General features: G+C 48.9%; 1 protein-coding gene across 2 annotated transcripts; it reads right to left on the reverse strand.

The window, feature by feature from the left end:
• Window positions 1–465: 465 nt before the first annotated feature.
• ITGA3 (integrin subunit alpha 3) lies at window positions 466–28379 on the reverse strand. Of its 2 annotated transcripts, XM_061143766.1 has the most exons (26): window positions 27815–28379; window positions 20416–20543; window positions 20015–20091; window positions 18004–18253; window positions 16390–16476; window positions 15833–16040; window positions 15177–15373; window positions 13405–13493; window positions 13143–13279; window positions 12896–12982; window positions 11937–12004; window positions 11727–11863; window positions 11002–11151; window positions 10812–10909; window positions 10387–10534; window positions 10060–10128; window positions 9404–9483; window positions 9221–9298; window positions 8613–8715; window positions 8323–8505; window positions 8054–8176; window positions 7268–7381; window positions 6249–6347; window positions 3101–3226; window positions 2625–2766; window positions 466–1846 (listed from the first exon to the last, which is right to left on the reverse strand). In XM_061143766.1, exons 1-25 carry the CDS (start codon window positions 28018–28020, stop codon window positions 2656–2658), a joined length of 3153 nt encoding a protein of 1050 aa, XP_060999749.1. In that variant the 5' UTR covers window positions 28021–28379; the 3' UTR covers window positions 466–1846; window positions 2625–2655. The 2 variants fall into 2 exon arrangements, with proteins under 2 accessions (XP_060999749.1, XP_060999750.1); XM_061143767.1 differs by lacking the exons at window positions 15177–15373; window positions 15833–16040.
• Between the last annotated feature and the right edge of the window lie 42933 nt (window positions 28380–71312).

Consider the following 71312-nt stretch of genomic DNA (forward strand, 5'->3'; position numbering starts at 1 on the left):
CTGAGGCAGTAACACAGATTCTTATCTGAATGTAGCCACCAGATGAGGGCTCTCAGCTCTCTACCTGTGCACACAGCATCACTCTATCATTACCCAGGACTACCTGCTTCTACAGCAGAGTAGCTTCCTGCCTCTTCCAGACCCTGCATGCCACCACCCCTACTCCTGCTCCTTCCCCAGGCTGGCACAGTGTCTACCAAGAAGCTGTCTTGGATTCCATACAGTCTACTCAGGGCTTTTCCTCATCTGATGTTCTGAATCTCAGTTATGTGACGGTGACCATCCCTTAAGTCTGGGGCACCCCTGAGAACAGGAGCAGTTATCTCGGCCATAGAACTTCACCCTCCCAACCTCTCAGAGCCCTGCACCCGGCTCTGTCCACTGGGGGATAAGCTAGGTATCATGATCCATCAGCCTGAATGGTGTTGCTAAGACGTGGGGGTAGATGGAGGCAGATGCAGTGTGTACAAACAGGGGGCTGTTTACTGGTTGCCGTGAGAAGCCTGTACACAAAGAAGGCACAAGGAGGGGGAGGGGGCTCCCCTGCTACAGTACCATGGAAGGAGGGGAGGGGCTGAGGAGGGGACCCGCCAACAGGCTGGGGTCAGGACAGGTTTTCTGGAAACAGCTCAACTTCTAGAATGGGCCACAGGTGAGAAGGCAAAGCTGAACTGGCTCCAAAAGCCAAGGATAGCCAAGAGCTCCACTTCTAGGTCTCCAACCCATGGTCAGTGAGGGCAGAGTGGAGTCTGGCTGATGGGGCATGATGGGGCTTCCTCCCTGTTCTACATTCAAGTGTTGCTCCCTCTGTGATCGCGTGGAGATCCCTCCAGGCCTTCAAGGCCAGGATGGTAATGTGGGTGAGAAGTGGTATCTGCTCTGTACCCGTCCATCATCTCCTTGGCCCAAGACCGGTCCCCACTCTACTGAGGATTCCATCATGCTCCAGAGTGGTCCCAGCACAGCATGTCCCGGCTGCCTAGCAGCCTGTCCACCTCTGTTTCCTCCGGCTGCGTTTCCTACTAGCGCGCGGGATGGCCATGGCTGAGTTCAGAGGTTTTCTCAGCAATTCATGAAAGAAAGCCACCCTGGGGACCTTCTTTCTAGTTCATTCTGCTCTTGGTCTGAGCATGCCAGATCCTGTGAACACCTCCTTGGACGACTTCAGGCAGGGTCCCCACTCTTTGCCATGGGTGCTAGGAGCTGCACTGGGGCTCTGGTGGTCTGCTCCTTGTCAGTAGTTTTCATCTCGAGGTCAGGGTCAATCCAGTGCCTGTGGCTCATGATGGGTCCAGTGTGAACAGAGGAAGGGTCACCCATTGGGGGCCTCTTCCTCCTGGCTCTGGCAGAAGGCCTTTGGCTTGGTTTTGGCACTCGTAGAGGCTGGGACACGCATGGCCATGCACCATTCGGGGTGCACAAGCACAGTCTACAAGCAGTGGGACCCACATGTGCTCATATGTGTCCAGGGCACAGGGCCGCAGTGCTCAGCAATGTACGGGCCACAGCCCTAGCCTTCCTTCAGGGAGAAGGCCACGGCCACATAGCACGTGCATGCACTTGAAAGGTGTGTGTGCCCGAGCCTGCTGGTGCCAGCCAAAGGCAGCGGCCCCTGTGGTCTGTCGGGGCATAACTTATGATAAATAGAAGAAGGGGACACTGGGGGAGCAGGGTGCAATCAGGGAGGATATCAGTAGTATTGGCCCCAAGTCTGCCAACTGGTCACCCAGTGCTTCTTGGTGGGCAGGGTGCTCCCTGGAGGTGGGTAGCGCTCCTCCTCCCGGATCCTCACTGCGTGATACTTGGGCATGATCCGGTAATAGCGGGTCCGCTTAAAGAAGTCACACTGGAGGAAGGGGAGAAGAGGGAGGCCTTCAGAAGAAAGCATTTACAACCAGCGGGAAGATGTGCCCAGTCCCTTCCTTCTTCACCAGGAGGTCCTCAAAGCCAGGACCCCTACCCAAACACAATGCCATCTCCCTGCCTTGAGACGAAGAGGACAAGGTTCCCCACCCCAGACCCCAGAGGAAGGAGGAGCTGAGGAAGGCAGAGAGGAGAGGGAGAGGCAGATGGAGTCAGAGGGGCAGTCACCTAGACTGCAGATGGAATGGCTAGGAGAGGTGGTGATCTACAGTGACCACAAAGTCGGGAGGGGTCAGTTTGTCAGCCCAAGAGACTCCCAAGAGGAAAAGTGGTGGATCTCAGGAATAAGGGCTCTACTAGTTCCCTCCTTCTCTGGAGGTGGGGATGGAGGTGATTCCATACCCCCATCTGAATTCTGAATTCTGAATCACTCTGAATTCTGTCTTGTGGCCTACAAACATGGGGCCTAGCCTTGACCCTTTCCAATCCCCAGAAAGCATAAGGGGCACAGGGAGGGTTTATGGCTGCCTCTTGAGGTCCCAAGTCCTTGAGGGACTCAGTGGGGAGGCTGGTGAGAGCAGACACCACGAGCTCTCCCAGGATATGGAGGGGAGACCGACAGAGTAACCTGCTCTTTGGGGGTGGTGCTGGGGACAGAGTGAAGTGCAGACAGGGCCCATAAGGGAAGAGGAGCAGATAGAGAGAGTCAGAGGCCCCAGCCAGCTGGGGGCTTGGGGAAGGGGGCCCGGAGGCCGCGTTACCCAGGTGGGCCGGGGGTGGGGGCTGCCCCCCTCAGTAGTCTTCCGTCAGCCTCTCCGTCTCTGACGGCTGGCTCTTCATCTCCGCCTTCTGCCTCTTAGCTTCATACAGGGCGCGAGTGCGGGCTCGCTTGAAGAAGCCGCACTGCGGAGGGGAGGAGGTGGGGAGGGGCCATCAGGGGGAGCTGGGGGGTCCTTGCCAGCAGCACTCGTGAACTGGGGCTTAGGGCTGGGGAGCCTGAATGCCTGGTTCCCAGTCCCAGCTTGGTGATGTGGCAGGAGCCAGAGCTCCTGGTTCCCCTTTCCAGCTTGCAAGTCCCCCCATTAACCCAGGACTGGGAGCTGGAGAGAAAGTGGGGAGGACTTGGGTGATGGTTGGGTGAGATGGACGTGAGGAATGAGATGAAGGGAGAGTTGGTGAGGGTCTGCTGGCAGGGGTCCCAGAGTGGGAGTCCCAGTGGCAGGCTGGGTGTTCTAACCTTCCACAGCAAGAGGATGATCAGCCCCAGCAGCAGCAGCCCGGCACTCACAGCCACAAGCACCAGCCACAGCTCGATCTCAGCCGGTAGCTCCTCCACCAGGTCAGAGTCAATGTCCACGGAAAACTGGAAGGTGTGAGAAGGGGCTCAGCCATGTGTCCACCCCCTCAGGCCCTGAGCTCATCCTTCTTGTTTCAGCTGGAGCCAGGACCCTGCTGTTAGATTTACCACCTGTAGGGGGCACACAGGGACTGGAAAAGCCCCTGCCAGCCCATTGACAGGAGCAGATTTCTCTATCCTCCCCTTTCTCCTAGAGGCAGACACCAAGATCTCAGATCTGGGAGGCACCCTGGAGTCTGGTTTGTGACCCACACATCCAGGCTTGGGTACCAGCTCCATCCTTCACAAGCTGTGGGACCTTGGACAAGTAAATTCACCTCTCTGAATCTCCATTGATCGTAATGCCTACCTCATAGTATAGTAGAGTGGCCAAAAGTATGGGTTCAGGAGCCAGACTACCTTGGTTCAAGTCCTAACTATGTTATTCACTAGCTGTGAGACCTTGGGCAAGTCACTTAACCTTTCTGTTGTTCATCTGTGAAATAGGGAATATGCTATCTGTATCATAGGTTGCTGGGAGGATTAAATGTGTTTGATAAGAGTAAACTGCTTTGAGAAATAACCTGGTACAGAGCAACACTCCCACAAATATTTACAAAAAAATAGAATACATAGCATATAGTACCATTTTTTCTTCCCCTAAAATGAAGATATATATATATATATAATATTATTATATTACAAATTTTACAATATAGTTATTATACATATTTTGCATATATATATACACATATGTATTTTTTAAAGTTCCTTTGTGTGTCTTTAATATTTACTTATTTGGCTGTGCTTGGTCTTAATTGCTTCATGTGGGATCTCGTTCCCTGATCAAGGATCAAATCTGGGCCCCCTGCATTGGAGTGCAGAGTGCTAGCCACTGGACCACCAGGGAAGCCCCTGCATATATATTTATGTATAGAAAAATATTTTTCTGACTGTACAAGATTATTTCTTAAAAAGTTACTTTTATTATTTCATATTTTTAAATGTCTATATTAAACATATATATATATTTCAAAGTAATTAGCCTCCAACTAATAAAAACAAATGAAAAAATAATGTACAAAAAATTTTTTTAAAAATAAGCATATTTTTTTTTCTTTCACATAAATGGGATCTGTGTGTACTATACACACTCTTCTGTGACCTTTTTCATCATCTTTCGATGTCAGTTAATCAAGATCAACCTAATCTCTTCCGACGGCTGCACATCATTGTAGGAAATGTGCCAGAATTTATTGAACCAATCTCATACTGAAAGACATTTAGATTGTTTCCAATTTTCTGCCATTATAAACAATGCTTTAAAACATCCCCATATATTTATGTTTGCAAATTTGTCCTATTAGCTCCTTGATATATTATCATATGCAAGATCAAAGGAAATGCACAATTAAAAATTTAATAGATATTGACAAATTCATCTTTAAAAAGAATTCGTCAATTTATATGCCAATCAACAGCATTTCCTTCTACCTTATCAGAACAAGATAGCATTCTTCTTTTTAATGTTTTCTCATATGATATGAAAAAAGTCTTACTGCTGTTATATTTCACCATACGTACAATGCCTATGCATGCCACCCTTTCTCTTTACATATTAAAAATATGTCTATCAATATTTTGTCATATATGCTATAAACTTTTTTTTTCATTTATGTATACTTTATTATTATTATTTAATATATTGTAGTGGTTTTTGCCATACATTGACATGAATCAGCCATGGATTTACATGTGTTCCCCTTCCCGATCCCCCCTCCCACCTCCCTCTCCATCCCATCCCTCTGGGTCTTCCCAGTGCACCAGCCCTGAGCACTTGTCTCATGCATCCAACCTGGGCTGGTGATCTGTTTCACCCTTGATAGTATACTTGTTTCAATGCTATTCTCTCGGAACATTCCACCCTCGCCTTCTCCCACAGAGTTTAAAAGTCTGTTCTGTATATCTATATCTCTTTTTCTGTCTTGCATATAGGGTTATCGTTACCATCTTTCTAAATTCCATATATATGCATTAGTATACTGTATTGGTCTTTATCTTTCTGGCTTACTTCACTCTGTATAATGGGCTCCAGTTTCATCCATCTCATTAGAACTGATTCAAGTGAATTCTTTTTAATGGCTGAGTAATATTCCATGGTGTATATGTACCACAGCTTCCTTATCTATTCGTCTGCTGTCTTTTGCCCTCTTAGTATCTTTACCATCTCTTTTGCTATATATAGATTTAAAATTTCATAGAGTTGAATTTTTCAAAATTTTTTTGTGATTTCTGGGTTTAATAAAATAACTCCCTCTCCCCATAATTAAAGATTATTATCAAATTATTTCCTGAATTTTCTTCTGGTATATTAGGTTTTATTTCCTACATTTAAATATTTAATCTAACTCAAATGTGTTTTTGTTTATGGTGTGAGGCAGGGGTTTGTCTTTACTTTCCAAGTATGTTCTCCCAATACTACTTAATCATCTATATTTTTCTCCTGATTAAAATGCTATCTGTATAATAAAAGTAAATTCCTATTCTGTTCCATTGATCTTCCTGGCCCTTCCTCTGCTACTTTAGTTTATTTTAGGAAATGTACGATAATGTATTTAACCAATCCTTCATTCACCTCCTATACATTTCCCTTCTAACCTTTTCATAACAAATTATTAGCAATTTTGTGGTATTTATTTTTCCATATATAACTTAGAATCAAGTTTGGGAACTTTTTTTTCAGGTTAGCACAGAAATGCAACATCTTTACATGCAGATCAAATGAGCTCAAGTAGAGGTTCTCAACCCTGGCTGCACAGTAGAATCACTGGGGGTACTTTTAAACATACCAGTACTGGGGTCCCACCTCCACAGACTCAGATTTCATCACTTAGGGATGTAGTCCAGACACTAGAAGTTCTCCAGGGGATTCCAATGTGCTGCCAAGACTGAGACCAAATAACTAAAGTATGTGGAAGTGCTCTGAAAAGATGCCCTGCGCTCCCATGCCCTGGCCAGGTCTTACTGTCTCCTTAACACGCTTACTCACCCGCACTGTCTTATTCTCCATGTTGATGGTGGGGACGCTGGTTCGGAGGAACAGGGTGGCCCAGCTGGCTACCCTGACTCGGTCAAAGTCTCTATAATCCTGGAGGGGGAAATGGTGAGTCAAAAGAAGCAGCTGAAGTCCCTCTGAGCCTCCTTCCTGACCAGCCCCTGGGATACTCTCCCTCCACAGAGCATCTTTAAGCAGCACTCCAAAGGACCTGACACCGGGCCTCTCCTCTACACACAAATGCACATCATTCATTCATCTCTGTGTCAGGTCCTACGCTGGATTCTGGGGACAGCAGGGACAGTGAAGGTCACAGTCTAGGTCTGGCCTGCGGGCTAAATCTGGCCCAAGAGCTGCTTTTGTAAATAAAGTATTTCTGGCACACAGACACGCCCATTCACCAGTGTATTGTCTGTAGTAGCTTCATGCTACAATGCAGAATTGAGTACCTACAACAGAAAGCACGTGGCCCACAAAGCTGAAAAGAGATGTTTAATCTAGTCATTCACAGAAAAAGTTTGGTCTAGGTTGGCTGGCACTGCAACCCAGAGCAGAGTGTGCTAAGTGGCATGTGTGGCTTCTGAGAAAGTTCTGTGAGTGTCTAGATGGGAAAGGTCATTGTCAGCTACAAAAATCAGAAAAGATCTTGCTGGTGGTCTCTGAGGGAGACTGTGAAGGCTGAACAGGAGTTTACATGCAGAGGTAACAGATGGGAGCTGGCATCCAGGGAAAAGGAGCAGGACCGGCTAACGCAGAGAGGTGAGAAAGTAATGGATACACAACAGAATAAAGGACACGGGAGATGTTATTTTATGGAGACAAAACGATGTCATGTCCACACAAGGATGCAGGACTAACTCTGACAGGGCACACAGTAACAGGTGCAGAACCCAGCATGCATCCATCTCCATGCAGTCACCGACAACACTCAGGTACACACGTGTGGTCTGGCCTCACCCGCTCCCTGTTGCTCTCCCAGCCCGGGGTGGGTGGCAGTTGAGACCGGCACTGACCTCGATGAAGGTGCTGTTCCACACTCGTGCCTGGATGGTCACGTTGGTGATGACAGGGGCATCAGGAATGGGGCACTCCAGCCACACACAGTGGGTGTGGTCACTGCCACAGCTCTGAGATAGGCAGGGAACACAGACCCAGACAGTCTGGGTCTCTAGATTCTCCAGACTTCGCTCCAGGCTTTGTCCCAACTATGGTTGAAACTGAAGGGGCCTGTCCTCATCCCTTCACTCAAGCACATTCCCCGCCAACCCTGCATTTACATGTTTAAGGCACATTTTTTGGACCACGCATATATAGATGCCAGCGATATGGAGAACAGGAAATCTGGTCCCTGTTCATGTACATGGGGCCCAAACCTGAACACCACCTTCCCACACTGGGACTTTGTTCCTGCTGGCTTCCTCCCCTGGGAGGCTACTCCTCCCTCTCCACCCAGCTAGGCTTCAACTTGCTGCACAGGTCTGCTCCCCCCTCCCTTCCGACAGAGGGCGCCCTGCACCCTGTCTTCATCTTGTGTCTCCCCATCGCTAGTTCTAATGTCCAAAGCTTTGAACAGCTATATAACCCCCAGCAGGCTGGGGTTCCCGGAAATAGAATCAGGGCCTGTGATTTTGGTTCACCGTACCAGCTGCTCCCCAGCACAAGGCAAGGGCCACATCTCCACATCAGACTGGGGTCTCCTGGAGAGTAGCACCTATCTCTCTTGCTTCGTATGTCTTAAGGTGTCCACTCATCCTCTGATAGGTGGGCATACTCCCCTCAACCCTGCCCTGGCCACTCACCAATTGGATCTCAGACTTGGCCTTTTTGGCAGCAGCCAGAGTGACAGGCGGGGGGCCTTGGCCTCCTCCTGGGTCCAGTTGTCGCCGCCTGCGCTGTGGAGATGGCGGCCTGTCCCCAGGAACCTGAAGGGGGTAGAGGCAATTTACTGGCGGAAGGAGCAGAGGTGAGGAGAGGAGGAAAGGGCAGGGAGAGGAAGATGCTGGCCTTTCTGCCTTGCAGCTAGCAAAGGAAATGGGCCACAAGTGAACGCTCCCCCTGGTGTCCTTACAGAGAGAGTGAGGTTGAGAGGGTTGATAAGGTCTCCAGGTGGCCAGCAGTGCCAGGATCCATTGCCACGGACAGTGATCTCCGTGGGGTACAGCAGCCACTTTCCATTGCTGACTTCATAGGGCCACTCCAGCCCCAGGACCAGGGTCCCCAGGGCTGACAGCCCTTCACCCATTGGGCCCACCTGTGAGGACAAGGAATGTCACGGCTACTTTCTCCTGGGAAACCACCTCTGTCTCACCGACCCCCAATCCTCACACCCTCTGACCCTGGACCCAGAGGTCCCTTTACCTGGAACTCGTACTTGAGAGGGCTTCCCACATCCTCCACAGTTTTCATGCCAGACTCACCCATCACTGTCCCCCCAAAGAAGCTTTGTAGCCGGTGATTCACCCTGGGGGTGAGAAAGAGGCTGGAGTGATAGGGGACAGTAGGGGCCCTTGCAGGGGGTGGGTACCAAGGCTAACTCCTCTGTACAGCTCCTCTGACAGCAAGCAGACCTGAGACAAACCCCAGCTCTAGCATTTACTAGCTGTACAGCCTCGAGCAAATAATTTAACCTTTCTAGCCTCAGTTTCTTCAACTGTAAAGTAAGGTTAATCTCTTAAGTGGGGTCACTGTATCATGGGGCCATTTTGAGAAGACAATGAGATGATGTATATAAAATCATTAGCACAATGGGCTCTCATGAAATGGTAGGGCCACACCAACACCTTCACCCCAAAGTTGCTGATTCCTCCACTGCTAGCTGCTCTGCAAGGAGAACAATAATAGTAACAATAATGACAGTGATGTTGAGGATACCAGGCCAAGAGAGGTGTGTCAGAGGAGCTTGGGAGACACCTTAGGGAAGGGAGGCCCAGGCTCCTCAGCAGGCTGAGGTTCAGGGCGGTACCCACATGCTGAGTGAGGCCTGGAGTGTGTAGTCCACCAGCAGAGGCAGGGTCACGGGCCGTAGGTCATCCTGGTGACTCGACCTGAGGAAGGTATGCAGGGGGTAGGGGAGGAATATGTCAGCTGAGGCTGGGGGGCACCCAGAATACCTCAATTCCCATATAGACTGGTTTCCTGAGGTCACTCACGTGGAGAGCTGCAGCTGCGCCTGGAGTTCCCTTGTGTGTAGGGTCACTCCGATGACCTCGAAGGCAATGAGTAGCTCCATCTGCCATAAGGGCAAGAGAGGCAGAGATGGGTGTTTGAGGCCAGGCAGGGGTGATGCCATGGGGAAGAGACGGGCTGAGTGCTGTGCTAGGAATTTGGCTCTCTGGTCTCCACCTCCCACCTGTCTCCACTCTTCCACCTTCCTAGCCTCATCTGCCTCCCTCTTCCCATTCTTTTCTGTTAGTAATAGCTCATGTAGCTCAATACTTCTGAGCTACATGACCTTGAGCAATCACTCAAGCTTTAGAAGCCTATGTTTCCTTTCTGTAAATCAGCACCAACCTCCTCAGAAGGCTATGAGAAATAGAAAGGCTGGGCTCAGGGCCTGGCACATGGCAGGTGCTCAGCAAAATCAGTTTCCTCACCTCCACCTGCTCTAGCTTTGTGCATAGCTCCCTAGTGGCTCCATTTTTCTGTCTCTGGGTCTCTCCCCACCCTCTACTGCATCCCTCCTCCCCAACTCTAGCTCTTTGATTCAAGGAAGCCTGGGAAGCAGGCAGGCAGAGGAAGGATAAGGAATTCATCACAGGAGGAGCCTTGTACCCACAGCCCTGGGAGGGTACAGTTGGGCACTCACCCTCTGGTTCCGTTTGAAGGGGTTCCCCAGCTCACAAACGATGGTTTCATTGGCTTGGCAGGCTCCAGGCTGAAGAAAGAAGACAAATCAGATCTAGGTGGTCAGACTAAGGCTTGTCCCACCCCTCTCCTGTGGCAGAGGGCCTGAAGCCCTCGAGGCTTGAGAACTGGGTTCCCCTAGGAACAGAGACGCTGGAGGCACCTGAGGAAGCCCAGCCCAGAGGACTAGGGTGGGGGGGACACGTGGCAAATGACAACACATGTATATGACATGTACGAAGGCTGCATTGGGTAGTGGTTGGGCTCTGAGGAGGCAGAGGGCACTCACGGGGCGCACTGAGGACAGCAGCAGGGACGGAGGCACTTCCAGGGTGAGGAGCGCCTCGTGGGCATCTTCCCCAGCCCGCTTTCGGCTTGGGGTGTTGGTCACGTTGATGCTCAGGAGCAGTTTTCGGAAGTCTCTCCTATACTGGAGCCTGAGAGGGGAGGAGAGCCTCAGACTGAGCCCAAAGCCCTGCCCCAAACTGTTAGGTTCCGCCCCTCAGAAGAAAGCCCCTTCTGGCCAGGGAAGGCCAATCTTATAGTTCTTGGCTAATTAAAATCCCTCCTCTCCGACTTGCCTCTCTGAGACCCCTCCCCTCAGGTCTCAACAGCTCTCTCCACTCTTTCCGACCAATAGGGCCCCGCCCCTCAATTTCTGATAGCCAATGAAGTCCGGCCCACCTTGGCCAACCAGCCCCGCCCAGAGCGCACCTGCTTAGCCGCTGCCCCAGCTCAGACACGAAGGCCGCCCTCATCTGTAAATTGCTGTCGCACCTATTGTCCTGCCCGCATTCCTTCTGGAACTGTACCTGTGGGTGGGGGGAGCTGTGAAGGGCCCACCACCTATAGCTCTCCAGGCCCTTGTCCTTCCGGCCCCGGCCCTGGCCCCAGCCCCACCCACCTCCGTGTGGTTCTCCAGAGCCTGCGCTTGGTTGAGGACCGGGTAGGCGTCCAGGGACCCAAGCCCCAGTTGGGGGCGATCCGGCAACCGCAAAGGTAAAGAGTAGTTCATGGAGATGGTGATGGGTCGGAGTTTGTCGCGGACGTTGTCCTGGGAAAGGAAGGTGAGCTGAACCCAGCTCTGCACTGCCCTCCAAACCAAGTTGTATCCTCATACAAACTTAAGCCCCTAGGGAGAAGCTGTGCCCCTCTCCCTCAACCCTAAAAAACCCCTGTAAGGCTGAATCCCCTCTGGTCTGCTCACCAAACTGTACCCGCTTCGGTAAGATGTGGCTCCTCCTCTCCAGAGACTCCTCTGGAGGAAGATTGAGCCTTTCTTCATTCCTGGGGTCCCCAAGTTGAGTTTTCCCTTTTCACTCTGATGTCCCAGAGAGAGCCTGAGCTTGTCCTGGCTTGTGGATGCCTTTTCCCCGGAGACAAGCTAACAATCTCACATACTTCTCTTTGGCCCACATCCTGGCTCCAAAGGTCTCTGCTCTCTACCATGGGCTGGGTGTTGAGCCCTGTAGCCTCCACTTACCTATGACTTTCCAGGTCAATCCACAACCTCTGTCTCTGGAGAGAACTCATTCCCTCACCCTTGACCTTGGGGATTCTCCTGGGTGCATGGAGTTACCTCCTCCTGGGACCATGGAGTCAATGTACTGCCCCTCACCCCTCCCTCACCATCAGGAGCAGCTCCAGCGTCTGGCAGCGCATCTCGGGCATGGAGAAAAAGCCATGGAAGACAGCTGACTGGCTGCGAGCAAAGTGGAGTCGGGGTGGACGGCGGTCCCGGTCAGCCTCCAGCGTGTAGGCCAGGGCTGTGGGTGCACAGGGTGGTCAGCAAGTGACCAGGTGAGCATGCCCCCCCTCGCCCTACAGCCCAGCACTCACTGATGTTCCGCCTGTAGTTGGGGTTCCCTGCACTCTGGTTGTAAGCAAAGCACAGCTCCACCTGTACACTGTTGAGGGTGGGGGACATATAGAGGGTCAGGTCACAGTGGACCCAGATACCCAGGTCCCAGCTCTCACCCCGTTTACTGGGCAAGAGGAAGCAGGGTCTTTGGGGGAAAGGCAGGGACAGAACTGAGGAGTCTGCAGAGCTGGGCTGGGGTGTCCCTGGTCTCTTCAAGCCATAGAAAACAGGGTTAGAAGGCACCAATGGGGAAGCTGAGGTCCTGAGACTAAAGGAGTTGCCCGAAGCCAGGTGTTGGCCCAGCCAAGTCTTGGGCAGGATCCCCAGTCCAGATCTCTTTCCCCACCACCCGCTGCTTCCCTACTTCATCTCCCTCAGCTTTCTAATCCATTATCCTCATTCACTAACAGACCTTGGGGTCATCACTGTCATTATTGTAACCATCTTAGCAACTATGTTTTTTGAGCACTTAGGATTTACAGAGCACCATGCTAAGGGCTTTTTGTACATTATCTCATTTGATTATCACAACGACCCTGTAAATTGGTTTTTTTTTTTTAATTAAAAATTTTTTTTACTGGAGTATAGTTGCTTTACAGTGTTGTGTTAGTTCCTGTGAATTGGTTATTATTATTAGCACTCCCTAGAGCCCATCCCTACCATTGCAGTGGGCAAAGCTGGAATCTGAACCAAGCAGACCAGAGCTCCAACCACCATGCCCTACCTGCACCCCCCCACCCCCACAGTTCACCCATTAGCAAGGAATCTTGCTCTTTAATGAGGTTGAGTGGGGAGGGCAATGCTTTCCCAAGAATCAACGCTTTAATGGTGGGGTATCAGGAGTTGCCAGGGGAGGGTTTTGAAAGCCAGGGTCCCTCCTGGGCTTCCCAAACATCAGGAGGAATGAAAAGGGCAGACTGGGGCCAGAGGGTCTCACCAGGAGGTGGCCGTGCAGAATGCAGGGTCCAGTATGGACGGCCTGGCTACCAAGGTCTTGTAGAGGATGTTGATGACAGGCCGGGCCCTACATAGAAAAACCAGACATCAGTGCCTCAGGCCTGCCCCAGGCCAGGCCAGGGTCTGGGCTCAGGCTTGCATGGACCTGATTCTGGAGGACAGAGCTGTGGCTCCATGCAGACAGGGGCGGAAGAGAGAGGCCCCCATCCACCATTGCCCTGGCTCACCTCAGCAGCACAATGCGGTCTGACAGGCTCCCCACCAGCAGGTCTGGGTAGAAGTTCTCATCCACGTCCATCTGCCCACTCAGGGAGTAGCCAAAGGTGGTCAGGCCAGGCAGTCCCAGCTGCTCTCCATGGATTACCTGGGGGCGGGGGGAGGTGGTGGGGACAGGCTCTGGGGAAGATTCCAGAGAACGGGGCCCATGGGGAATAGGCAGGAGTGCGTGAGGAAAAGGAAGAAGGTGCCTCTGTCCCTGGCCATCTGTACCTGCTGGGGCAGTCTGAGGAGCCCCCTGGAGCTGCCATGGTAGATGTACACTTTGCCCAAGCCCTCGAATGGGGCTCCCACAGCAATGTCTGGGAAAGAGAGATAGTTCAGGGTCACCCCGGTTACTATGGGTCCCATGGTTTTCCAGCCCTGTGCTGCAGGCCACAGAGCCCAGCATGGCGTGACCTCCCTGTCAAGCAGTGCTCAGAGCATCAGGGAACAGAGTTCTGTGACTTAGGATTAAAACTGGGCCCATTAGGCACCCAATTGCCTCCTTTATATATGGGAAGTTAGGCCCAGGAGAGGAAAGTGACTTACTAAAGTCACACAGCAAGCTAATGTCTCAGGCAGGTCTAGACCCCAGATTCCTGACCACTGGCTATTTGTTTTCCCTTATTATTGTGCCTTCCTTCTCCCCTATCAACCGCCCCTCCAGACACCTGGTTCTTCTCATGACATTTACCAGCAGGGTCACAAAAGCAGGTGTTCCCCATTTGTGACTTTGCCAGATAGTTCTCAAACATTCATGTCATCCAGTCCTCACGAAAGTACTGGCAGTAGGTAATACTGTCCCCACTTCACAGATGAGGAAATAGGCTCAGAAAACTCAAAGTTGGACAGCTAATGAGTAAAGAGGCTATTTGAGCCTATGTCTGTCTAACAGTGGGGGCTGGGATTTTCATCACAACACTATAACTTTTCTTGTTAACTTCTAACCATTATTTCCACAAAAGAACCCCCAAATGTTTTGTCTTCTTAAACTTTCTAGTTTGCTGCTTTTGATCTGATAAGGCCTAGGTAATTAGAAAGTCAAGCTTGTAGGAAAAGTAGGCAACGGAAGAATAAGTAGGTCTTGAGTGACAGCTGGGCAACTCTTGGATCAGTAAGTGCTTGGGCTTCATTAACTGAACTTTCTAGCACCTATTTTGGCTCTTTAGAGGTTCCTCTGCCTTCCTTTTGGTTTTTAGATATATTCTGGGAAATTGAGGTTGTCAGAGAAATGACTTCCAGATAAGCCAGGTGCTCCCATGGCAACCAGGCTAAACCCCTTGATTTATCCCTCTCCTTGACATGCAAGGTCTGATTGGTCTCCAAGTCCTGCAGAATAGTAACTGGCATCCCCTATATCCAGAACTTCTACTGTGTCCCTGTGCTTAACATCCACACCTGGTATAGTATATATATATATATATATATATATATATATATACTATATATATTTATTTATTTATTTATTTGGCTGCATCAGGTCTTAGTTGCAGAATGCAGGTTCTCTAGTTGTGACATGCGGGCTTAGTTGCCCCTCAGCATGATCTTAGTTCTCCGACCAGGGACTGAACCCATGTTCCCTTCACTGCAAGATGGATTCTTAACCACTGGACCACCAGGGAAGTTCCACACCTGATATAGTAATATTATATTATTTTTTAAATTTTTAATTGGAGGATAATTGCTTTATAATATTGTATTGGTTTCTGCCATACATCAACATGAGTCAGCCATAGGTAATACTATATCAGCCAAATGTACCATGCTCACGTTTTGCCCCTTCTGTTCCCACCATTGTGTACACTCAGCCTGGCCTTTGATGCCCAGTGGTAAGTGCACTGTTCCCAGAGGTCTACTGAGCTCACCCCTGGGGGCTCCCTCTGCCCTGCTGTGAGCTCCCCAGACCTGGGCCCAAGTCTGTCTCCTTTTTGGGCCGCATCAAGCCTGGTATGCAGCTGGCTCTCTCTCTCAGTGGGTGCTGGGGCGGGAGTGCTGGCTCATACCCTGGAATCCGTCTTGGTTGATGTCACCAATGCTTGCCACAGAGAAGCCAAAGGCGGAGTGACTGGGGCCGTGAAGAAGGAGGGAGGGGTGGTTGGGGAAGGAGGTGCCTGCCTGGTTCATGAAGATATAAATTGCACCCCCTACTTCCTCTTTCCGCTCAAAGTAATAGGGGGCACCCACCAGGAGGTCCTGCCACCTGCATAGGAAAGAAGGAGGGGGAGATGGAACACGCAGCATAACTGTTATTTAGTAGACACAACTGTGCCAGGCAGGGCACACAACTCTACAAGTGATGCCTCTGGCCATAGGTTGTGGGAAGGACATGGAAGTGTCAATGTGACTGATCTAATAGAAAACACAGCTTGTGGAGAAGCCATGTACACACAGATCACACCCAAACAGCTCATATCCACTAGGGCCATACGAATGACAGGCACAGACAGTGAGATGCAGGCATCATGAAATTGTCATGCAAACACCCCAAATCCCATAAAGTCTGATTGCAAATCAACATGCAAAATGGATCTGTAAATCCCTGCAAACAACAGGCAAAAAAAATGTACAGTTGCAAACCTCTATTTCTCTGCCCTCACTCGTGCAAGCCCACCCACTCATCATTCTCCCTGGCCACAGAGAAATGTCCCTGGATTCTCACCCATCATTGTTCAGGTCTGCCAGGGCAATGGCACTGCCAAAATAGGCTCCCACCTGCGTGCCCTCCAGCACCTGCCTCCTCCGCAAGTCTCCACCTGCTTCCTGGCTCAGCAAAAAGACAGCGCCCACATGTTGGTGCCGCGGGGCACCTGTCACAATGGTGATGTCTGTGGGGTGCAGGATGGCACTGCCCACCTGCATCGTGTAGCCTGGGATGGGGGGAAGGTGGTCAATTGAGACTCCAGTAAGTTTGGTCCCCTTGTACTCTGGTCATCTCCCAGTATCCCCCGTTATCTTCTATTCCTCTATTCTAAGTTGGGCAAGAAAGTGGACCTTGGATGCCCAGCCCCAAGCCCTGACTGTACCCTGACCATGAACTCCATGAGGGTCGTGACTCTGCCTCTGGGGGGAGTATACAGCTGGTGCTCAGGGTGTGCTAGCTGAACTGAATGCTACTGGTCTCGGTGCAGCCTGGCCTCTCTGCTCCACAGGCACCAGTGTGCCAGGGACTCAGCCCCCTTCTCCTCCCCACCGAAGGGCCACTACCACTGGACTTACCAATATAGAAGTTTCCTATGTCCTCTGGGTCCTTGTAACTATATTCAGACAAATCCCAGTCCTTCCGCTGAATCATGTAGCTGTTTCCTTCACAAAGATTTGAGGAAGGGGGTATATAAGTCACCACTCCTTTTCTCCACTATGTCCAGCCCCCCCTCCAGATGAGGATAATAATAACCCCTTTGATCTGTGAGTACTTTGCCATTTGAAAATCACTCTTTATTTTAACAATTCTGAGCTAGCACGATGACCCACATTTTGCAGATGAGAAAAGTGAGGCTCAGGGATGGAGAGCTAGGGATGGAGGCTCAGGGATGTCCAGTCATGGCTGGAATCCAGTCATCTGGGTACTGACATACTATCAATAGATGACGTTTCCCCCACCCTAGACAAAGAAGCCAGACTCACACCCTTATCTCCTCCTAATCCTGTCCCCAGACTCGGGCTACCTACTTTCCCCTGTCCCCCAGGCTGCTGCTGGAGAATACCTTGGCCCTGCCAAGGAGTGGGAGGTAAGACTAGCAGAGTGAGCAGAGGCCTCAGCCTCAGGTGAGCCCAGAGCTGACTATGCCCTGGGCAACCTGTTGGTCAAGAGGACAAAATAAATAAATCACTGGAATGTAACATACCACATAAGAAATACAGTCAATAATAATGTAATCACTTTGAAGAGTGACAGATGGTTTCTTGGCTTATAGGGGTGATCATTTTACAATGTACTTAAATGCTGATCACTGTTATACACCTGAAACTAACATAATATTGTACATCAACTATACTGCAATTAAAAAAAAAAAAACAAGATTCTGAGCTCCCTCTGCTTGTTGATTCTGCAGTAGTAGGTGCAGTAAGGGAAAAGAGGTCGCTGTTGCTATAGCCTGTGGTGGAGAGAGGCAGGTGGAGGGTGTGTGAGCTGTCAGACACCTAAAAGGCAGTGTGTGGTGTGCAGAATCAAGCAAGAGTTTTGATACAAGAAAATACTCTGCAGCCCTCTCAAAAGATTGCCTTGTATGTACTGACATGAAAGCATGTCCACAATTTTTATTGATACCTGAAGAAGAAGTAGAAGAACAATACATTTAAAATGATTTTCTGTGTGGGTATGTGTGTTTCTTAAGATACCTATATATTCTAAAACAGGTCTGGAAGGACCCACAAGACACTTAGCAGTATACATTGGGAAATGGGACAAGGGAGATGTGGGAGAAGAAGGGCGCTCTTCCTGTTTATTTTACTGTACCATTTAGTAGTTGTACCAGGAATATGTTTTATTTTTTAACAAGTTTTTAAATGGTTAACCTGACATCAGATGGACCTACATTCCAATACACATTTCAGGACTTATTATGGCCTTGGGCAATTTATTTTACTTCTCCAAGGCTCAGTTTTCTGTAAAATGGGTACAATAATACTTGCATTTTAAGATTAATGAAGATAACAGGTGTACCTCTGGTACCTAGAAAACGCTTTAAAATAGCAGAGGTCGAGGTGGTTGCTGATGGTGGCAAGGGCATGCTCTCCTCTGCCCTCTTGCGTGGAAGCTCTGGCAGGCTGCCTCAGGGCCTAACAGGGGTGGTGGTCTCTGCTCCTCTTCCCTTCCCCCACGGTCCCCACCTTTCCAGTTGTAGGCACCAGGAGCGCCAAAGTACACGGTGTTTTGGGTGAAGCCGCCGCTGGTGCCCAGCTGGCACATGCCCGTCTGCAGGTAATCGGTGTTGCTGTTGCACATCTCGTTGTGGTAGGTCTGCCAGTCATCCGTGGCATTCAGCTCCAGGTCGTTGCCTCTCACATAGCACTTGCCCACCATGCGCCGCTGGTCCTCTAACCCCGACCACAGCACCTGGGTGTAGCGGTGGGCACAGACCTGGGGACCCCCCCCGCCCAACACACACAGCTAAGCCCGCAGCAGGGACTCAGGAACGGAGTCTCCATGGCCCCGTGCACCTCTGCTTTTGCAGGAGAGGAGTGGAAAGCGGTCTTCCGGCTTTTCTCTCTTCCCACGGAGATGCCTGGACCTGCATTGCCTTTCCAGAATTCCGAAACCTGCCCTGAAGGTTAGGAACACTTTTTGGAAAACCAGAAGGTACTGGATTTGAGAGTGGCTTGGAGATCTCGGCAAAATAAAAAGGGAAAAGGATGAGGGGATGTGGGGTTCAGGTTGTTGGGTCGAAAAGGAGCTAGACACAGAGCAGGTTAGGAAGTTGCTTCTCTGTTGTCCCCTGATGATCCTGCCCTCTTAATAAACGGATCAATATTAGAATAACAACCACCACCACAGCAGCAGCAGCTAATACTTAAGAGTGCTTATTTACTTAGTAAGTATATGCCAGACACAAGTCTGAGCTTTTTGCATATTAATTCTCTTAAGCCTCCTACCAGCTCTATGGGCTAGGGATAATTACTTCCTCGTTTTAGATAAGGACACTGAGGCACAGAGAAATAAGCAACCTCACATCTAAGAGAGGCAGGGGATAGTCAATCCAAGGCTGTCGGGCTCTGGGGTCAAGCTCTTAAGCACCAGACTGTGCTGCCTCTCTCGAAGCTTCTCCCAGCACATGAGAGGTGCTCCATTAAAGTTTATTGGGCAAATCAATAAGAATAGGGTATTTGTAAAACAGCCAGGGGCCAGAGGAAACCCAGAACCAGGCCTAGTTCTTGTTTGCTTGTCTTTTGTGTCCCTTTTCACCTGTGAACCAAACTTATGCTCGTGCTGGCCCGAGTCTGTCCCGAGTCACTGGGAAGTTTCTAGTGTTGGCATGCAGGACATGCTCACTAAAAACGAACTGAATGAGTGGACGGGCAAGTAGAAGACTGTGGAAGGACCCAAGATCTAGACTGACTTAGGTGGAGCCCTGGACCCACCATCCTTAATAAGAGACTAGAAAATGTGTTTCAGCGAGCTGGTCAAACCCAGAGCTTACGATAATGTTCAAAGGTGACAGAAACCACAACAGTGATGACTATGGGGGTTACGGAAAAGGAGTGCACCGTCCAGAGTGATGTAAGTATTCTATTTCTTTAACGGGTGTTGATTACTTGGGTTTATAATTTGCCAAAACTCAACTGAAACTTAAAATCTGTACATTCACTGTATGTAAATGTTACATAAATTTAAAAATGAAAAATAAATTGTCTATCTGGGACTCAAAAATTGAGATCCCAGGGGCCAGCACTGACAAATGCAGGCTGGAGGTGACAAGTGACAACAGGGAGTGGCCCCCAACCCAAGCCGGATGAGCTGGGGCAGAAGGGCTGTGCTTCTTCCGTCAGCTGGCCTCCCCAGAAGGAGTGCGTCCAGGCCACACTGCCTGAGGCTCTCTCTGCCCTTTCCATCTCGTAGTCCCCTCAACTGATTCCCACAAAGGGTGAGCACCGCCCCTACCCTGGGGTGGGGGGAATGGGTGATTCAGAAAGGACCCAGGCTGGCCCTTGGGAGAGCGCCAGACACCCTCCCCATCCCCCTGCCACAAGTGCAGGATGAAGGGACACACATGCCCATGGAGACATACAGCTGCAGAAATCGACATTTGCAAGCTCATGCACCAAGGTCCCTTCTCCTGCTCTCTGCTTCCCTCTGCAGCTCCCGGGAGATGAAAGGAGACGTCTGGAGGGGGATCTGACTTACCAGGACTCTGCCTGCAGGGCCCTGGCTGGCCACAGTCACGCCGAGCCACATGTCCTCAATGATGTGGTTAGGGTTACCTGTGGGCATGAGAGGGCTCATGAGCCAGGGCACCTCATCCCATCCTCTAGGCATCCAGCGCCTCCAGAGGGCAGGAGTTGGTCCCTCCCAGATCTCCCACTCCAGCAGGGCCACCCTCCCTCCCTGCCTTCCCCAGCTCATCACAGTCTGAGCTCCACAAACCCCATTTGGTCCCACTCTTCCCTAGGGTTCCCTCTTCCCAGCTGGACAAGAAAGCACTGAAGCTGCCCAGCTGGGCCTTCTGTCTCTTCTAGTCATTCTCTCTGTGCTACCTCCTCCACCAGCCTCCTGACCCAGCACCACTGCCTAGGCCCTCTTCTCACTTTTCTCCTTGATGTCCATCCGCTCACAGTCATTCTTGTGGGCAGTGAGTGGGCACAGATACACAGCACCAGTCCGGTTGGTAGAGCCATTGGGCACAGCAAAGTCCCGGGGGGCACCAGCCAGCAGCCTGGGGGCGAGAAGGTAGTAGACTCAGGCTCACACTCGCCAAAGCCTGCTTCAGACAGCTCACTGCTTGATGTGCATGTACCGAGCATCTGCTCTGTGCCAGGCTCTGAGGGCGGGAGATGAACGGCTCCGTGCCCCTCCCTCGAGGAGTGCCCAGGGTGGGGAAGGCAGGCAAGGAGACAGACACCTGTGGTCAGTGCCTCATGAGAGGAAAGCAGGGTACAAACCAGCCCCGACTCTGCATGGGGGGCAGTCAGGGAGGCCCACAGAAGAGTACCTTGGCCTGAGTCTGAGGATGCTGCCCAGGGCTCACCAGGTAAAGAAGGGGAAGGAAGGGCATTGCAGGCTGAGGTCTGGCATGTGCAAGGGCCAGGAATCATGAGCAAGAGGGTGACTCAGGGATCTGCCAGGCCCTCGGTACAGCTGGAGGCCAGACACACGGGGAGGAACAAGAGGGCAGGGTGAAAAGGGAAGCTGTGGAGGGATTTTAAGCAAGGCAGAAACATGGCAAGATCTGGGTTTTGGAAGGACTGTTTTGTTATCTGACTGACATAAGCAGATCTGGTTTGGGGAAAGAACACTTGGCTTCTGAGATGAAGGTAGATGGGAAAGAAGATGGCAGCGTTGTCCTGGCACAAGATTTAAACTCCCAGAGATCCGAGGAAAGGATGTGTGAGGTGGTGGGGAGGGGTGGATAATTGGAGGCCTGGGTCCTACCTCTTTAAGCCATCGGAGGACTTAGATCTTGGGGTGGTCTTAAGAATGTGGGCAGGAAAGGACAACTGACCCCAAACCACAGCTGGGTGAGCTGAGTCAGCAGGGTCCTTAAGTGACCCTGGGGTGTCTTCTGGCCCCCTTTCTACCGTATTGAGACAGATTTACGAGGTATGGGGGTGATGGCAGGAGAGCGGGGTACCTGACACTTTGGGCGGAATGGTGAGCATGAGAGTGGGGGTGGATGAGGACTGTCAGTCACCTTGTCCCCAGTCTGCCTGGAGCCCGTCTTTAGGGATGCCACCTGCAAGTCCCTACAAGGGTTCTTAGGGCTCTAGCAGCCCATCCCATACCAGACAGGTGACTAGAGGAGAGGAAGGCAAGTGATCAGCCTTGACATATTCTCTCAAAAGGTAATTCTTGGACCACTAGAATAAAAAATCCCTGCGATATTTGTTCAACAGGCAAATTCCTCAGGCCATCACAGACAGCCTGAGTTGAATCTGAGGGTAGAGCCCTGGAACCTCCATATTTAACATATACCCCAAATATTCACATCGCGGTTTGAGAACCCAGCTCTACCACCCCTTGCTCTCCCAGCATCATCTGTCTGCAGCCTTTGGACATTCTGCCAAGATCAGCTCCTCAATCCTGCTGGACCCTGCCTCCTGGGTGGCAGACATCTCCCAGATACTCCTCCATCTGCCTCGGCAATGCTGGTTCCTGAGGCTCCCAGCTCAGAACTGGGGCGCCAGGCCTCCTGTCAGAGCCTGGATATGCAAAACAACAGCCCTGCCCGCAGCTCCTGCCTGGGACCTGACAGTGAGGGCAGCAGGGATTGGGCAGGGCCAGGCCTGGGCATGCCGGGGCCTGGGTGCCTCCGCCCACTGGGTGTCAGGAATGTGCTGCCTGGGGGTGCCATGAAGGGCCTGCACCTCACACCTCAGCTCAGACTTCACCCTGGAGAACAGTTCCTGAGGGCAGGGGTACAGCTTCTCTATGCAGGGCAGGGCGGGCAACTCCAACAGAAGGGCTGGCAGGGGACCAGCATGGCAGCCAGGCCCTGTTAGTCATCCTTGATCTGGGCTGAGGCGGGTACCTAGTGAGCCCATGGCCTCACCACCTGTAGACATCTGCCCCCAGTGTGCCCGACAGGTGAGAGTGGGGAGCTGCTGCCCGTGGAAAGGGAATATTTCAGCCTTGGAGCTGAAGGGTCTGGTTCTAGGTGTCTTCTGCCTCAAAGGACAATTTCCTTTCCCCTCTCTGAGCTGTGAGTGCTTCATCTGTAAAATGGGACAAGAGCTGCCCCACCAGCCTCCAGGATTGCTGGGGGAACAGTGGGTTCATTCTTTAGAAGGGCCTTCTGACTATGAAGCCGAGACCCATGTGAGCACTGTGGTTCTGCTTTCTTGCGGCACCAGGATGGCCCCAGCACACCCCCAGGCCTTGTTCTGGGGACCCGGGAATTTCTGCCCTGCCAGGTGAGGGCATCTAAAGCAGAGTGCACCGAGCAGACTAGTTCAGGTGTGTGGATGGGACAGAGGGTGACGAGGAAGTAACACTTCGGGGGCCGAAGGATACCAGGCCATCAGTCAGGTCAGTGGGCTACTGGCAGCTGGTCGTTCGAGGGTGGGAGCTCAGATTTGGCTGGAGGTAGCAGCTGGGGGTTGGCTACAATGACCTTGGAGGGGTGGGTCCAGGCCTCAGTGGGCAAGGGGTCCCTGGAGAACCCAGATTGCATTCCAGGGCGAGCAATGCAAGGGAAGTGTTGCTAGGCCTGCTGCTTTCCAGGCCCAAGTTTAAGTGCTGGAATGGCTGAGGAGCAGGTGGCCACACCCTCCCAGCTGCCTCATCTTAGAGGGAGTGGCCTGAGGGACCCCTCCTCTTAGCCTCCTGCGGTACAGAGAAGGTAGAGCTGGGCATGAAGAGCAGTCGGACTGACATAAAACCCCTTACTACCTATACCTCTCTGCTCTCACCCTGCACCAGCCTGTGCCCCACTGAGGGGCAGTGGGGCGAGACCCTAACCACAGCCCTGCATCCCAGGCCCCTCCCTCCCCAGAGATTCCACAAGGTGCTCCCCCCACCTCCCTGGAGTATTTTTAGCTCCTACTTGGCCCGCTTAGAGGCCCTTTAAGGCCCTCTGGCTCCCAGCCCAGGATCCAATGGATCCACAGCCAGAGGACTGGGAATAGATGGGGGGGAGGAGGGTGTGCAGAGGGTCGGGTCTAGCTTCCTCCAGCCACAGTCAGGTGTGGGAAAATCCAGAGGGTGGGAAAGATCTTTTTGTTGCCATTGTAAATGAATGTAAGTTACTAAGCAAATGAGCACACTGCTCCTGCTGTTGGATCTGGTCCAGATCAGATCAGATCCGAAGCTGATCCCTCCCAGGCCACCACTGAGGTCACCCTCCTGGCAGCGGTCAGAAGCGGGATGCAAGGCAGGATACTCTGTTCAGCTCTTGCAGCGAGGGAGAAAGGAGATTGGACGGCCTCTCTCCTAGAGTCAGGCTGGGCTGGGTGGGGGCTGGTGCCCCTCCGGGTGGCAGGGAGATGAGTAAAATGACCTCTCAAGGGCTTTCAAGCAGCTGCCTCTTCACCCTACTTTTTGGCTCCAGCCAGACAACCCCTCCTGGCCTTTGTAGAGGTCCCTGAGCTCCAAGTCCAGAGAAGCCCTTTCTCACTCCTGCCCCTCCCACCCCCCACCCCATCACTCTTCCTGGGGCAGATCAAAGCTAATGCAACAGCCAAGTAGAAAGCAACAGAATCAGAGGAGGCTGGGGAACAGGGCCCAGGGGTGTCAGGGCACCAGTTGGTTCACCCCAGAGAAGTCTCCCTGGGGCATACTGGGGCGGGATGATGTTCAGAGAAAAAACCCGTAAGATTCAGCTTCCCAGACTCATCACCTCAGGCAGGCACCGGGGTGGCCCCAGTGGAAAGACTTCGGTTAACACTGAGGGGCCAGCGAGTCCAACACTCAGGCCATGGGCCCCCATGCCTTACTCTTTTGGCCAGAAAGCCGGTTAGGGAGGGTTCCACTCCAGCTCTGAGTGCTTGGGTGGGGTGGGGTGCGGAGGAGTAGGGGGCAGCTCTCTGATGCCCGAATCCCAGCTCTCTGCCAACCCTCTGCCTGAATTAGCCATGTCCCCAGAGGCTGCTCCTGTGTTAGCTGAAACACTAGCCTCTTCGTCCTCCCCAACTGCCCCCAGTCCTCTTTCCCCTCTGGTGACTCAGCCTAGAATCCGAGCACCAAGCTGGGGAAATGACAGAATGAGAGGACAGGAGAAAGAGGCCTTGCTCAAGCCTCCAATAATAAAGAACAAGACTGTTTTTCTCATTTCTTCTCCCTTTCTCTGGCTCCTTAGTATTTTTTTCCCCACATCTGATCCCTTAGGGCATTTTTCATGTCCTCTAACCTCAATCCCCCTTATTGTAACCACCATCCTCTTCCTTCTTTGTTTAGTTCTGATCAAGCCCTTTTCACTTCATTTCTACAAGATCAGGTTGCCCCTACCTCCCACCCAGTTTTAAGTGCCTTGGCCTGGCCTGGTCATTGGATAAAGCCAGAGAAAAAGGACACTGCGCATCCAAACCTTCTGCTTGCAGCCACAGCTGCTCTGCCCATTTCCTCTGGCACGAGCTTTGCAGGCTGCCAGGTGCCTGCCCTACCCAGGGAAACATGTTTTAGGGGAACAAGTAAGCCTGGTTCCTGCCTACTTCAGGTATGACCTCATTTTCCTGGAGCTGTGGCCACCCCTGCCCCAGGCTTCCCAAACACCCTCATTTCCAGGCAAAGGCCCCAGAGGTATCTCCCATAGTCCACAAGGTCAGGTCAGACCAGGACACCTAGATTCCCAGGAGGGAATGACAGAACAGGTACCGGGGGAAAGCAGGGGAGGTCCGTGACCATCTCCCAGAGGAATAGTCCCTCTGCTTCCCCAGGGGTCCTCACGTATCTCACTAACAAGCCCAAAGCACCCTGGTCCTCTCCCCTTCCCTGCCCTGCTCCTGATCACCAGGAAACTGGAGATTCCAGAGACTGAGAAATTGGGGCCGGGGTTAGAGTAAGCCTCTGATATTGTGGGCATGGAACCACAGTCTAAAGATGAAGGTGATGGGGAACAAAGACACACTTTCGTTTTTAACCATTACTACAACAAGGCCTTCTTTGAGAATATAATGAAAGTTATGCTTTTCCGTCCTCCTGGCTCTAGAATAATGCACAGACATGCAAGACTTTGCATACACTTTCCAAGGTCCCTGTATCTTCTGAAAATCTGCAGGGAACTCCAGGCTCAGACTTTGTTCAGGATCATGAACCCTCCCCCATTTTCCAAAGGGACTATGAAGCTAACAGAATATAAGACTGCCACTTGACTTGCTGGTTCCCCTGAGCTGTGTACTCAGGCAGCTATTTACATCTGGCTACACAGCAGGCTGCAGCTAAGCCCAGCTAGCCCAGCTGGTTCTCCCTAAGGGTCATGGGGCAGAATTCAGTGAGATGAGGAGACGAGCCAAGATGTAGAATCACCCCTGGAAAGACTGAAGATTCCCAAGTGAGTCACCCAGAACACTATCTAGAACTACCTGTCACTGTGAGATTCATCAGTTTTAGAAATTTATGGGCTCCTGAAAGGCCTAATGCCATCTCTAGCTGCCCAGGAAGAAAAGTAGGACTCCTCCACTAAGTCACCTTGAGTGAGGCCCTTGGTTAGCACAAGAGCCCTCAGCTGATGCAGTATTTAACCCAAATCATCTCCTTAAAACCTCACTATTACCCCCATGAAGAAAGTGCCCTAATATGTGAAGAGTCAGATATTAGTGACAGATTCTATATGGGGAACTGGTAATGGGATTGGGAGCCTCTTCTTTCTCCACAATGCCAAGTTGCCTTCTATAGACCAAGAGAGGCAGGAAGGCGTATACAGATCCAGGCTGAACCCCTTTCTCGGGAAAACAGGCCTAGAAATATCCTGCTTAAGGTCACAGAGCAGAAAACAAAAATTAAAAAAGGCTGGGGGGCGGGTAGGGAGTATTGCATATTACAGAAACTATTATTTCCTCCAGGTTTCCATTACCTACCCTTGCTTTTCTGATGTTCTCTTTACACTACATTGCCTTATATCATGTTGATTCAGCATTGAAAATCTGAAAATCTTTTTCTGGGCTGGGGCAGAAAGAGCACTAATGTAGAAAGTTAAGCTGATGGTCTCGAAAAGATGGATTGGCTAAGGCCAGACCGCAGCTGCTGCGGCCGGGCTGGGACGGATGTGGTAGCCCTAACCTCTGCAGAAGCCAGACGGAATTGAGGCCAAGTAGGCAGGTAGACTGGGCAGGGGCTGGGCCAGCAGGGCAGGGGCCAAGGCTGAGGCAGAGTCTGGACTTTGGACATTCCAACTTCCTCAAGTTTCTGCAGGTTCCAGCCAGAATTGGGAAAGGTTTCAACACACCCTTTACCTGACTACGTCCTCTTGCTCGGCAGGGTCTGACATCTCAGTAGGTCAAACAGAAGAGCCTGCCTGTGCTGTCCTAACAGCCTTCCCTCCTGGACAGCCTCACCTTCCCCAGCTGCCCTTTTCCTCCACCTGCCAACCTCAGCACACTGAGCCCACTCAGAGAAACTTCTCAAACTTGGACATGCCCCTCTGGGCATGATATAGGGTGGGGGGACAACATAAGCAGCTGGATGTGTCTCCTTCCCATCGCTCTTCTCTGTCTAGCTCTTTCCCCTCCTTCTCCTTGCAGCTGGTGGGGAAGGAGAACAGAAGAGAAAAACACTATTTCCCTCCTGAAACCAAAACAAACACACTCAGGGTTGAAGATTCAACATGAATCCGTGGAATGCGAGGAGACAGAATCATCTAGTGGGAGGGCATCACTGCTGGGGGTGGGGGTGGGGTGCAGGAAACCAAGGGAGAGTTGGGACGGCTCCTCTTCTCACTGCTACTTCTGCATCCTCAAGGGGTCTGAAGGAGCGCCTGGACAGCTCCAACCACCCAGACTCGCCCGTCACCTCTCTCTCCAACCACCAAGCACTTGAGAAGGCCCTCCAGTCTGTTTCTGCGCAGGGTGTGGCTGGCGGGGCCACACACTTAGTGTGAGGTGGGGGCGGGCTTAAGTGCATGTGCCCGTAGGTCCTTCCGGGAAAGGAGAAAGGCGTTTATCTTGCAGTTTTCCCCAGTTCCCAGCCCTGGAGAGAAGAGGCATTCGGTCCACTAAATTTCCCGGTTCATTGAATGGGAGGCGTCTCAGGAAACGGGGACTCCACTTTATTCTCAACAGAGGTTTAGAAGGCTGAGGGGCTGAGTCTAGACAGGTTCTGGCCAGGTCAGCACTTGCAAATGATTACTGCCCCCATCCCACTTCCAATCCCTCTATTTCCCGCCAAACTTCAGCAGCAGGAGAGCCGCCTAGGTCCCCGCCCTCTCAATCTTAGCTCCCAAAAGCCGACGGCCTCCGAGCCTGGAAGCCACCGGGCCCTAGGGCTCGGACTCAGCTCGAGATCCGCATCCTGTGCGCACACTCTTCCTCCCACCCCACTCCGGCCAGTTTCACTTACAGGTAGCGCTGTTGTCGCTCTGTCTGCCGATGGAGGGCGACCGAGTAACCGAAGAGGCTGCCCGGGTTCCCGGCCTCCTTCACCACCAGGAATCGGGTGTCCAGGTTGAAGGCGGAGGCGGCGCGGTTGCTTGCGGCCACCATCAAGGCGAGCGTGCCGAGCAACGGGCGTAGGACGCCGGCGGCGCGGCTGGGGCCGGGGCCCATGGCTGCTGGCGGGAACCTGTCCCCTGGCGAGAGCGCGTGAGGGCGTGGAGCTGGGAGTGAGGACCTGTTCACCTGCTCCCCCGCGCTACCGGAGAACGCTCCCGCCGGCCGCGTAGTTAAGCCCCGCAGCGCTGATCAGTTTCTGGCCCCCAGACTTGGTCAATTTTACATCCGCTCACGGTCTGAACGCTCAGATTTCCCTCGGAGGTCCGAGGGGCTGTTCTCCCGCCTGCACTGTCCCGGGTCACCGCCCCCCTGCCCTGGGCACCCTGCCCCCCAGCTCGCACCGGCCGCGCCCACTTGGCCGCAAAGTCGCCTCCGATCCGGGTTCGGCGGCAGATCTGAGCAGGCGGACCGGTCCACCGCAAGGCAGACTGGAAGGAGGGGGTGTCCCCCGCGCGCGCCCCGCCTCCCCACGCCCAGGCCCGCACCTCCCCACCTTGCGCGCCCAGCCAGGGCTAAGCTTTCCTTCCGGGGAAAGAGAAAAGGTCCCTGCTCGGCCGCCGCCTCTTAAAGGGGCAGCACCACCCCTCCCTCATCCTTCCTGAGCCGGCTCCGCCCTCTCCCCCAAACACCTGTCGAGAGACCCCAAAAGCTTCGATTTCCCCTCCCCTCCGCTTGCTTCTCCAGAGAAGCGTCGCTTCCCGAGCAAGATGGATTGGACGGGCGGAGCCGGGGGTGGGATTTGTCCCGCTGCTTTGCTGCGGCCGCTGGAAAGGCCGTTCCGGGCGCGGCCACCTCTGTGGGTCCGGCTGGAGAGCCCCGGCGTTGGCGCATCTGGGAACCAATTTCCGCAAGCCACCGGCTGGAAGGCTCTACTCTCCTCCGCCGCGCTGTGAGTCCCTGAGAGAAGGTTAGCGGTCTCTGAGCATTCTTCCTGGTGCCCAGACCCTTCGCCTTCCTTGTCAAGATTTTTTTCTTTTACCCACTTGTTCCCACCCACTTTGACCCAGGCGGGGGAATGGTCTCACACAATCAGACAGATATTTAGCAGTGGTAATAACCAAGCATCGCTAATTATAAATAGCAACGACAGCGTTTTCTCCCGCGGGCTACGCCTTCTGACATCTACTGTATCATGAATATCCATTCGATGTGGAAAGAAGTCCCTTCTCGTTAGAGTGCCTACATAGCCAGGGAGCTAGGCCCAGACTGTACCCATTTCTGACCCACCCTTGCCTTCAGGGCCCAGCCCAGCAGAATCCCAAAGGTCCCTTCCTCCCACCCAGGCTCTAACTGAGTGTTTGGAGACTGGGCAGGGACTTCAGCCCCGACAGGTTTGTCGTGGGTGGCACCAGGGTGAGTTAGGTAGGCGGAGTCCAAAGATCCGGTTATCCGCAGAAGAATCTAACTAAATGGGAACTTGAAGAGATCACTCTGTTTTCTTGAGTCTAACTCAGATTTCTTTTGTTGCAGCACAAAGACCCACTTCCCCTGAGCATTCTTTTTTCTAGGCTTTAGGAGCTTTCTTACTGTGGTACAGTAGTTCATTCTTCAGACCTTACTTCTCAAAGTTCATTTTAGAGCCCCTATCTCTGAGAGTTTATGGTAATAAGATCTCCATATTGTAGTGCTTGGGCAGCGTAAACTATGCTACCTCCTTTACAAATATTAGTAAATTAAATCCTCACAACAATCTTTCAGGTGTTATCTCTGTTGTAAGGTGAAAAACTGAGGCTTGAAGGCTACGCAACTTGAATTTTAATCCTGTGCTTTCTGACCCTAGAGCCCTTCGTGACTACTTGTGCTAATAATTAACGTTCAAACCACACACAGGGCACATCTAGGTTTGGTGGGGCCTGAAGCTTGTACAATTTGAAGCCCTCTCTAAGGAAAAGGATAAAGAATTAGGAGAACAAAATTAGATTCAGAGCATAGGGAGGGACTCAAGCTGAACTTCTTTTTATGAATCCTTTCACCCACAGACTCTCATTTCATTGTCATTTGGCCTCATTCAACTTAAGGAGGAAACTAGATGTCCAAGGTCACACAACTCATGGGAGGCCAGAGCTAGAACTGGAGGCCACTGGCCACAGCTGTGTCTTTAAGAGACAAATTCCAGGCAGATGTTGATTGGAAAGCCAGACACGCCCGAACAAAAGCAGCTGTGATAGCAGAGTTTCTCTAAAGTGTTTGGGGAGAGGACACTTGTCCCTGTCTGCCTTTGGAGCAGCATTTGTTCCCAAGCTGTGACTCACAGAACTGCCCAGCCTCTCTCCACAGGCCACTTTGTGGTCCAGAGCCTCCAGGGGTTAGGAGATGTGGAACTAAGCAATAGGAAGCTGACCTGGATTGAATAGTTAGCTTGCTCTCCTTCCAGTTGGCTGCTGGGTCCTCCACCTCATCCTTGGAGAAGGGGGAACAGCCAGGACCAGGAACCCAGGGGCCAGGGTGGACACTCAGTGTGGACAGGGGTCCTGCCTGAAACAGCTTTGAGAGTTCTGTCATGACAGATGGGCTCTATGCCAGGTGTTATCTCTTTGGCCATCCCAAACAGGAATGACCAGCATGTCCGATCCCGGGCTTGGGAGCAGGAAAGGGATGAGGGATGGTTTTTCCACTGTGGGGGAGTTTCCAGAGGGAATGTGGAAGTGGGAGCAGGGGGCATCTGGTAGGGGGAGGGCCCAAGCTAAGGAATTTGGAGGAGTGTCAGACAGATCTGGGGGCTTCCCTGGTAGCTCAGCTGGTAGAGAATCCACCTGCAATGCAGGAGACCCTGGTTCGGTTCCTGGGTTGGGAAGATACCCTGGAGGAGGGCATGGCAACTCACTCCAGTGTTCTTGCCTGGAGAATTCCCACGGACAGAGAAGCCTGGCAGGCAACAGTCCATGGGGTTGCAAAGAGTCGGACATGACTGAGCACAGCACAGCAGACAAATCTGGGGGAGATGGAATGGAGGTGGAGAGATGAAGGTCTGGAAGGGTCTCTGGGCTGGAGAGATGCGGAAAGAGAAATCCACAGTTCAGTGGCATTATCATTCGCAGCCTCATCTCACCCCTCAATTGACTTTATCAGGCCAACTCTTCCCTGTAGAGAAGGGAGCCATTAGAAATGTTGACCCAGAGAACAGCATGTGTAATGAGGAGTTTGAGACCATATTTTGATGTCTGACTGCTGACACCTCTTCAGCTGTCCCCTCTCCCTCTTCAGCCTGAGTGCTGTGCTGCCTCCTTTGGTGTCCATGGGAGATTTGAACCATGCAAGCCCCTTTCCTCACAAATGCTCCACCAATTTCACTCCCTCACCACAGTAAAAACCCCAGCCAGTCTCCTTTCTTCCCTCTCTCAAGCCATTTTGGACCTGCTTGAGGAGCCAGCCCTGCTCCTCCAGAGACCTCAATTATATAAATAATAAAACTTTTCATTCCATCTTGGCATGGGTGTGACATCATCAGTCTTGACATTGAACCAAATTTTGGATGGGGGTCCATCTGTCTCTTTTGGTGACCATAACAACATACAAACTGTGGGTCCTGCTGTAGAGTGAGGGAGGCTTCCTGGAGGAGGAAAATCTGGACAAGTGAGAAGGAAAGGACTAGCAAGAGGGAGCCTCAAGAGAGAGGAAAGCAGAAGAGTCAGGGCTTAGCTTGGGGTATAGTTTTCCCATTTGTAACATGAAAACATCAGATGCTGTAAAGGACCTTCCATTTATTCCATTTATGTATTCATCCCAGCTTTCCTCTACACCCCGCCCCATGCAACACTCCGCTTGCCCCATCTCACTCTCCCAGATCCCACTCGCTCACTCACTTCTCACAGGAAAGTCAGCACGTATATGGATAGATATGGATGGAGTAGAATTGTGGTGCCAAAAGGGCTGAATGCAGGCTATCTTCTGCCCTCTCACCTTGTGCAAGTTACATGTTGCCTATGTGACTATTTGTTTCTGAATGTTTTATGTACATTTGAATTCAGAAAGGGAGCTAATGTTTGTTGAGCACCTACTGTGTAGCCACCCCTTTATGTATATCTTCTAATAGTCTTATGAGGTGAAGATGTCACCCACTTTACAGCTGAAAATACTGAGATGCCCAAGGTACCTCCCCCAGGCACCTTGCTTCCCCCGTGCCCCGATCATCTTGGCTGCCTTCTGTTCTTCCAGGACACTACAGCTTAGAAGTCACATCCTCCAGGCCTCAGTTTCCCCATCTATGAAATGAAAGAGCTGGAAGAAATCCCTTATTATTCCTCACCTGGCATCCCTGTGTCCCAAGGCTCCTAGTATTTGTTGAACTAAGTGGACCAAATCTCAGCTATTGAATTAAGACTCAGGTCCCTGTCTCTGACTTGAATTGAAAATGCAAATTACTGGGGAGGGAGAGGGGAGCAGTGAAGCATGAATGGGTTTATCAGATTTCCTTTCTCCTATGACCCAGATATGGGGGCAGAACAGGCACCCAGGCCAAACAACTTCTCTGGCTCAGAATCTGTCAGTCTCAAGCGTTCACTGACAGCCTGCTATGTACTGGCACAGAGCTGAGAACTTCCAGAGGCTCAAAAATGAATGAGAGCATCTTCCGGAGGCCAGGGTTTCATCCTGGCCTCACATTCTGAAAGCTCTCAGATTTTAAGACGCTAAATCCACATTGCATTATATTTTAGGGCTGGTGATTATGGAACAATGGGTGGTTGTTAGAAAGAACATTCTGGCTATGGCATGAAGTTGGCATTGCCAGGAGGAACTGGGCTGGGAGGGCAGCTGTAATGATTTGGGCAATGGGTGAAGTGGGATGAAAAGGGGCAGAAGGAGGGAGGGAGAGAGTGAGTGAGAAGGCCCCAAGGTGCTGATCTGACTTGGACTTAGGTAAAGCTGTGTGTAGGGGGGTGGGTATGCAGGGGGTGGGGGAAGGAGAGAACAGAGTGACTCCCACAGGGGCCTGGTGAGTAGGCCCCAGACATCAGGAAAATTCTGTGCTAGCCAACCGCTTTGCCTTTCTAGTTCCTCTGACCCTCTCCATGGTTCCCTTGCTGTCCCCCATAGCCTAGGCCTTGCTGCACATGCCTTGACCTTCTGACTGGGAGTTTAGGACTTGGGTGGGCTCTTCAGCATCTCTACTTCATGCCAAGGTGGCCCCTTCAAGTTTGAGAGGCCACTTGGTGGCCCCAGCTGAGCTGAGTCACCAGGCCTCTTGGGGAGATGCCTTCTCATTGGCAGAGTTCTGTGCTCAGGTGTGAAATCTGGACAGGTGCCGGGCTTCATCTGCACCCCGCCCCTTCCACTCCTACTAATGTCTTAGAGATTCTGCTAGGGGTGGAGGGCCATGTGTGTATGGTTGTCCATGGAATATTCCTACACACATGTTGGTTGGAACATGTCTGTGCATGTCATCCCTTACACATTTATACATGTTTGCCTATGTGACTATTTGTCTCTGAATGTTTTATGTACATTTGAATTCAGAAAGGGAGCTGTTTATTGAGCACCTACTATGTAGCCAGCGCTTTATGTATATCTTCTAATAGCTTTATGTGGTGGAGATGCCCAAGGTACTCAGGTACCCAAGGTACCAGGCACCCTGCTTCCCCCATCTCCCAATCATCTTGGCTGCTTTCTGTTCTTCTAAGTCTCTACAACTTAGAAGTCACGTCCCTGAAGTAGGGATTCTGCCTTCACTGGAACCTTATCTCCTTGGGCACCAGCCTCCTCTGAGGGGCACACCCAATAGTGGTCTTTGGTTCTTTGCCCCTGACCCCTCTGGGGTGGCAGCAGGAACCCTGGTGACGTCCCTCTTCGCCCTCTCTTGGTCCTCCTTCCTCTCTGTCTCTTCCTAGCACCTCACCCCCTTGGGAGACTCCTCAGCCCACCCTGGGCTTCTGTTCTTGCCCCTCCCTCTGCCTCCCCAGATCACTGTTTGTGTATTAGCATTCCCCTCCCTGCTGATGACCCCCACCCAAGCGCCTCCAGGCCCCAGCCCTGATGTTCAGATCTTGTCAACCACCTCCAGCTGGCCACCCACAGGTTTCCCAGATTCTGAGTGTCCAGATCTGGCTCAGCACCTTCCCCTTGTCCCCACCACCTGCTCCTCTTTTTTTTTTTTTCATTTATTTTTATTAGTTGGAGGCTAATTACTTTACAATATTGTAGTGTTTTTTGTCATACATTGACATGAATCAGCCATGGATTTACATGTGTTCCCCATCCTGAACCCCCCTCCCACCTCCCTCCCCATCCCATCCCTCTGGGTCATCCCAGTGCGCCAGCCCCGAGCACTTGTCTCATGCATCCAACCTGGACTGGCGATCTGTTTCACACTTGATAATATACATATTTTGATGCTTTTCTCTCAGATAATCCCACCCTCGCCTTCTCCCATAGAGTCTAAAAGTCTGTTCTATAAATCTGTGTCTCTTTTTCTGTCTTGCATATAGGGTTATCGTTACCATCTTTCTAAATTCCATATATATGCGTTAGTATACTGTATTGGTGTTTATCTTTCTGGCTTACTTCACTCTGTATAATGGGCTCCAGTTTCATCCATCTCATTAGAACTGATTCAAATGTATTCTTTTTAATGGCTGAGTAATATTCCATTGTGTATATGTACCACAGCTTTCTTATCCATTCGTCTGCTGATGGGCATCTAGGTTGCTTCCATGTCCTGGCTATTATAAACAGTGCTGTGATGAACATTGGGGTACACGTGTCTCTTTCATTTCTGGTTTCCTCGGTGTGTATGCCCAGGAGTGGGATTGCTGGGTCATATGGCAGTTCTCTCCTGCTCCTCTTGACAGCCTCTATCTCCGTGCCTCACCCCCAGCAGGATTTCATGGACACTCCAAGTCTGGTCCGTGCCACTTGATCTTCGCATAAGCTGAGCTCTCTGCCTGGAATACTCCATACCTCCTTGTCCACTTGGAAAATCTCCACTTGTTCTTCAAAACCTTTCATGAGTTTTCACTTTATTCCTTCACTCCTGCCCCCTTGAACCCTGAGTACACACACACACACACACACACACACACACACACACACACAGATATAATCACTTTTGCATCTTCCAGGCCTTGTACTGACTTGTAGGCTGGGCTCATAGTGTGGTTATAGACTGATAGGACTATCAGTTCAATTCAGTTGCTCAGTCATGTCCAACTCTTTGTGACCCCATGGACTGCAGCACACCAGGTTTCCCTGTCCATCACCAACTCCTGGAACTTGCTCAAACTCATGTCCATTGAGTCGGTGATGCCATCCAACCATCTCATTCTCTGTTGTCCCCTTTTCCTCCTTCCTTCAATCTTTCCCAGCATCAGGGTCTTTTCAAATGAGTCAGTTCTTTGCATCTGGTGGCCAAATTATTTGAATTTCAGCTTCAGCATCAGTCCTTCCAATGAACGCCTAGGACTGATCTCCTTTAGGATGAACTGGTTGGATCTCCTTGAAGTCCAAGGGACTCTCAAGAGTCTTCTCCAGCCTCACAGTTCAAAAGCATTAATTCTTCTGCACTCAGCTTTCTTTATAATCCAACTCTTATACCCATACATGATTACTGGAAAAACCATAGCTCTGACTAGCTGGACCTTTGTTGGCAAAGTAACATCTCTGCTTTTTAATATGCTGTCTAGGTTGGTCATGACTTTTCTTCCAAGGAGCAAGCATCTTTTAATTTCATGCCTGCAGTCACCATCTGCAGTGATTTTGGAGTCCAAGTAAATAAAGTCTGTCACTGTTTCCGTTTTTCCCTTGTCTATTTGCTATGAAGGGATGGAACCAGATGCCATGATCTTAGTTTTCTGAATGTTGAGTTTTAAGCCAACTTTTTCACTCTCCTCTTTCACTTTCATCAAGAGGCTTTGTGACAGGATAGGACTATGACCTTGGACAGGTCTCTTCACCTCTTAGTCTCCTCACTATGAGTTGGACATAAAGATACCAGACTCAGAGGTTTGTTGAAAAACAGCAGAACTGGGACCCAGAAGTATCTCACAGATAGTTGTGCTCAATGTCAATTACACCTGTATTTCCAGCACCCATGACAGTCCCTCACACTCAGTAGATCTTCAGCCACAGTGTGTCTGAGTTCAGTTGGCCACATATTCTTTATGACCCTAAAAAAGGGAACCTAGTAGAAGTGAGTGAGAGGCTAGCTCTGTCTCATAAATACCCTCTTGCTCCCTGCCCCTCCCCCACCATGGGATCATGTTGGGACAAATGTCTTGGCTCAGTGGGTTGAAAAGGAAAGTCAGAACTCTGAGGCATGAATGGCTATGCCCACTGACTCACTTCCTCCTCCTTGCCGCTCTGGACTTGTAGGCTGGGCTTCTAATGTGATTATACTCAGGCCAGGCCCTGAGTAACACAGGTTGCAGCCTCCTCCCAGCTCTCGCCCCTCATCCTAGTACTCCGCCCAACTCTCCAAGCCCCTCACTTCTAACCTCACCCTGGAGCGGCCAGCAGTGACAAGAAGGTCTGTGGGGCTGGTGAGTGCTTGCAAGTTTCAGCGAGCTAAAAAGTAGATTACAGGGTAGACTGAGGGGGGAGACACAAGCCTGCTCTCAGGACTCAGAGTCCGATGTGCAAGGCAGGGCGCCTGTCTGGAGTCTGATCTGAGAGGCAGCAGAATTTCCTCCTCCTCCTCATGGCCCTCTCCTTCCCTGCCAAGATCACAGAAATTCTTACTCTTGGGCAACCCTCCTGTGGCTTAAGGCCTATTTCCTGAAGGTTCCTGTTGAAATACAGGGAGTCCTACCTGGCAGGGGAGCTGGCGGGCTCTCTGGCAGGGATAAGGCAGGATATTACAGCATTGCCCACAAAAACCAGGGCCCTGGGTTATAAATGACTCAGGCAGCCATGAGGGTGGGGGGAGGGAGGAAAGGGTGCTGAGGGAAGAATTGGGACAAAGAATGATTTAGTGGGGGCGGGCGGGGCAGGCAGGGGTTCCAGACAGGCCCTGACGCTGCCCTCTTCAGTTAAGTGTTGGCATGATGAGGTCAACAATGAAGGAGATTTTACTTTCCTGTAAAACACTCCCTGAGAGGCATAGCCTTCTGCCTCTGGAGGATTGTCCTGGATGTCAGGGGCTCATCTGAGGGAAGGAAACTGACGGGGCTTGGGGGATGTCAAGGCCACTCCCTCAGTGACAGAGCTGCCCTGGGCCTCGCCGCTGACAGGTGTAGCTCTGAGGTAGGATGAGACCACAGCCCACTGCAGGAAGGGAGAAGGGAACTTGAGGGTGGGGGTGGGGAGGGAAGAGCCAGAAGTGTGGCGGGGAGGGGGCACGGAGATGCAGTAGGTAGGGCAGTGGGCAGCAATCACAAGCACAGCTGGCTGTAAGGGACACGCCCAGGAAAGCACTAGAGCCTGGAGTTTGGGCTTCAGCTTGCCCGCCTTGGAATTGAAGGGAAATGACGGGTTCAGGCTTTGGAGTAAGCTGACAGGCTTTGTGGATTCAAAAGCTTCCTCTGGTTTGGAGTCAGGGAGACCCATCTGTGGGCGGATGTGGGGTTGCAAATGATAAGAGGTGAGGAGCTGCCTAACTGTAGATTTGTGAGATGTTTGGGCAAGGAGTGTGGGCGGGAAGGAGCTGGTGGCTGTGGGAGGCAGGGGTCATGGGCGGGATCCACAACAAGGACAACCAGTGAGTCTGGGGGACCTCTAGGGCCTCCTAAGTGGAGGTGCAGGTCAGGTCTGGCTGGCAACCTGCCCAAGGCCCCAGGGCAGGGCTAGAGATAGACAAGAAGACCAGAGTCCAGAAGTGACACCAAGATTTGCAGAGGAAAGTTCTCTGTCGCCTTTCCTCAAGAGCACCAGCCTGAGCTTTGCTGTTGATCAGGCCATGTCAGCCTGGTTCCACATGGTTAGCCTGGGCCCATAGCAAGCTCACTGAAGGTAGTCCCTGGGGACCTAATCCCCTAGGTCTCTCATCATCTGCACCCTGGGCTCCAGCCCCTCAGCTCTGTCCTTCCTTCCTTCCAGCCCCCTGGGTTCTAGCTCTCTTGGTGATCCCAGTTGTAATCCCAGGGGCCCTACTTCATTCATTCCATGATCACCCTTCTCTCTGTACCCACAGACACCCTGAGAAGACCTCAGAGCACTACACACCCACCCTTGCCACTAGTGGGGAAACATGGTTTGGGCCCTGGCCCCACCCCAGGGAGGGGGCCCCTACCCCTACCCCAATGTTATTCACCTCTAACCCACCTCTGGACAGCTCCGAGCCTCAATTTATTTGCAAAGGGGTGATGATCATGCCCAACTCTAGGGACTGTTGGAAGGATAAATGATCATACATGGGGAGCAGCTGACAGTGGGCCAGCCACCATGCCTTTCCCTTCTCTCTTCCTAGACAACCATCACCTAGCCCCAGGAGGCCCTCCACCTCTCCTCTGATCTGACCCCACTCAAAACCCTACCTTAGATGCCTTGCAGAACCAAACCCAAAGCTCAGGTCCTCAGCAGGGTCTTGAGGTCCCCCATGACTGTCCTGCTTATCTTCTGCTCTTGTCCTCCACACGCCTGTCCTCCCCACACAGCCCCAGCTGCCAGGCAGATCTGCATCTCCCAAATGCCTGCTCACCCCCTTCTTGAGGCCTTTGCCTACAGGCGGTGCTCCAGCCTCCTCCTGCCCGTAGACAGTTCCCCTTCCTTCAAAACTGACTGAAAACCATTGTCTTCCCAAGCTCCCTGGATCTCACTGGATGCTTTCTGCTCCAGCATAACCCTGTTTCTGCCTCTGATCCAGTGTTTGTCACATTTGGCCAAAGGCCACTTACTCACTTGAGTGAAGTTGCTTAAGCTCTTTGTGCCTCAATTTCTGTATTTGTAAGATTGAATTACAAATTGCACCCTAACCATAGCGTCATTATGGAGAGTAAAAGAGAACTTGTACAGTGCCTATCACATAGTAATAGCTCAATAAATATTATTTTTTTATTGGGATGGGAGTGGGGAGGCAGTGGCTATCTCTCCCTCTACAGCTCAGTCCTCCAGGAAAAGTCGAGCTCAGACTCCCTCTCTTTCCACCCTGCCGAAAGCTCTTACCACAATACTCTGCTTGGAGTGGAGATCAATAATGTGCATTGAATTGAACGGGTACATTGAAAAACTCATGAAATTCCCTGTGGGTCCCCTTCAGCCCCATTCCTTACGGTACGTGGACACATCAGTGTGAGTGAAATGGACACTCGAGAGCTTGTGGAGGTATCAGCATCTGGGGAATCCCATCATAGCACCTCCATCATGGAGGAGCCCAGTTGGCTTTCCCCAGGGCTCAGACTGGGACCCCAACACAGGGGTGAGGAGACAGGGGGAAGGGAGGATCCTGGAAGCCTTCCTGGAGGAGAAAATTGGGGACAGCTAGACTGAGAAAAGGGACAACATTTTGTACTGGAAGTCTCACTATGCCAGTCCCCTTATGTATAGTACATCTTTTATTCTTCATGATAAACCTGTGAGGTCAGTCTCATCATCCCCTTTTCCAGAAGAAGAAGCAAAAGCCCAGCCTAGCAAAGTGACAGGTCCAAGGTCATGCAGCTGGAGGAGAAAGCGGGATTCTCATCTGGCTCTATTGGGCTTTGGGGGACTGCCCGGCTGAGAGACAGCTCAAACTGAGGATGGCGGGAGAATTCCAGTCCCAAAGCCATCTGCCCACTCAGCCAGGGAGGCTATGGGCGGGGCGGAAACAGCCACCGGAAGTCAAGGGCACACGGCAAACAAGGGTGCCAGGAAATGACCTGGACCTGGGGCCCTTCCTCCCGGCCAGCCCTGTGCCTTTGACGGCCTGTCACACCCCCATTCTCAGTGCTTCCTCCAAAGGAGCAGGGAAAGCTGAGTCGGAGCCCAGGGGATGGCCCTTGAAACCCTGAAGGAGCCCCGCCAGCCCTAAGCCCCACTGTGTCCAGCAGAGAGGCAGGACAAGGTCCCAGGGGTCTTGTCCTCTTTGCCTCAGATGGGGCTCAGACTAGGGCCTGGCACAGAGAAGGAACTCAGTAAATGTGTGTTGGTTGGAGGCACAGCAGGCATGGTGTCAGAGCTACTGGCGGGAGGGGAAGAGACCTGGTCCTGACCTGGTTTCTGCCCTACCTTGTGACCCTGGGTATGTCATAGAGCTTCCCTGTCCATCAGATTGGGTTGTTATCCTCAAATGTACCACACATTCCAGGAAGCCTGCGGTCCTTCCAGCTCTGTCAGTGCAGTTCTATTAATTCTTTTACCCATTAGATAACTTGGTATTTCAACAAAATGCATTGTTGTTGATGTTCAGTTGCTGAGTCATGTCCCACTCTTTAGACCCCATGGACTGCTGCATGCCAGGCTCCTCTGTCCTCCACTATCTCCCAGAGTTTGCTCAGATTCATGACCATCAAGTCAGTGGTGCTATCTAACCATCTCATCCTCTGCCTCCCCCTTCTTCTTTTGTCTTCAATCTTTCCCAGAATCAGGATCTTTTCCAATGAGTAGGTTCTTTGCATCGGTGGCCAAAGTATTGGAGCTTTAGCATCAGTCCTTCCAAAGAATATTCGGACTGATTTCCTTTAGGATTGACTGGTTTGATCTCCTTGCAGTCCAAGGGACTCTCAAGAGTCTTCTTCAACACCACAGTTCAAAAGCATCAATTCCTTGGAACTCAGCCTTCATTATGGTCCAACTCTCATATCCATACATGATTACTGGAAAAACCATAGCTTTGACTATATGGACCTTTGTCAGCAAAATGATGTCTCTGCTTTTCAATACACTGTCTAGGTTTGTCATCCTCTACATACTGTCCCTGGTGGCTCAGTAGATAAAGAATCTGCCTGCAATGCAGGAGACCCGGGTTCAATCCCTGCATTGGGAAGATCCCCTGGGGGCAACCCCCTCCAGTATTCTTACCTGGAGAATTCCATGGACAGAGGAGCATGGTGGTCTACAGTCCATGGGGCCACAAAGAGTCAGACACGACTCAGTGACTAACACAGGTTTGTCATAGCTTTTCTTCCAAGGAGCAAGCATCTTTTAATTTAGTGGCTACAGTCACTGTCCACAGTGATTTTGGAGCCCAAGAAAATGAAATCTGTCACTGCTTCTTCTTTTTCCCCCTTCCGTTTGTCATGAAGTGATAGAACCAGATGCCATGATCTTAGTTTTTTGAATGTTGAGTTTCAAGCCAGCTTTTTCACTCCTTTCTTTCATCCTCAGCAAGAGACTCTCCAGTTCCTCTTGACTTTCTGCCGTTAGAGTGGTATCATCTGCATATCTGAGGTTGTTGCCATTTCTCCCACCAATCTTGATTCTAGTTTGTGATTTATCCAGCCCAGCATTTTGCATGATGTACTATGCATGGAAGTTAAATAAGCAAAGTGCCAATATGCAGCCTTGTCATACTTCTTTCCCAATTTTGAACCAGTCTGTTGTTCCATGTCCAGTTCTAACTGTTCCTTCTTGACCTGCATACAGGTTTCTCAGGAGACATATTCCCATCTCTTTAAGAATTTTCCATAGTTTGTCGTGATCTGCACAGTCAAAGGCTTTAGTGTAGTCAATAAAACAGAAGTAGATGTTTTTCTGGAATTCCCTTGCTTTATGATCCAACAAATGTTGGCAATTCGATCTCTGGTTCCTTTGCCTTTTCTAAACCCAGCTTGTACATCTGGAAGTTCTTGGTTCACATACTGCTGAAGTCTAGCTTGAAGGATTTTGAGCATAACCTTACTAGCATGTGAAATGAACACAATTCTACATTAGTTTGAACATTCTTTGGCATTGTGCTTCTTTGGGATTGGAATGAAAACTGACCTTTTCCAGTCCTATGACCACTGCTGAGTTTTCTAAATTTGTTGACACATTGAGTACAGAATGTTAACAACATCATCTTTTAAGATTTTAAATAGCTCAGCAGGAATTCCATCACCTCCACTAGCTTTGTTTATAATGATGCTTCCTATGGCCCACTTGACTTCACATTCCAGGATGTCTGGCTCTAGGTGAGTGACCACACCATCATGGTTATCGAGTCATTAAGACCTTTCTTATACAGTTCTTCAGTGTGTTCTTGCCACCTCTTCTTAATCTCTTCTGCTTCTGTTAGGTCCTTAACATTTCTGTCCTTAATTGTGCCCATCTTTGCATGAAATGTTCCCTTGATATCTCCAATTTTCTTGAAGAAATCTCTAGTCTTTCCCACCCTATTGTTTTCCTCTATTTCTTTGCATTATTCTATTAAGAAGGCCTTATCTCTCCTTGCTATTCTCTGGAACTCTACATTCAGTTGCATATATTTTTCCCTTTCTCCATTGCTTTTTGCTTCTCTTCTTTCCTCAGCAATTTGTAAAGCCTCCTCAGACAACCACTTTGCCTTCTTACGTTTCTTTCTTGATGGTTTTGGTCACTGCCTCCTGGACAATGTTATGAACTTCCTTCCACAGTTCTTCAGGCACTCTGTCTACCAGATCTAATCCCTTGAGTCTATTCATCCCCTCCACTGTATAATCATAAGAATTTGGTTTAAGTTATACCTGAATGGCCTAGTGGTTTTCTCTATTTTCTTCAATCGAAACCTGAATTTTGCAATAGGACTTGTGATCTGGGCCACAGTCAGCTCCAGGTCTTGTTTTTGCTGCCTGATAGAGCTGCTCCATCTTTGGCTACAAAGAATATCAATGTGGGCTTCTCTTGTAGCTCAGTTGGTAAAGAATCTGCCTGCAGTGCAGGAGACCAGGGTTCGATCCCTGGGTTGGGAAGATCCCCTGGAGAAGGAAATGGCAACCCACTCCAGTATCCTTGCCTGGAAAATCTCATGGACAGAGGAGCCTGGTGAGCTGCAGTCCATGGGGTCGCAAAGAGTAGGGCACGACTGAGCAAGAGTATCAATCTGATTTTGGTATTGACCATCTGGTGATGTACATGTGTAGAGTCATCTCTTGTGTCATTGGAAGAGGGTGTCTGCTATGTCCAGCATGTTCTCTTGACAAAACTCTGTTCACCTTTGCCCTTCTTCATTTTGTACTCCAAGGCCAAGCTTACCTGTTACTCCAGGTATCTCTTGACTTTCTTATTTTGCATTTCAATCCCCTATGATGAAAAGGATATCTGTTTTTGGTGTTAGCTCTAGAAAGTGTTGTAGGTCTTCATAGAACTGGTCAGCTTCATCTTCTTCGGCAGCAGTGGTTGGGGCATAGACTTGGATTACTGTGATGTTCAATGGTTTGCCTTGGAAACAAACCGAGATCATTCTGTTTGTTTTTTGAGGTTGCACCCAAGTACTGCATTTCATACTCTTTTGTTGATCATGTGGGCTACTCCATTTCTTCTAAGGGATTCTTGCCCACGGTAGTAGATATAATGATCAGATGAATGGTCATTTTGCCCATTCCTATCCCTTTTAGTTCATTGATTCCTAAGATGTTGATGTTCACTCTTGCCATCTCCTGCTTGACCACTTCCAATTTACCTTGATTCATGGACCTAACATTTCAGGTTCCCGTGCAATATTGTTGTTTACATCAGACTACTTGCACCACCAGACACATCCACAACTGAGTGTCGTTTCCACTTTAGTCCAGCCACTTCATTCTTTCTGGAGCTATTAGTAATTGCCCTCTGCTCGTCCCCAGTAGTAGATTGGATACCTTCTGATCTGTGGGGCTCATCTTCCAGTGACATATCTTTTTTGCCTTTTCATACTGTCCATGGAGTTCTCACAGCAAGAATACTGGGGTGGTTTGCCATTTCCTCCTCCAGTGGATCATATTTTGTCAGAACTGTTTACTATGACCTATCTGTCTTGGGTAGCCCTGCATGGCATGGCTCGTAGCTTCATTGAGCTATGCAAGCCCCTTCACCTCAACAAGGATGAGTGAATTCTAGTAGAAAAAGATAAGCGGTGCATGTGAATGTGATAGTGTTAGTGTTGGGGGAAGTGTTAGAACAGCATATACTAAGCTGTGGAGGCAGGAAAACCCAGTGAAAGTCTAAGGAACAGCAAGAGGCCAGCTGAGGACAGATGATGAGAGGCTTTGACTAGGCTAAGAAACTTGGACCTAATCATGTAGGTCAGCAGTTCCCAGTTGGTGTTCCCTGAAGCACCAGGTTTCCATGAGATTCTACTGGATGTTTTGTAAATATACAAGGGAGGCCCAGGGGAGGACTGGATATTCACATGCAGAAGAATGAAGTTGGATCGCTACCTCAGATCATATGCAAAACTTAACTCAAAATGGATCAAAGACCTAAATATAAGAAGTAAACCTATACAACTCTTAGAAGGAAACATAGGGGTTAGTCCTTGTGGTCTTCTCCTTGGCAATGGATTCTTATATAGAACACCAAAAACACAAACAACAAAAGAAAAATAGATAAATTGAATGCTCTGATCTAGATGTGTGTCCCCCTCCCCCCAATTCATATGTTGAAATCCTAATTCCCAAGATAACGATTTTAGGAAGTGGGGCTTCTGAGAGGTTATAAGGTCATGAAGTATTTGCCCTCATGACTGGGATTAGTATCCTTATAAAAGAGGCCCACAGAGCTGCCTAGCTCCTTCTGTCAAGTGAGGTTGTAACAAGAAGTCTGCAACCCAAAAGAGGCCCTCACTTGACCATGCTGACACCCTGGTCTTGGACTTCCAGCCTCTAGAACTGTAAGACATAAACTTCTGTTGCTTAGAGGCTGCCAAGCCTGAGGTATTTCATTATAGCAGACTGAATAGATTGAGACACTGAACTTAATCGAAATTGTGCTTTAAAGGACCCGTTTCAGGACTTCCCTGGTAGTACAGTGGTTAAGAATCCATGCTTCCACTGCAGGGGGCATGCATTCAATCCCTGGTCAGGAAACTAGCATTGTGCACGCCACATGGGATGACCAAGATAAATAAAGTAAAAATAAATAAAAAGATACCTTTAAGAAAGCAAAAAGGTAACACATAGAATGAAATAAAATATTTATAAATCATATATCTGATGAGGGATTTGTGTCTGGTATATATAAATAACATTTACAATTCCGTAATAAAAAGACAAGTAACCCAGTTTGAAAATGGACAAAGGAACTGAACAGACATTTCTCCAAAGAAGATATCCAAATAGACAACAAGCACAGGAAAAATGTTCAACATTTCTAATTATTAGGGAAATACAAATCAAACCGCAGTGAAATATCCCTTCACACCTATAGGGCTTTTCTGTTTTGTTTTGGTTTTAGTCTCTAAGTGGTGTCCGACTCTTTTGCGACCCCATGGAATGTAGCTCGCCAGGCTCCTCTGTCAGTGAGATTTCCCAGGCAAGAATATTGGGGTGTGTTGCCATTTCCTTCTCCAGGAGATCTTCCCAATCCAGGGGTCAAACCTACGTCTCCTGCATTGCAAGTGGGTTCTTTACCACTGAGCTACCAGGGAAGCTGCTGGGATGGCTAGATCCAAAAAGTCAAATAAGTGTTGGCAAAGTTGTGGAGAAACTGGAGCTCTCATACACTGCTGATAAGAATGTAAAATGATGCAATTGCTTCAAAATAGTCTGGAATTTCCTCAAATAGTTAAACAGAGAGTTACAGTTTGACCCAGCAATTCCACTCCCAAGTATGTACTCCAAGAGAAATGAAAACACATGTTCCCACAGAAACTTGTGCATGAATGTTCATAGCAGCATTATTCAAAATAGCTCCAAAGTAAAAACAACACTAATGTCCATCAACTGATGAGTGAATAAACAAAATGTAGCTTATCCACACTATGGACAGTTATTTGGCCCCAAAAAGGAATGAAGTGCTGATACACATTACAATGTGGGTGAATCATGAAAACATTTTGCTGAGTGAAAAGAAGTCAGTCACAAAAGGCTGCATCCAGTATGAGTCCATTGCTATGAAATGTCCAAAACAGGCAAATATTGAAATAGAAAGTAGATTAGTAGTTTTTCCAGGGTTGAGAGGAAGGAATGAGGAAGGTAGGTTGGCATATGGAATTTCTTTTGGGGATGATGAAAATGTTCCAAAATTGATACTAGTGATGGGTGCACTTTGGGTGGTGCTAGTGGTAAAGAAGCTGCCTGCCAATGCAAGAGACATGAGAGACATGGGTTTGATCCCTGGGTTGGGAAGATCCCCTGGAGGAGGGCACAGCAACCCATTCCAGTATTCTTGCCTGGAGAATCTCAAGGACAGAGGAGCCTGGTGGGCTACAGTCCACAGGATGGGAAAGTTAGCGACCTTCAGCGAGGACTGAAGCGACCTAGCAGCAGCAGTATGTCTCTGTGACTGCACTAAAACCTTTCAATTGCACCCTTTAAGTGAGCTGGTTGTGTGATATGTGAGTTATGTCTCAATAAATCTGTCAAAAAGAAAATAAAAGGTGAGGGGAGTGTGAATTTATCATCAAATTCATTTAGGAAATGTTGGATTAAGGAGGGGCAGTGTGTGCTTTGGGACTTCTCTGGGCCAACATATGTTGGCAAACTCCTGGCGTGGGTGAGAGAAGATAACATTTCCCAAAACTATGACCATAACTTGACCGTGGAACTATCTTCAAAGGAACCTCTCCTGACCTCTCCCAAAACACTTTTCACAGAACACAGTTCGGCAAGTTCAGCAGCAAGCAATGGGGAGCCATTAAGGATTTAAGCAAGGAAGGGCCTGGCGAGAACCTCACTTAGCAGAGGACAGGCTGCTGTGGGGAGAATGGGCGTAGGCAGGACAAACCAGTGACTTGCTGCCAGCAAGGTGGTTTAAAAGCATTTGAATAGACATTTCCTCAAAGAAAATAAACAAATGACCAATAAGCACTAAGCTCAACATCATTAGTCATCAGGGAAATGCAAATGAAAACCACAAGGAGATACTACTTCATACCCACTATGTATGCAGGCTGAGGTGGCAAGGGTCTGAACACCAGCGTAAGTTGGGACCACCTAGCTCCTTCTCTCCTAAGCTCCTGAAAGGGTGCTTCCTCCACCCCCTTCCCTGGGCTCCCTAGCCGTAGGGATTCCCAGACCTCCCTGGAGCCCCAACCGTCCTGGTGCTTCCGGAGAGGATGCTGGGAGCTCTAATCCATCCTGGCTGTGTTTATGTCCTTCTTCCTGGATATGGGGTGGGCACCAGGCTGGCAAGGTGGGAGGAGTGTGGGGGAAGGTAGCAGATCTGGGGTCCCATGAGAACCCAGTGGGGAGGGCAACCGTGGATGGGAGCAGGTCGGCCTGCTCAGGGCAGGCAGGTTGGGGCAGAGGTCCATTCAGTCCCCAAATACATTATTTCCTCCACAGCCTTCCTTCCCCCAGGCCATGAGAAGCACATCCAGAGCTCAGGGCTGAAGGAAGTGGAAAACTTGGCCTTTGAGTCTTAAAAGTCTTAGTCATAATGGTTAATATTTATTGAATATTTATTGTATTCTCTATCCCATGCTAAGTGCCCTACATGCATTTTTCCATCTGATCCTTACCACAATCCTCTGGAGTAGATACTGTTATGAACCCCATTTCACACACAAGGAGACTAAGCCTTGGAGGCTTACGATCACTTGCCCAACGTTACATGACAAGACAGTGGGCCAAGGGAGTGTCACGAAGTGAGGGTAGACCAAGGGAGCAAAGTTGGAAAAGCTCACACGAGCACCCTCTTCCCTGACTCCAGCTTTCCTGCTTCACAGCCTGTCCCAAGGCCCTAGAAGTGCAGGCAGGGTGCAGCCTGAGACTGCTTCAGTCATCCCTCTGCAGGTGGCCCGTGGTTCTCTCCAATTCCCAGCGGCCCGGCACGGGAACTGTCCAGAGACTTCCTTCAAAAGACATTTCTGTTGTCTTGATCTAAGGCCATGGGAGAGGGGGGAGCTGAGGGCTGCATGTTCCCCTCCAGGGTCACAGTAGGACAAGCAAGGGGACCCCCAAGGAGTTTGGGGGCATCCACCCAGGGCTGAGCCCTTCCAGACAGGGTGACAGCAGGCAGACAACTCTCCAGGAGGGGCACAGTAGAGAAGGCTGAGGACCTCAGTTAACTTTCCAAAGGTCAGACCGGGTTCACGTCCACCCCAATACCAAGTAAAGGGGCCTCTGAAGGGCAGAAGCTGGATTTCAGAAAAGCATCCATCAGCAAGGCATTCTGTACCCAGGAGAGAAGGCTTGGGGTCTCCAGGCTGCACTTGACCCTATGGCCAACCTAGAAGCAGGGGCGTGGCTGACATGACATCGCCCTTCGTAATGAATGAAGAAGATGCTTTCTGTTTATGGACAGACCTGGTCGAAGCCCCAGCAGGCTGAACCCCAAGATATTTGATGCTGCTCCCAGATCAGAGGCAGGCCTTCTGTGGCTGCAAGAGTCAGCTGTGTGGGGAGGGGCAGGCACCATTCACTCCCCAAATATTTACGGACTGTGTTCCTAGCACTGGGCCCAGAGCCAAGGCCCTTGGGTCAGGCCCTGACTGCCTCCATTTCTCTTGTCTCACTCCGACAAGCAGGCCCTGGACGCAGGGAGGGGAAGCTGGAGGAGGCAGGAGCCTGGCTCACCCTGCAAGGGGGATGGGAGATGCAGAGAACAGTAGCTTGTCTGCTGATCCTCCCACAGCCCACCCGCCAGCAGGAATCTGGCTGCATCCCAAAGGCTCATGGCCTGCTCTCTGAGGAGAGGTTAGAGAGCTGGGGCAGGGAGGGGGGCCTCCCTGGCTCCCAGAATGGCGGTGGGAAGAGTCTCTCTTGTCTAGCTCCCTCAGATTATTCAGCCCCCTAAGAGCAGGGACTCCCCAGAGCCAGGCTGAATCAGACAAGCTGCTGCCTGCCTTACATCCTGGGTGGGAGGCAGTCCCTGGAGGCAGAGCTGACAGGAAAAAATAATCAAGGAGCTTGACAGGAGTGGGGGAGCAGGGGGGATTTGCTGACAAGCAGTCCCCTCCCAGAGCACACCATCCCATCATGCGCCACAGCCCTCAGACACACCCTTAGAACTAGAGGCACGCATGGGCCCCCGGAAAGCTAAGATGCCGCTTCTGGGTAGTGTACAGGGGCCAGCCCTGTGTGGCTCCTTCTCTCTGGTCCAGGAAAACGGGCAGCCCTGCCCCACTCCCTGGGCCTCTGCCCAAGTGCCTTCTGGAGCCTTCTCCCTTGCCCCCTCCTCTGCCCTTATCACCCTATCGCTGCCCTGAGTCCTTCCTGTCTTCCTCTGTCTCTCTGTCCCTTCTCTCCTCATCTCTCATCTCTACCAGACGTGCTGGAACAAGTGTCCGCCCACCCAAGAGAGGTCTGGTGGGAGGAGGGGCCAGGCCAGGAGAAGTAGCTGTGGATCTCCACGGCCGCGACCCAGACACTCAGCTTCTCTGTCCCATCCAGCCCCACCCTTCCCTAGGAGGTTTAGGGCAGCAACATAGGAGCAAACAGCATATCCTTCCCCCAGGGCGTGGTAAAGTAGCTGAACTTGAACTTCAGCCAAGCCTCTCCCAACCAGGTAAACACCTGCTCCTCTTCCCTGAAGGCCACCCTTTGCCTGCAAACACCCCTGAGAACAGCGAGGGGAGCCACCCTGCCTCCTGGGGAGCCTCATTCTGCCCTGACCCCTGTTGGGAGGGGCTGTTGGCCTGAGAGACTCCAGACCCTGTGGGGCCAAGGCTGCAGGAAAGGACGAGCCCTCTGCCCAGTTATGGCCTCTCCTTCCCAGACCTGGGACTGATTATGGGGTGGGCTGGTCCTTCCATGCCTTTTGAGGGCCCCAGCCAGGGCAGCAAGGGCATGTCTGCCCTAGAATCAGGGTTCAGTGGGCAGTGGCTATCCCAGGATATCTGAGCCCTCCACTTCTCCCCTAAACTCTGGAAGGTCCTCCTGGGCTCCCTCCTTCGATCCCTCCCTCAGTAAGTCTTCCAGGTGGCATGTGTGAACACATGCTGGTGAAGTGCTGGTGAACACCTGCTGTGTGCAAAGCACACCTTGGCAGCCTGGGGGAGACCCAGAGGAGCCCTAGCCCTAGCCCTGGCTGTTCAGAAGTCGGTCAGCGGTGGTGGGGGGATAGCCAGAGCAGCCCCCCACCGGAGTGGGAAGCTGGCATGCCTGTGTTCTGAGAGGTAGGAGTTGGGGATGAGGGTGGGGACAGCTTCTTTAATGAGGACATTTGGGAAGGTCTGCTGGAGGTGGTGACCTTCAGAGTCAGGCCTTAATGAGGAGGTTTTGTCTCTCTTGGAGGCTGCGTTCACCCTTGCTACCCCCTCACTCCCACCTGACCTAGAATCTCCTTTATCCCCAGAAGCAAAGCATGCTTCTTGCCCTTCTGCACCTCACCCAGGGTGATGGGTGACAGGTCTGTGAGAGGTGAGGCCCTGCACCTACTGCAGAGGACTGGGGTTTCCCAACTGTGAGAGGCAATGGAGGTGCTGTCATAAGCGTCACCCCACTCATCCTCCTGCTCACCCTGGGAGGAGCTGAAGGTACCCCCCCACCCCACCCCATCCTTCAGTCTCAGCTCCTCAGGGCTGCTGACTCTTCCTTTGGGAGTGTCAGGGTCCTTCTACCCAAGGACAGACCTGGACAGGACAGGGTGGAGATGGGTTGGGAACGGGGCTACTTCAAGCTCTTGGATGTGATGTCAGCAGGGTGCATCTCCATGGCTTCCTCCAGCCATCTTGGCCTTTGGCCACTGACATTCTCCACGGTGTCTGTGTGTCTGTGTAACATCTGGCTGAAAGGGTCTGACCTTCTGCAGCCCTATACCAGTGCAGGAAGGGGCTTGGGGGAAGTTAGCTGAGTGCAATGGGCCCTAAGCCATATCCAATCTCCCGGTCTGGTTCACATGGAAACCAAGGGTCAGTCACCCAAGGAACTCGAGTGCTCCAAACTTCCAGGTTCACCTTTCCCCTCTCACATTAAAAAAATCATACTGGAGCAACATGAGCCCCTACCCTGAGGGTCCCAGCTTCTGCTGAATTCTCCACTTCTCTGCCTCTCACCTGTGGGCTGTTGGCTCTGCACTTTGTCAGCCCAGGTATGGAATGCAGCGCCGCCCCCCTTCTTAATTCCTCCTTGAATTCTAGTCACTCAAGGCAGTGAGGGTGGGGAAAAATTCCTTCAGGGCGAGGGTGCTGGAGCAAGAGGTGAGTGTCTGGTCTTTAAGCCCCACAGCTGTCCTCTCCTTTCACGGCCAGCTGCCACGTTGTCACCTCACCCTCGTCGCCCGCCATCTTGTTACCTTGCTGGTTCTCCGCCTCCCTCTGTCTCCTCCCCCCTCGCCCACATCTCTACTCAAGAACTCTCCCCCTGAAACCCAGAGAGCCAAAGGCTATTAGCTGGGGCCTCACCACTCTTTCTTTCATGCCCAGGGAGAGTCCAGCAAGTTATTTCCCAGGCAGAGTCTCCTCTCAGGGGAATTCTGCTGCCAGCTTTTATAATAGCAACTGTGGTTTTGTTTTCTTCCCACTCCATATAGATGGGGAAACTGAACCCCAGAATAGAAAGAAAATTGTCCAGGACCTTCCAGGTCAGAGAACAAAGTAGGAGTAAAAACCTAGAACTTCTAACTGGCTGTCTCAGAGCTGTGTGATCCTGAGCAAGTTCACTGGTCTCTCTGAGCCACCATTTAATTTTGTTGTAACGTGAATGTTTTATTGAAGTGTAACACACAGATAGAAAAGGGCTTTTTTTTTTGTGAAACAGATTTTCACAAAATGAACACAATATGTAACCAGAATGAAGATTAGAAAATAGATTAATTCCAGCATTGCCCAAAACTCCTCTTTCTTCCTGCTAATTTTTGCTTCCCTAAAGATAATCACCACCTTGACTTCTAGTGCCTCAGAGTAGTTTTACCTGGTTTTGGACTTTCTATCAACAGCATCCAAGGAACCAGAGATCAAATTGCCAACATCTGCTGGATCATTGAAAAAGCAAGAGAGTTCCAGAAAAACATCTATTTCTGCTTTGTTGACTATGCCAAAGTCTTTGACTCTGGATCACAATAAACTGTGGGAAATTCTGAAAGAGATGGGAATACTAGCCCACCTGACCTGCCTCTTGAGAAACCTGTATGCAGGTCAGGAAGCAACAGTTAGAACTGGACATGGAACAATAGACTGGTTCAAAATAGGAAAAGGAGTACGTCAAGGCTGTATATTGTCACCCTGCTTATTTAACTTATATGCAGAGTACATCATGAGAAACGCTTGGCTGGAAGAAGCACAAGCTGGAACCAAGACTGCAGGGAGAAATATCAATAACCTCAGATATGCAGATGACACCACCCTTATGGCAGAAAGTGAAGAGGAACTAAAGAGCCTCTTGATGAAAGTGAAAGAGGAGAGTGAAAAAGTTGGCTTGAACCTCAACACTCAGACAACTAAGATCATGGCCTCTGGTCCCATCACTTCATGGCAAATAGATGGGGAAACCGTGGAAACAGTGACTGGCTTTATTTTTGGGGGCTCCAAAATCACTGCAGATGGTGATTGCAGCCATGAAATTAAAAGACCCTTACTCCTTGGAAGGAAAGTTATAACCAACCTAGACAACATATTAAAAAGTAGAGAAATTGCTTTGTCAACAAAGGTCCATCTAGTCAAGGCTATGGTTTTTCCAGTAGTCATGTATGGATGTGAGAGTTGGACTATAAAGAAAGCTGAGCACAGAAGAATTGACATTTTTGAACCATGGTGTTGGAGAAGACTCTTGAGAGTTCCTTGGACTGCAAGGAGATCCAACCAGTCCATCCTAGAGGAGATTAGTCCTGGGTGTTCATTGGAAGGACTGATGTTGAAGCTGAAACTCCAATACTTTGGCCACCTGATACGAAGAGCTGACTCATTTGAAAAGACCCTAATTCTGGGAAAGATTGAGGGCAGGAGGAGAAGGGGATGACAGAGGATAAGATGGCTGGATGGCATCACCAACTTGATGGACATGAGTTTGGGTAAACTCCGGGGGTTGGTGATGGACACGGAGGCCTGGCGTGCTGTGGTTCATGGAGTCGCAAAGAGTCGGACGCGACTGAGTGACTGAACTGAACTGAGCTGATCAGCAGCATCAAACAATGTATGTTCTTCTGTGTCTGGCTTTTTTGTTGTTGTTGTTCAACATTAAGCTTGTTAGATCCTCCACATTGTTTCTTATAGCTGTAGTTTGTTCCTTTGCTTTGCTGTAAAGTAAATACGCCATCATATGAACACATCACTTTTTATTTGTCTATTCTTCTGCTGATGGACATCCAACTTTTAAAATTTATGGCTGCTGACAATAGTGCTGTGGTGAATATTCTTGCACCTATCTTTTGGGGCATAATGTATGCTTTTCTGTTGGATATACACCCAGATGGGATATTGTTAGGCCATAGGAGCTGGGCTTCCTTCGTGGCTCAGTTGGTAAAGAATCCACCTGCAATGCAGGAGATATAAGAGACCTGGGTTCAATCCCTGGGTCAGGAAGATTCCCTGGAGAAGGAAATGGCAGCTCACTCCAGTATTCGTGCCTGGAAAATTCCATGGACAGAGGAGTCTGGTGGGCCCCAGTCCATGGGGTCACAAGAGTCAGAAATGACTGAGTGACTAAACCACCTAAACCACCACCAGGGGCTGGATAAGTTCATCTTTAGTTGATGCTGCTATAAATTTTCCAAAGTGGTTGCACCAACTTACTCCCACCAGCTGGGTACAAGAGTGCTATATGCTTCACATCCCACCAATACTTTACAGTGTCAGTCTTTTTCATTTTAGCTCTGTATGGTATCTACGCTTCCCTGGTGACTGATAATATTGAGCATCTTCCCATATGTTGACAGGACATTTCCAAAGCCTTGTTTGTGAAGTTCCTGTTCGAGCCTCTGGCCCGTTTTCTATTGAGTTGTCCATCTTCTTCCTATTAATCTGTAAGAGTTCTTTCTATTTTCTGGATACAAGCCCTTTGCATTACAAATACTGTCTCCAACTCTGTAGCTTATGTTTCCACTTTCTTAATGGTGACTTGTGATAAATAGAAGTTCTTAATTTTAATGTAGAATAATTTATAAAATTTTATCCTTTATGGTTAGCACTTTGTGTGCCCTCTTTAAGAAATATTTCCCCACCCCAAAGACATGAAGATATTCTATGCTTTCTTCCAGTCACCTTACCTTTTATATCTAGATCTAAGCTTATCCTGAATCTATTTTTGATGTGGTGTGAAACAAGGGTCAAAATATATTTTTTCCAGATAATAACTAGACTTATTGTGGTGATCATTTTGCAAGGTATACAAAAGAAGAATCATTCTATTGTATACCTGAGACTAATATAATGTTGTATATCAATTCTAGTTCAATTTTCAAAAGATACTTTTCTTCCAAATGGATATCCAATTGACCCAGCACCAGTTTGAAAAGACCTTTATTTTCCCAGTATAGCATAGTTGTATCATCTGTGTCAAAAATCAAGTGGCCACATTTGTATGGATCTGTTTTGGGGCTCTGTGTTTTGTTCTATCTGGTCTGTTCTTGCACGAATGCCAAACTGTCTTAATATATGTGGTATTGGAATTCTTTTGCTTTACTCTTCTACTAAGGTGTCTTGGCATTTCTTGGTCTTTCGCATTTCTACACAAATTTTAGAATCAGCTTGTCAATTTACACACACAAACTCACACACATATACATTCCCACTAGGATTTTGATTGAGAGTTCATTGAATTTGTTTGCATTGAGTTTGCATTGAGTTTGCATTGAATTTTATTTGTGGAGGATGAACGCCTTTACAACATTCAGTCTTCCAATTCATGAACATAGTATATCCCTCTGTTAATTTAGGTATTTTAAAGTATTTCTCAGTTACATTTTGTGATTTTCTGTGTATTGATTATTCTTGCACTGTTTTGGTTAGATTTATTTCTTGGGCTTCCCTGGTGGCTCAGCTGGTAAAGAATCTGCCTGCAGTGCAGGATACGTGGGTTCGATCCCTGGGTTGGGAAGATCCTCTGGAGAAGGGAACAGCTACCCACTCCAGTATTCTGGCCTGGAGAATTTCATGGACTGTATAGTTCATGGGGTTGCGAAGAGTCGAACACAATTGAACAACTTTCACTTTCACTTTCATCTCTAGGTAGGTATTTGATGTGTTGACCCAGTGGCCTAATGGATAAGGCATCAGTGTCCAGAGCTGGGGATTGTGGGTTTGAGTCCTATCTGGGTTGCACTGAGATTAGTTTGTGGCTTCCCAGGTGTTGCTAAGTGGTAAAGAACCCGCCTGCCAATGCAAGGGGCGTAAGAGATCCAGGTTAGATCCCTGGGTCCAAAACATCCCCTGTAGGAGGAAATGGCAACCCATTCCATTATTCTTGCCTGGAGAATCCCATGGACAGAGGAGCCTGGCAGGCTACGGTCCATGGGGTCACAAGGAGTTGAACATGACTGAAGTGACTTAGCATACAGGTATTTGATAATTTTATGGTGTATAAATGGTGTTTTCAAATAAATTCCTTTCCTTAATTGTACATTGGTAATATATTGGAAAACATTTAATTTCTTATACTGATTTTATATCCAATGACCTTGCTAAATCCACTTATTTATTCTAATAGTTTATATATTTTTTGGATTTTCTCTGTGTACCATATGCATCTAAATATTGGTGTGTGCATGCTAAGTCACTTGAGTCGTGCCCAACTCTTTGTGACCCTAGGGACTGTAGCCCACCAGTCTCTTCAGTCTATGGTATTCTCCAAGCAAGAATACTGGAGTGGGTTGCCATTTCCTCCTCCAGGGGATCTTCCCAACCCAGAGATCGAAACTGCGTTTTTTATGTGTTCCTGCATTGGCAAGCGGGTTCTTTACCACTAGCGCTACCAGTTTTCCCATTTGTAGAAGCATTATTTACAATTGCCAAGGTATGAAAGCAACCTAAATGTTCATCAATGGATAAATGGATAAAGAAGATGTGGTATACACACACACACACTGGAATACTACTCTGTCATAAAAAAAGAATGAAATTTTGCTATTTGTAGCAAAGGTTGGACTTGGAGGGCATTATGCTAAATGAAATAAGTCAGACAAAGACAAATACTGCATGATATTACTTATATGTGAAGTCTAAAAAAGACCACAAACTAATGAATAAAACAAAATGGAAGCAAACTCACAGAAATAGAGTACAAACTAGTGGTTACCAATGGGGAGAGGGAAATGGGAAGAGGTAATATAGGGGTAAGGGGGAAAATTACTATGGGATTATATGAAATCATGTGTGTGAAACTTTTGAAAATTGTAAAGCACTATAGAATTTAAAGAATATTTCATACAGTGAAAAAAATATGTGATTCACTCTTCTCCCCAAAAATGTTGATAGTTTTATTTTTTCCTTTTCAGTTCTTATAGCTTTTTTTTTTTTTTAAATAGCTTTTATGTTTTGCTTCATTGCCCTGTCTGGGACTTCCAAGTGTAGTGCTGGTCAGAGTTATGATAGTGAGTGAGAACCTTATCTGGTTCCTAACCTCAGTAGAAGAGTTTTCAGTAATTCATCATGAAGCTTGATGTTGGCTCTGTGTATGTGTGAGTGTGTGTGTGTGTGTGTGTGTGTGTGTGCACACGCGCGCTTGGTGATAGTCTTTATGATACTTCTTTGTTGGAAACATTTTTCTGATCAGAGAAGAGGACCTGGGGTGGGGAACACTTGGGGGAGCAGCACCCCTAGGAATGGCCTGCTCCTCGCCAGAAAACTAAAATGGAGTTGTCTCCAAAGAGGGAGCACCTCCCTAATGACTCCCTTCCATGTCCTCCACCAAGATTTTAGTCTAAGGGATCACCGAGTGTTCCCCTTAGACTGAACAACATGAGACCACCAGTCCATCCTTGTCATTCCTGAGGGAAGCTGAGGCTCAGAGCAAGGTGGAGACAAGCCTCATGTCAGTAAGTTAGTGGCAGGAGCCAGAATTAGAACTTGAGGTTCCTGGCTCCCAGCTCCCCCTTCAGTCACTGCTCTCTGGTTAGAAATTAGGAGGTGGCCAGAAGGCAGAGGGATGTGTGTTTAAGTGTTTAGGAAAAGGACAACTTTGTCTGACTATCCACAGACACTGTGTAAAAAATGTGATCAGGCAGCCCCTCCTCCAGCAAGAGAGGAAGGGGGCCCAAGGCTGGTGCATGTGGGAGGCGGGTGGAGGAGCTGGCCTTCACTTCTGGTCCTGCACAGTTTGGAAGGGGGCTTTGGGGGAACTCTCAGAAGAGACTAGAAAAGGATGAGGAAGGAACCAGACATAGGGTCCAAGGAGGGCTTGCGAGGCACATAGAGGGGACTTGGGGCTTGGGCTAGGGTGGGGGTGGGGGGAGAAACAGGAGCAAACAGAGACACAGGATGTTGCAGTCAAGCAGCACTCTCCTCTCCTGGCCTCCCTCCTCCCCTGCCCACGGGGAATGTTCGGAATGTGATGAGCTGATAAGATCGGGACTCCCACTCCACCTGGCACCCAGTACTGGGGCTGGGGTGCTTTGCCCCATCCCCACTTATCAGAGAGGGTTTCTGGGGAGTGGGGAAGTTTTCAGTGGACATAATTCTAATGGAGGAAACACATGGAGGATGTGAGGGAGGGGTGTTCCTCATGTAGGGCAATGCGCCAGATGCCAGAGCCATGGGCATGGCCAGATGCTTTCTAGCTGAGCTGCACCGTGAGTCAGAAGGCACAGGACTGGGTTGAGCAAGGGGGTTCCCAGTTGCCAGGGAAGCTGGGGCAGGAAGAGAGGGAGAAGGAAGCAAGGCACAACAGCGGCTGGCACTCTTCCAGAGGACAGGGTTCTGTGGCTGCTGGCTGAGGAAGCTATTTGGGGGCCCTGTTTAAAGAGTGACCCCAGGGGATGCTACCCCAGCTCTGCTGGGTCTGGAGTTCGGGTGCATAAGGAGAAGACTGGGGCTCTGGTGGTCCTCACTGAGGTTGGTCCAAGGGTTCCTCTAATTCAATTCAAGGTGGCTACTTGGGAAGTCTCAGGTGTGTTCTTAGCATCCAAGCTTACCCTTGTCCACCTTGCCTTCCTGTGGATCCATGGGGCCTCCCCTGAAGACCTCGAAGCTCTTGCATAGCTGCATTCCCTCACCTCCAGTGAGTGATTCAGCCCACATTTGTTGCTGGACACGGTGCAAGGTCCTGGGGCATCTATGGGGAGCAAGTCGAGATCCCTGGCCTTCTGAGACTGTACCTCAGGTGGGGATGGAGTGAGGAGTCAAGACACGATGCTTCCAGCACATGGGAGACCAGTGCTCTGGAGGTGAACGCTGGCCCTGGGTGCCCAGAGCAGGGGTGGGGTAGGAGCCAGGCTTGAGGAAGGCAGATGATGCACAGTGGCCCCGGGGCATCCAGGCCCTGGGTCTGCTCCAGGGACCCACTCTGGGCTCTCTGGATGGATATTTCTAAGGAAAGCTGCCAGAATATAGCGGTTGAAGGGAGGAAGGGCGGGGGGAGAGGCTGGTGGTTTGAGGTTGGTCCTGGCTGGAGGAGGAACAGAGATGGAGAAAACCTCAGCCCCAGGGACCACTGTGTGGCTACACCTGAGACCTGCTGTGGGCGATCTGACACCGGGATGGGAGGCCATCCAAACCTCACTCAGGGCCCACAGCCCGTTGGCTCTCTCTGCAGATCATAGGCAAGGGGCACCATCCCACGTGGCTGCAGTAGGAACCAACCTAGGCAGCAGACGTGACCCACAGACACCTGGCCGCCCCATGGACCCTCCTCTGCGTGTGGGACCGGCTGCTAAGCAGAGAGGAGCTGTGAGAGGTGCCTCTAACTCAGCCCTTGTCTCGACCACTTTTGTTTCCTCCTTACACCTAGCACAATGCCCGCTGGCATATATGGAGTCCAAAGTGCTTGGGGAATAAAAACCGTGAATGAATAAATGACGGATGAGTAAACAAATACGGCAACCAATTTGAGTTCCCAGCAGCCAGAGTCCTCATCTGTTAGAAATAGACAGGCCTGCCACCTGGTGGCGATTTCGCTTACTGCAGCCGGCGATCAGGGCCCGGCATCACCCTTCTCCAATCTCCGAGGCCTGGATTGCGACCATTAAGACTCATTCAAGAAAAAAAAAAAAAAAAAAGACTCATCCAAGGGTGACCTTGACCCTCCTCCTGCCTCCAGGTCACGACCCTCTTTTCCAGCACGCTTAGGCAGTGTTATTTTTTAAAATCTCCAAGGAAAGAGATTTCTCCCTCACCTTTGCTCATATGGTCTGACCTCTTCTTTTCAAGACAGAGAAAGGCTAAGAGGATGAGAGGCAGGAGGGGCGGGGCCAAGGACTGGCAGGAATTCTGTCTGTCTGCCTGTTTCTCCTTCTACTTCTAAACATATTGAGCTGGCTGGTTTGTGCCAGGATGGGTTTTTGGCCCCTCCCTCTCCATTCATATGAGAAAACTTGGCCTCTTTCTCCTTCGAGGAAGAAAGGCAGATTCCAGGTTGCTCTGGGTGGGGGTCTGGAAATCCCTGATAGACACCCAGGCCCAGAGACACACTGCCCGTCCACCTCACCGAGCAGGACACTGTGGAGACCCACCAGGTGTGTGATGAACTTGACAGCTCTAACCTGGAGAAATGCCCAGCCTGGAGATGGGAGACATGGCTGTGTGACTGTGGGCAGGTCACGGCCCCTCTCTGGGCCTTTGCTTCCCCATCTGTATAATTGGGGTGCTTCTGCCTCTCCACACCTGGCTGATGCCCACATTTTCCCTCCCTCCATTGGTCCAGTTTCCATAGCTGCCTCCACCCTCTCCATCCCCTGTCCTGCTCTTCATCCTCAGGGCCAGCTGTAGAACAAACATGACTTCTCGGATGTTCCCTTCTTTTCTGTCCTTGTAAGGAAGCATCCCAGTGTGGTGAGATCATTGGTTTCCCATCCCTGACGTCCATTCTTTTCTTGCTTCTTAGTCAGAGACCCCACTTTTACTGGGGGCACCAGGGATCTCTGGAGTCCCCGAAGGGGAAGCCCAGGAATAAGTGCAAACCTGTCCTCAAGCAGCGGTTCCTGCTGCACCCATGCTGGCCCTCCTCTGCCACTCCAGTCCCCCAGCTGAGCTATTTTGCCCACAAAACCACTCCAAGGGGACTTGATGGTACTCTGGGGGAAATACCAGGGTTCTTCCCAGGGTGCTTTCTTCCAGTGCTCCCCAAACTTCCAGCCCTTGGGTGCCAGGATGCTGCTCAGCTCAGACTGCTGATTGCCACACAGTGACAGGGTAGGGGCCAGGAGGGCTGAGTCTTTAGGGGAAAATCCTCAGGGAACCCAGCTAAAGGTAAGAGGCAGGGGCTGACAAGAATGGAAAACCACAGGTAAACTGCTTTGCGAAGGAAAGTGCTTCTGATCAGCAAAGGAAATGCTATTCATGGTAAATATCTGCTTGTCATTCCTTTGTCCAAAGGGCCAGTCATTGTGTCAAGGTGGGAATGATGGGGAGTCCGTGTGGCTGGGCGGGAGGAGCCCCAGGGAAAGAAAGCTGAACTCTGAGTCATAGATAGCTGGGAGCCTGAAGCGGGTGATGAGGCGCAGAGAGTGGAATGGGGTGGGACGGTGAGAGAAGGGGATGGGGGAAGGGCCTTTGGGGCAGGCTGAGAAGGGAGGCTGGTCAGAGCAGCAAGCAGGCCCAGGTCTCACTGAGCATTGAAAGTTGGGGGGAAGTTGGCCCCAAGCACTGAGGGAGTTCATCCATATAGTGCAGGAGCTGGCAAACTGCAGTCCACAGAATAAATCCAACCTGATTTTGCAAATACAGTGTTACTTACTGTTGACTGTGGCTGCTTTCTCGTAACAAAGACCACAGGACCTGCAAAGGCTGAAATATTTCCTATCTGGCCCTTTACAAAGTTTGCCAAACCCTGCCATCACTGGTCCACAGATCACTCATGTCACGACTGATGAGCACTTACTATGTGATAAATTCAGACTGAGGTCCAAGGTTAAGGGTGTCATCCTGCCCCCTTGGCACTCACAGTCTAGAGGGAGAGACTGGTAGAAAAGAAACCACCTGCTAACCACAGAGGTTTTACCGTAGGAAACCAGATTGCTGTCTAGTACAATAGTAGACAGACAAGGTAGAGAAGAGAAAAGTACAGAGGTCCTAGGAGCCCGGGGTGGGGCTTTGAGCTGAGGGACTGGGCTGTAGCTCATGGGGGCCTTCCACCGTGGAGGTAAGCTTGGTCTCCAAGGACAAGAAGGGGTTAGCACCTAAAGGAAGACGGACTCGGAGAGGGGCACATGCTCCCAGCTGGCCCCGAGGGAATGCAGGGCTCTTGGCAGGGCTGGAGTCTGCAGGGCTGAAGTGCTGCTGGGTGGGCCTGAAGGTGAAGATGATGCTCCCAAGGGCTTTGAGCTGCACTTCCTGTTACCGATGAGAGCCGGGTTGAGAGAGGCCTGGGGTAGGACGTCAGGGGAGGGAGGCCTGGGTTGGGTGGGGAGGCAGGGCAGTGGGGTGAACACGGCAGGAAAACTGACAGGTATTTTGGAGACTGGATCAGTAACCCTCGGGGAGTGACTGTGGCAGGTGGGAACGTAGTCACTGAGTGACATGCTGCTGTTGCCGAGAAGGGGAGCAGTGAAGGAGAAGGCTTAGGATGATGATGGAAGATTCCGTTTCCAACAGATGGTGTTTGAGCTGCCTTTGGGATGCCCCAGTTAGAGTGTCCAGAAGAGAGTATCTGCCCAGTTCTGGACTTGGGGGGAACGGCCTGTGCCGGAGCTGCAGATTGAAAGGCCAGAGAAGTGGAAGAGACTGTGCAAGGCCTGTGTGAAGTGACAGCTGAGAACAGATGCAAGAGCAGGATCCCAGGGACATTACTGAGCATCTGCGACCTGAGCACCTGGCTGAGTGGGAGGCGTTGAGGACAGAGCAGGAATCAGACGTGGTCCCTGACCTTGGGAAACTCACTGTCCAATCGGTAAGAGAGACACATCGATAGATCATCTCAGTAAATATGGTAAGTGATCAAATAGATGCGTGTTTGTTTGGCTCCAGGGATCTGGACAAAAGTGATTTAGCAGAAAGCATTCTGGCTCCTGGCTGGCCGGGTAATGGACAGCTGAGGATGCTTCTGCCCACACAGCATCTATTCCCCCTTCTGGTAAGAGCCCCTCAATTTCCCTTTAGGGAAGCACTTCTCCACTCTGGTAACCTGTGTGTGTGGGAGCTGGCAACTCCCTTTGGAGGCCATGCAAGGGGTTCAGGGCACCCGCTGAAACCCAATCCCAGGACTGCATCCTGGGAAGCACTTTCCTGGTTTGGACTGTTGGGGATAATGTAAGAGCAGGCTGGGGGTGGGGGGGAGGACACGGAAAGCAAACAGAGAGATAGAGTGGACTGGTGACATCATTTGAGCTCGGTGAACTGAGTTCTGTCTGGACCCTGCCTTTCAAAGGCAGCGAATCACTTCATACATGCGTGACCAATTTTTTAAAGTTAACCTGGGACACAGTCATACCAGAAAAACATATAAGAGCATAATAATATCATATATAGTATATCCGTGCTCTATGACTTTAACATTAATATATGAAAATAGTTGTCTATTTGAAATTATATGTTATTCTCTATTATTTGCTTTTCTGGTCCATAAATGCTGTTATGTAAACAAAACAATAGGATTAGTTAAAAGAGGAGATTAGCACTCATTGATAGTAGGACCAAACAAATATAACAATATTTTTTATAACATCTTTTTTTTGTCCTCATATAATTTTATAAATTTATTTTAATTCTTGGAAACTCCTTATTGAAATTAAAATTCTGTGGGCTATATTACTGTGTATTCTTAAGATACATAAATAAGAGTCTTTTAAAAGGAGAACAGAAATATAATAGGACAAATGAAATAGATATTATCCATATTTAATTTTAAAAAGAGCACTGACATCTCTCTTCCTGTCCTATGGCATGGTAGGGCAATTTGACTCTTTCTGTTTTCTTTTCCAGTAACTGAACTGCCTGAGGTCTTTATTTAGGATGGCCTTCTTGTCTTTTTATGTAATAGTGCAACTCCAGACAGGCAAATGTAAAATTCACTTGGACCTACAGTTCTGCTCATATCAAGCCCACATTATACTGATTCCTTGTGTCAGTCCAACATGATGACGAACTAAAAATCCTCTCAACAAAAACATTTCAGCATTTTCAGATTGTGGAAATCAGTTCACAGCTCTTGAGAAATGTCCATCCACTTTTATCTACAGACCTATTTTGGTCAACCAGCTGTTTATCAATCCAGTCTTTTGCATCTATGATTCCTCGTATAGACTGTCCGTATCTAAAATGTCCATAATTTTTAAATACTCAGATGTCATCAAAAGTTTAACTTCTTTCTTCGGGAAAATGGTTTAGAGCACAGAGGTAATTTGAATTTGTGAAATCGAAGTTGATTTCTGCAAAGGTTCCTTTTATGTGTCAGCTGAATTAGGTCACTGGGGTGCCCAGATATTTGGTTAAACATTTTTCTGGATGTGTCTGTAAGGGTGTTTCTGAATGAGATTAGCCTTGGAATCAGTAGACTGAATACACTTGAGTCTGTAGGTTGCTCTCTCCTACATGGGGGACCTCATCCACTCCTTTGAAAGCCTGAGTGCCAGACTGAGACTACAACTTATATCATTGGCTCTCCTGGGTCTCAGGTTTTGGGACATGGACAGGAACCACACTGTCAGCTCCCTTGGGTCTTCAGCTTGCTGACCGTAGATACAGAAGTCTTCTCAACCACCAAAACCACATGAGCCAATTCTTAAAATGAATAAGTGTGTATCTATATACATGTAGATATAGATGGACAGATCTGGTCACCAGTATCTATCTATATCTTTCTATGTAGTACATCATGGTCAGTTGTGTCTGACTCTCTGCGACCTCATGGACTATAGCCTGCCAGGCTCCTCTGTCCATGGAACTTTCCAGGCAAGAATACTGGAGTGGGTTGCCATTTCCTACTCCAGGGGATCTTCTCAACCCAGGGATTGAACCCGTGTTTTCTGCGTCTCCTGCATTTGCTGGTGGATTCTTTACCACTAGCGCCACCTGGGAAGCCCAGTGTCTAAGTAATGTCCCATTGGTTCTGTTTGTCTGCAGAACCCAGACTAACAGATTTCAAATCAGTTCAAGTTTCAGTAGAGAAATTAAGAAAGCCTTATTTCCAAAGTATGAGATTTTTTTTTTTTCTGTATGAGTTTTTGTCACGAGCTACAAATAACATTGAACAACTCAGATGTGGTTGGTTCATCCTTTTCTAGGCTCCTCATGGCCTCTGTAAAGGTCATCAAACAGTTTTGGAGAAATAGCATAAACATTTGTTTTACTCTAATCCCTTTCTCCATTCTCATCTTTAATGTACTTCCAAATTCATTCTTTAAAAATATGATTTTACAACAGGTCATCACTCTAACATCTCTGTCATGGACAGCAATCTTGATAGCTGTCCTGTGGGCACTTGTCTGAGGGAGCGATCTCCTTCCATTTATACAAGGTCAATACACTTATTAAGAGCTTCTGCACATTTTGAGGAAACTAAAAAGTGACTGAAGGAATTCATTGTGAAAACCTCAGTATAACAGGTAAGTAAATCACACCCTTTTAGCAGCACTGTGCACAGGATGTGCAGGCCATTTGGCAGATTCAGTTCAGTTCAGTTTATTTGCTCAGTCGTGTCAAACTCTTTGCAACCCCATGGACTGCAGCACACCAGGCCTCCCTGTCCATCACCAACTCCTGGAGTTTACTCAAACTCATGTCCATTGAGTCAGTGATGCCATCCAACCACCTCATCCTCTGTCATCCCCTTCTTCTCCTGCCTTCAATCTTTCCCAGCATCAGGGTCTTTTCCAGTGAGTCAGTTCTTCGCATTGGGTGGCCAAATTATTGAAGTTTCAGCTTCAACATCAGTCCTTCCAATGAACATTCAGGACTGATTTCCTTTAGGATGGACTGGTTGAATCTCCTTGCAGTCCAAGGGACTCTCAAGAGCCTTCTCCAACACCACGGTTCAAAAGCATCAATTCTTTGGCGCTCAGTTTTCTTTATGGTCCAACCCTCACATCCATACATGACTCCTGGAAAAACCATAGCCTTGACTAGACAGACCTTTGTTGGCAAAGTAATATCTCTGTTTTTTAACGTGCTGTCTAGGTTGGTCATAACTTTTCTTCCAAGGAGTAAGTGTGTTTTAATTTCATGGCTGCAGTCACCATCTGCAGTGATTTTAGACTAGCCCAAAAAAGTAAAGTCTGTCACTGTTTCCCCATCTATTTGCCATGAAGTGATGAGACCAGAGGCCATGATCTTAGTTGTCTGAATGTTGAGCTTCAAGCCAACTTTTTCACTCTCCTCTTTCACTTTCATCAAGAGGCTCTTTAATTCCTCTTCACTTTCTGCCATAAGGGTGGTGTCATCTGCATATCTGAGCTTATTGATATTTCTCCTGGCAATCTTGATTGCAGCTTGTGCTTCCTCCAGTCCAGCATTTTTCATGATGTACTCTGCATATAAGTTAAATAAGCAGGGTGACAATATACAGCCTTGACGTACTCCTTTTCCTATTTGGAACCAGTCTGTTGTTCCATGTTCCAGTTTTAACTGTTGTATCCTGACCTGCATACAGGTTTCTCAAGAGGCAGGTCAGGTGGTCTAGTATTTCCATCTCTTTCGAATTTTCCAGTTTATTGTGATCCACACAGTCAAAGACTTTGGCATAGTCAATAAAGTAGAAATAGGTGTTTTTCTATCTTGCTTTTTTGATGATCCAGCGGATGTTGGCAATTTTCTCTGGTTCCTCTGCCTTTTCTAAAACCAGCTTGAACATCTGGAAGTTCATGGTTCACGTATTGCTGAAGCCCGGCTTGGAGAATTTTGAGCATTACTTTGCTAGCATGTGAGATGAGTGCAATTGTGCAGTAGTTTGAGCATTCTTTGACATCACCAGATGGTCAACACATAAATCAGATTGATTATACTCTTTGCAGCCAAAGATAGAGAAGCTCTATACAGTCAGCAAAAACAAGACCGGGAGCTGACTGTGGCTCAGACCATGAACTCCTTATTGCCAAATTCAGACTTAAATTGAAGAAAGTAGGGAAAACCACTAGACCATTCAGGTATGACCTAAATCAAATCCCTAATGATTATACAGTGGAAGTGAGAAATAGATTTAAGGGACTAGATCTGATAGAGTGCCTGATGAACTATGGGTGGAGGTTCGTGACATTTGGCAGATTAGATCTTTTCTATTTTTCAGTGAGAAGTTTACAGACTGAATGGAATTTGCTAAAGTTTACATTTGCCTGTCTGCTATGTATCCAAGATAGAGGAGTAAGATTAGTTTGCATTTGGATAGGATATCAACAACCTTTGGTTTTGTGTTTTCCGTGAATGTGTTAAAATCTTCATAGAAATCAAGATGACCATTTGAAACTGTTTTTCAAAATAAAGTACCTAAGACCTGGGGGAAACATCTTTTCATTGCCATGATTCAGACTTGATATACACAGCATGACTGTTAGTGAGATCTGAAAAATCAGTTCTCCACTCTCGGAGGCCAAGTTATTGAAACATCTCCTTTTGCTCTTCCATGGGACATATAGTTGCACCCTCTGAATCAGGAAATGTAACTTCACTCAGTTTCACAGAGCCAACAAGGAAACAATATAATGATGCTTGATCATTCGTGTGGGATGCCCGAGCCACTATTTGTGACTGAGGATTGGTGTCTTTTAGGAGATGAAAAACTTTTGATTGATTTATAATTACTTGCCTGACTCATCCCAAATTTGTGAGATTCCATCTATGCAAGTCTCCCTGTATGCGTCATGGCCCCTTCTTCAAGCCCAAATTCTTTTCTGCATATTATGCAGTCCTCTGTTTTAGTTATTTACCTCCCTGATCCAGTTGTATGTGTCTGTCTGTCATCAAAATATCACAGTCATTCAGAGAAAGACAAATATTATATGGTATCACTTCTATGTGGAATCTAAAAAGTTGTACAAATGAATAAAACAAAAATAGACTCACAGACATAGAAAACAAACTTATGGAATTAATATTGCCATATAATATTGCCATATAATATTAAATCGCCATACTGATATATGGAATTTAGAAAGGTGATAACGATAACCCTATATGCAAAACAGAAAAAGAGACACAGAAATACAGAACAGACTTTTGAACTCTGTGGGAGAAGGTGAGGGTGGGATATTTCAAAAGAACAGCATGTATACTATCTATGGTGAAACAGATCACCAGCCCAGGTGGGATGCATGAGACAAGTGCTCCGGCCTGGTGCACTGGGAAGACCCAGAGGAATCAGGTGGAGAGGGAGGTGGGAGGGGGGATCGGGATGGGGAATACGTGTAAATCCATGGCTGATTCATATCAATGTATGACAAAACCCACTGGAAAAAAAAAAAAAAAAAAAGGAAAAAAGACAACCTCTTTAACAAGTGGTGCTGGGAAAACTGGTCAACCACTTGTAAAAGAATGAAACTAGAACACTTTCTAACACCACACACAAAAATAAACTCAAAATGGATTAGAGATCTAAATGTAAGACCAGAAACTATAAAACTCCTAGAGGAGAACATAGGCAAAACACTCTCCGACATAAATCACAGCAGGATCCTCTATGACCCACCTCCCAGAATATTGGAAATAAAAGCAAAAATACACAAATGGGACTGAATGAAACTTAAAAGCTTTTGCACAACAAAGGAAACTATAAGTAAGGTGAAAAGACAGCCCTCAGATTGGGAGAAAATAATAGCAAATGAAGCAACAGACGAAGGATTAATCTCAAAAATACACAAGCAACTCCTGAAGCTCATTTCCAGAAAAATAAATGACCCAATCAAAAAGATTGGGCCAAAGAACTAAACAGACATTTCTCCAAAGAAGACATACAGATGGCTAACAAACACATGAAAAGATGCTCAACCTCACTCATCATCAGAGAAATGCAAATCAAAACCACAATGAGGTACCATTACACGCCAGTCAGGATGGCTGCTATCCAAAAGTCTACAAGCAATAAATGCTGGAGAGGGTGTGGAGAAAAGGGAACCCTCTTACACTGTTGGTCGGAATGCAAACTAGTACAGCCACTATGGAAAACAGTGTGGAGATTTCTTAAAAAACTGGAAATAGAACTGCCATATGACCCAGGAATACCACTTCTGGGCATACACACTGAGGAAACCAGATCTGAAAGAGATACGTGCACCCCAATGTTCATCGCAGCACTGTTTATAATAGCCAGGACATGGAAGCAACCTAGATGCCCATCAGCAGACGAATGGATAAGGAAGCTGTGGTACATATACACCATGGAATATTACTCAGCCATTAAAAAGAATTCATTTGAATCAGTTCTAATGAGATGGATGAAACTGGAGCCCATTATACAGAGTGAAGTAAGCCAGAAAGATAAAGAACATTACAGCATACTAACACATATATATGGAATTTAGAAAGATGGTAATGATAACCCTATATGCAAAACAGAAAAAGAGACACAGATGTACACAACAGACTTTTGGACTCTGTGGGAAAAGGCGAGGGTGGGATGTTTCAAAAGAACAGCATGCATATAATCTATAGTGAAACAGATCACCAGCCCAGGTGGGATGCATGAGACAAGTGCTCGGGCCTGGTGCACTGGGAGGACCCGGGGGAATCGGGTGGAGAGGGAGGTGGGAGGGGGGTTCAGGATGGGGAATACATGTAACTCCATGGCTGATTCATGTCAATGTATGACAAAACCCACTGAAATGTTGTGAAGTAATTAGCCTCCAACTAATAAAAATAATAAAAAAAAAAAGAACATATGCAAACGAAAAGTTTTACATCAAATAGAAATTAGTTGCTAGTGTGGAGAAGGAAAAGGGAATAAAAGGGAAAAAACAAGTACCAAATAAAATTTGAGTGATAATCACTGATCAAAGAAGATAAAGTGCCATGTTCTGAGGAGTATGAATAGCTAAACACTTTCAACCTAAAGTTATACCAATCAACCAATGAATGAACACAAAACTGGAAGAAAAGAAAATGAATATGGCACAGATGTCTCTGGATTCATAAATAAAATGTTTTTCCTTAAAAAAAAAATGGGCCAAAGAGCTAAACAGACATTTTTCCAAAGAAGACATACAGATGGCTAACAAACACATAAAAAGATGCTCAACATCACTCATTATCAGAGAAATGCAAATCAAAACCACAATGAGTTACCATCTCACACTGGTCAGAAGGGCTGCTGTCAAAAAGTCTACAAACAATAAATGCTGGAGAGGGTGTGGAGAAAAAGGAACCCTCTTATGCTGTTGGTGGGAATGCAAACTAGTGCAGCCACTATGGAGAACAGTGTGGAGATTCCTTAAAAAACTGGAAATAGAACTGCCATATGACCTAGCAATCCCACTGCTGGGCATACACACCGAGGAAACCAGAATTGAAAGAGACACTTATACCCCAATGTTCATCGCAGCACTGTTTACAATAGCCAGGACATGGAAGCAATCTAGCTGTCCATCGCCAGACGAATGGATGAGAAAGTTGTGGTACATATGCGCAATGGAATATTACTCAGCATTTGAGTCAGTTCTAATGAGATAGATGAAACTGGAGCCTATTATACAGAAAGAAAGAAGTAAGTCAGAAAGAAAACACCAATACAGTATATTAATGCATATATATGGAATTTAGAAAGATGGTAACAATGACCCTATAGGCAAGACAGCAAAATAGACACAGATATAAAGAACAGACTTTTGGACTCTGTGGGAGAAGGTGAGGGTGGGATGATTTGAAAGAATAGCATTGAAACATGTATACTAACATATGTGAAATAAATGACCAGTCTAAGTTCAATGCATGAAACAGGACACTCACAGCTGGTGCACTGGGACAACCCAGAAGGATGGGATGGGGAGGGAGGTGGGGCGGGGGTTCAGGTTTGGGGGACACATGTACACCCGTGACTGATTCATGTCAATGTATGGTAAAAGCCACCACAATATTGTAAAGTAATTAGCCTCTAATTGTAATAAATAAATTAATTTTAAAAAAAGAAGATGTGCATAAGGATATATAATGGACTTGTATAAAGGTATACAATGGAATACTACTCAACTAAAAAACAGAACGAAATAGTGCCATTTGCAGCAACCTGGATGGGCCTAGAGATTATCATACTAAGTGAAGTAAATCAGAAAAAAAGACAAATACCATATGATATCACTGCTATGTGGCATCTAAAATATGACACAAATGAATGTATCTATGAAACAGAAACAGAATCAGGGACACAGAGAACAGACAGGTGGTTGCCAAGGGGGAAGGAGATGGGAGAGGGCTGGACTGGGAGTTTGGATTAGTGGATGCAAACTAGTATGTATAGAATGGATAAACAAGGTCCTACTGTATAGCACATGGAACTACATTCAATATCCTGTGAAAGCCTTAATGGGAAAGAATATGAAAAAGAATGTATATATATGTATAATTGAATCACTTTGCCATACAGTAGTAATTAGCACAACATTGTAATTCAATTATTATTCAGTAAAAGTAAATTTTAAAAAAGAAAACAAACATGGTTACTAAAGCAGAAGGGGTGGGGAGGGATAAATTAGAAGTATGGGACTAACAGACACAAACTACTGTACATAGAATACATAAGCAAAAAGAGTTATTATATAGCACTATTGTATATAGTCATATATTTAATATCTTGTGACAATCTATAATGAAAAAGAATTTTAAAAATAATATAGATATATACATTTATATGGGCTTTCTCGGTGGCCCAGCAATAAAGAATCTGCCTGCAATGCAGAAGCCGAAGGAGACTCGGGTTCGATCCTCGGGTCAGGAAGATCCCTTGGAGAAGGACATGGCTACCCACTTCAGCATTCTTGCCTGGAGAATCCCACGGACAGAGGAGCCTAGCGGCCTACAGTCCACAGAATCACAAAGACTCAGCCATGACTGAAGCAACTTGCACGCATGCACACATATATATGTATAACCAAATCTGCTGTCCCCCTGAAACTACCGTAATGTTGTAAGTTAACTGTACTTCAATTGAAAAACTAATTAGAATAAAGCACGGTCCTTTAGCCTTTTTCCCCTGGTGATGTCGTTGGTATTGTATTGTAATTATTATCTGAACTCTTAAAATACATGGTCACAATATTCACAATGTTAAAAATTAGACTATCGCTATCTCATCTCAATCCACAGGTCAAGTCAAAGGCGAACTGTTAAAGTTACTTAAGTTACACGCTTCCGTGCCATCATTCGCAGTGATGTAATGACGATGATGCTTTAGCATGAACCACAAATCACAGCTGACAACACAACATTAGCTAAATTCATATGTAATTTTTTTCTGGGTTAGATCTACACCTATTGCATTTCCTTTTTTAGCAATTGTAAATGATATTGTATTTTTACTTTCAGTTTT

Source organism: Dama dama, chromosome 5 (genome assembly GCF_033118175.1).
Source record: "Dama dama isolate Ldn47 chromosome 5, ASM3311817v1, whole genome shotgun sequence".
Classification (NCBI taxonomy): Eukaryota; Metazoa; Chordata; class Mammalia; order Artiodactyla; family Cervidae; genus Dama; species Dama dama.

Coding starts and splice junctions, on each gene's coding strand:
- ITGA3 (XM_061143766.1), bottom strand. CDS start 28,020: ATGGGCCCCGGCCCCAGCCGCGCCGCCGGCGTCCTACGCCCGTTGCTC. Junction 8,506..8,612: donor CTCTCAAGTACGAGTTCCAG/GTAAAGGGACCT, acceptor TTGTCCTCACAG/GTGGGCCCAATGGGTGAAGG. Junction 6,348..7,267: donor GGAACAGCACCTTCATCGAG/GTCAGTGCCGGT, acceptor TTCCCCCTCCAG/GATTATAGAGACTTTGACCG.